This window comes from Chrysochloris asiatica, unplaced genomic scaffold, assembly GCF_000296735.1.
Source record: "Chrysochloris asiatica unplaced genomic scaffold, ChrAsi1.0 scaffold00083, whole genome shotgun sequence".
Taxonomy (NCBI): domain Eukaryota; kingdom Metazoa; phylum Chordata; class Mammalia; order Afrosoricida; family Chrysochloridae; genus Chrysochloris; species Chrysochloris asiatica.
In genome coordinates, this window is record NW_006408601.1 from 8,202,097 (window position 1) to 8,273,374 (window position 71,278).

Sequence of the window (71,278 nt, forward strand, 5' to 3'; positions counted from 1 at the left end):
TGTCCCTGCCTAGGCTAGAGAAGGGGGGAATTTTGTGGGGCCTGGGCTGGGGGGTGGTATCAGGAACCAAGTGATAATCATAAAGTGGGACAGCATCAGACACCTCAGGGTGCTTGATCTCTCTCATGCTTACCTCAGAGGGGATGTCACACTCCCTCTCCCTCCCTCCCTGGCGGCCTCTCTTTCTCTAGCAGCCCTCTAGGACCAGGCCTAACCAGAGTTTCTAATCAGCCAGACTTCCTCCTACTAGAAGCTCTTTCTGTCTCTACACCTCTTTTCTTTCTCCACCAGCTATTTCCCACCATCTGGGTCACCTTTCAGACTCCATCGTGACTCACTAGGGGGCAGAATGCTGCACTGAATTCCTATGAGACCTTAGCCAAGCTCCTTCCCAACTGTGTGTTAGGGGCGCCAGATTCCCCCATCTCTGACACTGGAGGGAAGGGATTCAAGGGGGCTTTCTCAAACCATCTAGCCATTAGTGAGAAACTACTGTGTGCTGGGCACTGTGGGAGAAGCAAACAAGGGAAAGCGCTGGGAGCACTAACAGTCATTTATGGAAACAAGATGAACTCTGGAGATGGTTGGGGTCATGTTCTGAGCCCAGATAGTCCTGTAGAAGAGAAAAGAGGTGACACCCTGGGCCCCTTGGGCTGCAGGAATCACAGAAGTCATCCTGGGAGAGAATAAAGATTGGGCAAGGTTTAAAGAGTTCTCTTTTTTTTTTTGTCTCTCTCCATAGTGGTTTCTCCCAGCTATGTCTCTGACAGTGTGTATGTCTTTCTGTCTGTTGCTATAAAGTACTATCAAGTCGGCTCCAACTCACAGCTACCACATATAGTTTCCAAGTAGTGGCTGGTGGGTTTGAACTGTTGACCTTGTGGGTTGCAGTCCAATGCTTATCTTACATTGCTACACCAGAACTCTGTTGATCTGTCTGTCTGTGCCCATCTCTTACTCTTCCTTCTGGGATCTCTGTTTTGTCATTTCCCTAAGTCTGGGTAGATCTCTCTGAGAGACTGTGTCTTGGGGAGCTGGATTTGGGCCCGGCTAGTCTGGATCAGAACAGGCTTTCTTGTGATTAGAGAATGAGAGAGACACTCAAAGGAGCTTTTTACCCCTGCATTCCTCTGAGATAGAGTGGTTTCTTGGAGAGAAAAATACTCCTTTCTAAATGAAATAATGGAGATCAGTCATGGGAGGGAGAAGGTGACATCCTAGCCCCGGATTCCAGCCCTGGCTTTATCTTGGCCCATCTCTGTCCTATTTCTGTCCCTAACTCTGCTTCTTTTTGTCTTCTTGTCCTTTTCCCATCCTTCATCCATTGTCCTGTCTAGCTGCCTCCCCCAACCTTCACCCTATCACACACAGATTTCCTGGCCAAGTGAGAAGGAGGGGGTCTGTGGTACAGTTGTGTCTCCAGGTCCCCAATGGTGTCTGTGGGTCTGTGTAGATAGACAGCTGTCTGCACAGTTAGCAAGCACCAACAAGTAAATAAGAGCTTTGTGTCTTAATTAAATCGTCCTTTGCCCAGCCAGGCAGCCTGCATTCGATTGGACTGGGCTCAAATCAATAAGCCTCTCTCCCAACACAACTGCTCCTGGATCTGGACTGGCTACCCCCTGTCTCAACCCTTCCCACCTCCACCTTTCCACTTCCCCAAGGGCCTGGGAGTTCCTCAAGGCCAGGGACTGAATCTCATTCATCTCTTTGCCCCTGTTCTGGAGACAGAGCCTGAAAAAAGTAAACTTGGTAAACTGCCCAACTTGGTAAACTGAGGCACTCACTGACCACAAGCATGTGCTAAGATTTTAGGGCAAGATATCTCAACTGAAATTCCCTCTCCCAGGATCAACTGTGGTATCCTGCAAAGCTGTAGGGATCACAGCAGGCAGCCATTCTGCCATTCCCACCCAACACCCCCCCACCCCCCACGTACACAACCTCAGATGACAGAGGCAGGTGAGGGGGGGCAATGTCCAGGGACACTAGGAGCAGATGCTCCCTCTTTCTTCTGAAGGCAGAATGTCCTTTCCATAAAGACCCCAACCTAAGATAAATGTGGGAGGGACCGTGAGCTCTGAGCTCTGAGCAAGTGGCAGGGTTGTGTGAGCACGGTGGGGGACTGAGAGACTAGAGTCAGTTGGGAGTTATGAAGGCCCTAGGGTCTGTAAGCGGTCAAAAAAGCCTTACAAGGGTCCAGAGGTACTGGACTGTTAGTGGATGGCTTAGAGGTCAATGTGTGCAGAGTGTTATTTGGGACTCATGTTGTTGTTAAGTGCCGTCGAGTCAGTTCCTACTCATAGCGACCCTGTCTAAGGTTTCCGATGAATGGCTGGTGGATTTGAGCTGACGACCTTGTGGTTCAAACCAACCTTGTGTCCAGTGTATTATCCTGCAGCGCCACACTAGCGAGTGAGGTAAAAGGATCCATATGGAAGGGTCATGGGAGCTCTGGGTTTGGTGAGAAGAGTTGGTTCAAAAAGGTTTACTAGCGCAGTCAGAACCCGTCGTGGTGAAGGCATCTTTGATGGCGATCAAGGACGCCCGGTCTCACCAGCAAATCAGACAGTCCCTAGTTAGGAAGGAGAGGGGCGGGTGCCGACGCCCTTCTCACCTCTGTTTCACTCGGGGGCACGGGCCAGACGTCTCTGTGAGCCCCCGCCCATCTAGTGGCACTCCCTGAAGGCGGAGCGTCGGCGGGTTCCCGGCGAGCAGCAGAAGCGGTGCGGGGCGGACGCCCCCGGTTCCAGGGTTGAGGGAGGCCCAGCTCCGCGCGAGGCTGGGAGGGGGGCGAGGAATCAGGGCTTTTTAGGACCCAGCGCTGCGCCACCCTTTGGGGGCGAGTGCGGCTGCGCGCGCCGTGTGCCCGTGTCCGGAGAGCGGCGGGCTGGACGCGGACCGCTCCAGCGAGCAAGCCAGGAAACAAGCTGAGCAGCAGCCTGGTCACCAGCAGCGTCGCGGTGGCTGCGGCCGCTCCGCGCCTCTACTCCCCGGCCCAGCTGGCCTCGCCTCGCCGCACCCCGACCCGCCACCCCCGCCTCTCGGGCCCGACCTCCGCAGCCCCTCGCCTCTGCGGGCCACGCCAACCGCCTCCCCAAAGCGGGACGCGAAGCGCGAGGAGCAGAGGCACTGGAGCCAGTAGCCGCCCGCCAGGCAGACCGAACCCGACTCGGAAAACCGGACTCCAGGAGCTGTCCCTTCAGCACCGCCGCCGTAGCGGGATTCAGAGCGCAGCCCAGAGGAGCTTCAGTTCAAGCCGGAGCGCTCGGAGCGCTCAGAGTGCGGCGCTCAGTGGCCGCAGCACATCGCGGCGCCCGGGGCGCCCCTGCCCAGGGGGCCCGCCATCTCCTCTAGGAGGCGGGGAGAAGGAGCAAGAAGGGCGGGCGGGTGCGCCCGCCGCCGGGGGGAAGCAGGCAGCCAGGCAAGGAGAGAGGGAGGGGGCTAGAGCCCGCCCTGCACCCGGAGCTGCAGCCCGGCCACGCAAGCAAGCAGCCGGCATCCATCTCACCAGCGCCGAGAGCGCGCCACGGCCACCACCACACAGAGGAGTGCGGATTCCCGGGCCTCCTTTCTTCCCCTCCCCCTGCCAGGGGCTGGTCTATCTGTCTAGCACCAGGTGTTGCTGACCTTCCCTCCTCCCCACCCCTAAAAGCTTTTTGTCGGTCCTCCCATTTTCCCGCTGAGATGGGGTCGGGAGCCTGGCCTCCCCACCCCTCTCCTCCTCCGGGGGCTTGAGCACCGCATCCCCTCGCTCCCTTTCTCCTTCCTTCTTCTGCCTCCTCCGCAGCTGGACCAGTTACCTCTCCCTCTCCCTCCCCCCCCCCCCCACACACACATCTGGCGCCTGGAGACCCTTCGGATCCCACACACCCGACACCTGACAGAAAACGCCCAGAGGAGCTCGGGTCGCTAGTTCCTCTGTCCTCCCCGACGGCTGGGGGGAGGGGGGAGGAGGCCGCGCGCCCCCCTCCCCGGCGCCGACTCCCCCTGGCGGCTGCTCCCATGGGTGTCGCTGGGCCGCGCCATGCCTAAGGGGGCGCCGCAATGGGCCAAGGGGACGAGAGCGAGCGCATCGTGATCAACGTGGGCGGCACGCGCCACCAGACGTACCGCTCGACGCTGCGCACGCTGCCCGGCACGCGGCTCGCCTGGCTGGCAGAGCCCGACGCCCACAGCCACTTCGACTATGACCCGCGCGCAGACGAGTTCTTCTTCGACCGCCACCCGGGCGTATTCGCGCACATCTTGAACTACTACCGCACTGGCAAACTGCACTGCCCGGCCGACGTGTGCGGGCCTCTCTACGAGGAGGAGCTGGCCTTCTGGGGCATTGACGAGACGGACGTGGAGCCCTGCTGCTGGATGACGTACCGCCAGCACCGCGACGCCGAGGAGGCGCTCGACAGCTTCGGCGGTGCGCCTCTGGACAACAGCGCTGACGACGCGGACGCTGACGGCCCGGGCGACTCGGGCGACGGCGAGGACGAGCTGGAGATGACCAAGCGCCTGGCGCTCAGCGACTCCCCAGACGGACGGCCTGGCGGCTTCTGGCGCCGCTGGCAGCCGCGCATCTGGGCGCTCTTCGAGGACCCCTACTCATCCCGCTATGCGCGGGTAAGTGACAGACCCTTGGGAAGAGCGGCGGGTGGACGGGCAGGGAGAGCTGTGTCCTCTCTCTTCTCAGGACAGGGGTGAATTGGAAAATGAGCCCAGAGACTTCAGAGCTGAGGGTGTGTGTGTGTGTAAGAGAAAGGGTGCTTTTTTACTAGAGTAGCGGATTTTGTATGTATTTGAGAGTTTATGTCTTTATCTCCAAATGTGATATGTGTGAGTATGAATGGGTGTGTTTGAGTAGATTGGGCATACTTATGTAAGTGTGTATTGGGTGGGTGAAGTGTGTCTTGCGAATGGGCGAGTATGTGTGTATGTTGGAATGCAAGTATGTACCTTTGTGTGCAGTTTTGTGCCTTGGCCCCTACACATTAGGAATGTGTGATAGAGGACTGCCCTCAAGACCGTGGTGGGGAGGGAAACTGGGAGCCCCACACATACCCAGAAGGGATTTCTGCAGCTGCAGGGCAGCAGAAGGGCTGAGGCCTGGTTGAACACAGAGACAGGCCTTCCAGCCCCAGGTAGCAACTCTGGCTCTTCTGAGGTGATGGCTGATAATAGTTTGACAGCCCTGGTGGCCCAGTGTTTTAAGCACTCTGCTGGTAACTAAAAAGTCGATGGTTCTAACCCACCAGGAGCTCCAAAAAGTCTGGTGATCTGCGCCTGTAACGATTACAGCCAAGGATAACCTATGAGGTAGTCAGTCCAATTCTACCCTGTAGAGTCGCTACAAGCCTTACATCAACTGTTGTGTGAAATGCTTCCATGACACACACCAACAGTTGGTGTGGGGCTGGGCTGTCTGGTGTGTGTGTTTGGGGTGGAATGGGGACCTGGCTTCTAAGAACAGAGACTGTCCTTCTTCCTTGTCAGAAGGGAAGGATGTTGGAAGGGTCCACTAGGCTCATGCCTGTGCTTTCTCTGGAACCTATGGAGAGGCGGGGAGTAGACCCTTATAGGGAACCAGCAAGAAGAAGGTGTGTGAGAAGTGGGTGTGTCTTCATGGGACACTCCCCTTTGGTGACAGTAGCTTGTTGGAGGAGAGAAAGGATGCTCTGCTGCTGACCTTGGCCCCCCAGATAGCCTCTCTGGATCAATTTTCTCATCTGTAAAATGTAGGAGAGGGTCTGGTGAACTCTTAGGGCCTTTGCTATTAGTGGTTGAGCCCAAAGGGAGACACTGAAAGCAGCCCCTTCTCTGGGCGACACCCCTGGCCTGCACTGGGATCTGCCCTCAGAGACCTGAACAGGGCCTCAGAACTCAGCCCCCGCCCTTGTGCGTGAACCCCTGCCCCAGCCCCCCGCCCTGCTCCCTGCCAGGCAAACCCCTGCTTCTGCCCTGCTGGCTTTTGCTGCTCCCCATCCCTTCCTGCGTCCCCACTGGGGCTTGAGGTAGGGGTGAGGCTGGGAAGAAGTGCTGAGGACCCGGAAGGTAGGGTAACTTAGGGGCATGGAGGTTCCCCCAGGCAGAGGCATAGGTGTGCCAGACAGGTTACTGGGATAAAGCACTCTATATTTCAGCATTGAGGGAGGGGGCAGTAAAAATCTTATACCTTGAATTCTAGAGCAGGTGTGGGTACAGAGGGTTGGTAATAAGGAGAAAGCCAAGTCCTTGGTTTTGCCACTGAGGACCCTGCCCAAGGTCATTCAGGGTGCTAGAGGCCAAACAAGACTAGAACCCAGGTCTCCAGGGACCCCATTCTCCCCTGAGTTGTACACTGAGGCTCTTCCTCCCCTCCCTTCTGACACAAGCCCCTCAGCCAGAGGGTTATATAACTGTGGCTGAGCTCTGGGGAAGAGAGGGGTGGGAGGAGGGGGACTTGAGGGTTGAACTAGCACATGTGGGAGGGGTCATGCTGGGCAAAGACTTGAGCTAGAGCAGCTGCCTGTTCAGCCCACATTTGACCTTGGACAGCATCATCTTCCTCACCCCTTGCCCCTCCCCAAGCAAGGATTGGGCTAAACTTCCCCATTATCCTTTCACCATCTTAACTCCTTAGCAAGATTTTGGGTCCCCCAACCCCATCCCCATCCATGGGCTCAGGTTTAAAACTCTGACCCTTATCAGGGAGGTAAGGATCAGGTGGGGCAGGTTCCAGCCTCTATTCATCTTCTTCCACCCTACATTCCTGGGTAATCGGTGGTCTTCCCCTAATAGAGACAAATGGGCCAACTTGGGGTCTTGTTGGTACAAAACCTTAAAGGAAACACTTCTTGAATGAATGTTCATGAAGAACAGATGCTAAGAGAAAAGCAGGGCAATTTAGGGGGGCATGGAGGTGGGTGTTAGAAAGTACCCCTTAGCCCATCTATGCCACCCTCTTTCCCTGGTAATCCCACAAAAGGGTTGTCTCTTCCTACATCCTTAAGTGACAGATGAGGACACTGAGACCCAGAAGGCAAGGGGCCTGCCCAAGGGCACACAAGAACTAAGAGCAGAGCCAAGATTCGAACCCAGACTTCCCCCCCCCCCCCCCCCCCCCCATGCCTGACTGCCCTAGCTGCATTGCGCTGCCTCTCTGCAGCTCATCTGCGCAGGGACCAGCCTTCTGCCCACCCTCCCTCTCTCCCTCCCTCCATCTTTGCTCTGCTGCTGTTACCTTTGTTTACCCCTCCCCCTCACAGGGCACCAAGCCTCTTCAAATTGGTGGGTCAGGATTTAAATGTTTATTCTGATTCTGGACCAGAGTTCTTGTATGTGTATCGCATTGTATGTGTGTATAAAAGAAAGGCTGCATGTGTGAGAGAGAAAATCTGTGTGTGTAAGAGAGATTCTGTGTGGGCGTGAGACTCTTCATGTGTGTGAAAAAGAAAGTCTGTGTGTGACAATAAAATTCTGTGTGAGTGAGACTAGGTGTGTGTGTGTGTGTGTGTGTGTCTGTATGTGGTGACAGTGACTATGGGAGAGAGACCCTGAGTGTGTGAGAGAGTCTCTGTGTTAAAGAAATTGAGCGTAATGTAAGAGCGCCAGATTCTGTATTTTGAGAGATGGACTTGTGTGTGAGAATGAGACTGTGCGGAGAAAGGGCATAGATAAGAAGCAGCAAGAGCCCATTTGTGTAAGAGAGATGCTGTATGTGACAGAGAAAAGCTAAGAATATGAGAGACTTGCAGTGTGTGTGAGTGTAGTGCTGTGTGTATCATGTGTGGCAGTGTATGCACATGTGAAACTTTGTGTGTGAGACTGTGTGTGTGTGTGCCTCTGTGTGAGGTTATGTGTGTGTGGTGGTGGGGAGCCCAGTTGTGACAGGCTGTGTATATGTGAGGCTGGGTATAGACAGAGACCATATATGAAGCCCTGTGTGTGACACTTGTGTTGTGTCTCTGTGTGTGTGACCCTTGTGTGTCAGTGTTGCTGTGTGTTCTTGTGTGTGAGAGAAACCTTGTGTGTTCTTGGATGTGAATGTACCTCAAGGAAGATGAAACTCCAAACCAGTTTCTTACTTACTGCCTTGATCTGAGACTTGGAGAGCAGCTTTCCTCCCCATTTCCAGTCCTGAGTAGAAATACTGTTCTGGCTTCCACTAGATGTTGGTTCATGGACCAAATGGTCAGATCACCTTTTCCTGAGGAGCTGTGCTACCTCACCCCCCAGCTATGGTGTTGGCCCTGGAAGATAGGGACTACTTGACGGGTGGGCGTTCCCATCGGAGCTTTTTAGGTGTGACTGCTGCTAGCTGGAGCAGCTGGTTCCCTGACCTTTCTCTCCTACACGTTCCTGGGAACCCAGCCTGAAAGGTGAGGGTTGGCAGGTGAGCTGGGGCAAGATGAGCCTAACTTGCATTCTGAGGGAATGCCGCAGACACACACAAGACAGGATGATGATGATACTATGTGGTAAGGGCTGTAAGGGGACTTCTTGGGGCCATTGGAGTACAGTTCTGCTAGAATCCAGCCTGGAATAAGGATGGAAGAACTGCCTCAGAGAGGGCAACGTCAAGGCAAACTTTAAGGGGCAAGTATAAGTCAGCCAGTCAGATGGCAGGCAGGGGGTGTGCCTAGAGGGGTAAGAAGAGGGCAGGGGGTGTGTTGGGGCAGCTGGGTGAAGTCCTGGCTTAAAACTTGCCCTCCTTCTATTTTAGGGGTTAGCAGCTCAAGGCCTCTGGCTTTGTCTGTGATTTGCATGTTCTCACCAGGAACCTCATCTGTCAGGACAGGACCAAGACTTTGAGCTGCAGGCCAAAGGATGTCTTCCGTTTGTGTACATGCATGTGTGCTTGCGCACACATGCTTACATGACACATTTGAATTTCCAAATGGCAAGATAGTGCAAATGGTCCTCAAATTGAGGGAGCCCACTTCTACCCACCTCTCCTCGGACCCCACCCCCTCTCTCTGCCTTTTCCCACCTCCTTGGGACCTGCTACAGCCCCATCTCCTCAAGTCCCTGGGAAGGAAATTCACTTGTGGCTGCAGTGAAGCCAGGACCTGGCCTGACTTCTTCCTTCCCTTGGTCCCAGTTAACCCAGGTTTTGGAGTCTTGGCTTGGCATATGGTGTGAGTGGGGGCAAAGTTGCTATCAGGGACTTCCTAGGCAGCTTATCCTCTCATCTCCAGAGCCTCCTCCAGGGCAAGGTTCCCATGTGAAAGGAAGAAGGGGCTGAGTGTGTTCCCCTCCTAGTCACCCTAAGTCCTCCCATCATGGTATGTTCCCTGTTCAGTGTTCTTCCCAGGATCTTTTGCCCATGATCCTCCTGTTTTTGAATGGTACCTTAATAATACCATCCTGTAATGAAAATCAGAAACCAAGCATCTCCCTCTTTATTTCCAAGATGGGAATAACTCTCAGAGGGTTGATGTAAAGATGAACTGAGCTCATATGTGAAGCCACAGGCCTGGCGTACAGTAAGTGCTCAAAAAATGCTGATGGCTGTTTTTATTCCTGTTGGTTGTATTATCATTTTACTACATGACTGACTGTCTCTAGATCCCTTTCTCATCTCTCTGTCTTCATGTGTACCATCCTGGTACCATTAGTTTTCCATTGGTCTACCTCTCCAACAACCTCATGACTGCTCTCCCACCTCCAGCCTGGCCTTTCTCCGAAGTTTTTTCTCCACTTTGACGACTACAAAGGTCCTTTCAACTCACAAATCTGTCAGGTCACCATTTTGCCTGCTTAGAACACTTTAGCACTTTCCTGCCCTGCCTGTCTCTCCTCATCACTCACTGGACTCTAGTGTCCTGAATGTATTAGGTTCTCCCTGCCCCAAGGCCTTTGCATGTGCTGTTGTCTCTACAGCACTTTTTCCTTCTAGTTCACCCCCCTTCACTCTTCATATCAAGCCTGAGACATCAGTTCTTTCAGGGTTGCCTACTAGGACTCCACAGCCTAGGGGAAAGGGCCAGAACCAAGGTCCTTGCCATAAGTAAATTTTAAAAAGTGGTTTCATTTATAATAAAATGTTCATTAGCTGCCTTGCTTGATTCAGGTTTATTTCCTTCTCCACACTGTAAGCTCCTGTGTGCTCAATATAATGTTGTTGTTAGGTGCCATCAAGTCAGTACCAACTCATAATGACCTTATGCACAGCAGAACGAAACACTGCCCGATCCTGGGCCAACCTCACTACCGTTGCCACACTTGAGTCCATCAATGCTGCCACTTGGCCAATCCATCTCATTGGGGGTCTTCCTCTTTTTCTCTGACCCTCCACCTTACCAAACATGATATCCTTCTGCAGCGAATGGCCCCTCCTGACAATATGTCCCAAGTATGAGAGACGAAGTTTGGCCATCTTGGCCGCCAAGGAGCACTCTGGCTGCACTTCTTCCAAAACAAATCTCTTGGTTCTTTTGGCAGCCCATGGCACTTTCAATATTCTCCTCAATATACTGGGAACTGCTATTATGACAGATGAAGAAGCTGAGGTCCAAAAAGGAGTACTTTACCACAATCACAGGTTAATTGGGGGACTGGTTCAGATTACAACATTTCAGAGAGGCTTTGGGGTCTGGTGTACTGGGGGCAGTTTTGTGCTCCCTGATTCGAGGCTGGCATCTGCCAGGAGCTGTGAAGCAAATTGGCTTGAGCCTTCCAGAGAAGGAGGCAGGCTGTCTCAGAGGTGGGGGAGGGAGTCAGGTGAGGGCTCCTCCCAGGACCTCCTGTCCGGTCCTAGGATCTCGGGGCCTCCCATGACAGCTGAATATAATGTCTCCAGCTATTCTGAGCAGTCCCATGACCAGAGCATTCACTCTGGACCAAAAGGTCAAGGCTTTGAGCCACTGCCTTCTGTCAGTTCTTGGGCCAACCTGGCCACCACCCTGGCCTGAGCTTCCTCCGGGTGCAGCCTCCCAGGAAAAGGAGACTCTGCAAGTCTCCAGGACAGTTTGCTGCCACATTTGGGGGAACCACTTGAGTAGAAGGGACCACTTTCGTGGTGTGTGAGACAATTGGAGTGAGATAGTTGCCACCTCCAGCCACTGCCTTCTCCAGTGGATGAGAAACAGGCTCAGAGAGGGGGAAAACACTTGCCCAGGGTATCAAAGAGATTCAAACTCAGCCCAGGGCCTGGCCATTTGCATTTCCTTTGGTTCTCAGTTCTAATGTAAACCAAACCATCCCCACCCTCTTCAGCCATGCAGTTTTCCTTTTAGCTTGTTGTCTGTTGCTGCTGAGTTGGCTCGGATTCATGCCGCATCCGTGTACAACAGAACTAAGTACTTCCTGGTCCTACAGCATCTTCACAATCCTAGGTATGTTCGAGTCCATTGCTGAGGCCACTGTGTATTTGGAGTGCCTTCCAACTGAGGGAGCTCCCCTTCCAGCTCTGTATCAGATCATACTGTGATGCGCTTTATAGGGTTTTTACTGACTGAGTTTCAGAAGTAGATGACCAGGTCCTGTCTGAGTTTGGATTTTCCACTGAAACCTGTCCCTCAGGGAGGACCCTGCTTAAAATACCAGTGCCATAGCTTCCAGCATCACAGCAACATACAACCACCACAGTTGGACAGATGAATGGTGGCTTTCTTACCTACTCTTGTGAATTTCCTCTTCCAGGGAGGCAAAGTCAGCAGTTACCTTTCTCTGGCCTCATCCTTATTCCCTGCACAGGGTCCAGCATAACTGGTTAAGACTTCCTCACACCAATCAACCCAGACTGGCCCCAAATTGTGTCCTCAGCATCCCTTAAACAAGTTTTTCCAGACCATGCCCCCACACACACTTCCTTCCTTGAATCAATCCTAATGGCTAATATTAAGTAAAGCAAATTTCAGATACTGTCTTAAGAGCTTTATATACATACATATTCTCATTTAATCCTCACAAAACTCCTATGAGACTGAATTATTATGCCAGTATCCCAAATGCATCTGATAAGGCCCAGAGAGGTTAAGTAACTTATCCAGAGTCACGTAGCCTGTGAGCATCAGACCTGGGTCTGTCTGACACAGAGCCTTGTCTGAAATCATCACCCAGTACTGCAGCCTGTCAGTGTTCCAGGGGTCATGGGCTCCATGGCTTGGATTTCCATTGGGTACATATCTCCCCCATCACACACCATTTCCCATCCACCCACCTGAGGCTCTTCTCAACCACTTCTGGTCCCTGGAAAATGACAGGTGAGAGTTGGGCCTGGCTGAGTTAAGAGAATGCTCTGGCAACCCCAAAAAGAGAGTTTCCAGAAGGTGCTTCAACTGTCCCCCATAATACAGGTTCCGGGGCTCCATCTGGGCCTGGAGGGAAATGGCAAGGTGATGCCTGGTAGGAATGCTGGCTTCTCCTCCGCTCGGCATTCGAGGCCTTCTGCTCTGGAATCTGGCCATGTTCCCTGCTGCTCCCTGATGCCAGGCCCCTCCCTGGCCTCCTTCTTCAGCCCTCATTCCAGCCTTTGGGAATTTGCTCATCTCTTCCCTTCACTGAAGCATCTTCTCCACTCTTGGCTGAACCTGAAAACTTCAAGCTCAAGTTCTTGCTCACTAAAACTTAGGCTGGTTTGGAGACCAGGGATCTGAAATGGGCACAGATTCATCAGGTTTACATGACTCGGAGCTTGTAGTCAGTGGGTCAGTTCTTGATGTCTGGAGCTGGGGACAGACAGACCAGCAGGATTCAGAGATTGCATATTATAGAGAGAAATAAGACCCTTGTTGTGGGCATTAAGAATGGAGCCTGAGCCAAGTCAGTAGCTAGCACCCTAGGCTAACTGGACTACCTTGGACAAGTCTCATTACCCCTCCAAGCTGCCCTTCCTCTACCTGTAAAATGCAGAGGTCATTCTAAAGGACTACTAAGTTCTTTCCAGCTACTACATTCCAGGAATCCAAGAATTCTAGGATTTCAGCTTCCCAGAAGAGCTGTGGGAACCAAGTTAGTACCACCCTATCTCTCTTTTTAAGGAGCTCTGGTAACGTAGTGGTTACGAATCGGGCTGTGAACTGCAAGGTCAGCAGTTCAAAACTACCAGCGGTTCCATGGGAGAAAGATGAGGCTTTCTGCTCCCAGAAAGATTTACAGCCTCGGAAACCCTATACAGGCTTGCTATGGGTCGGAACCGACTCCACAGCACACAACAACATCTCTCTTTTTGCATCCTTGGCCTGCTCCTTTTCTGCCCAGGACACATGTGAGCTCCCCTGTTAAGGGCCCAGGCATCAAGAGAATATGATGCACATGTGCGTGAGGGGGGGCGGGGCGGGCAGTATTCTGAAGCACATCCCCTACATGCTTCCAGCCTTCCTCAACCTGATCTCCCTCATTCACAGTAACCATGCAAAGGTGCCAGCACTGGTACTAGGTGCCTGTGAGCCCTCAGGCAGCACACACCTTCAACACCAACTCTTCAGGATGTGCTTGCTCAGACCCAGTGGGCAGCACCTATTGTCCTTGACGTCTTCTCTTACCCTCAGGGAGTTGCAGAAAAGCATACTCAGAAGAGATGGTCCCCTGCTGGGGCAAGGGCAGTGGGGCCAATGTGATGGTGTAGAGAGGCTCAGTGAAGGTGACTCCCTGTAGTAAGGTCTGGGACATGTTATGCGCTCTTACACCTTACTCCAGGTGTGATACTCTGACCAGCAGTGCCAACATCACATGAGCACTTGTTTGAAATGAAGAATGTCAGGTCATACCCCAGACCTCCTGATTCAGAATCTGCATTTTAGCAAGATCCCCTGATGATTCATATGCACATTAGTGTGAGAAATGCTGATATAAGCAACAATTCCCATTCCAAGGGAAGCATCCGGACCCAGAGAGAACTGGATGGAGCCATGCAGGTTGGCAGAGCTGCACAGGTGATTCTCATCTTCCCTTGTGTCAAGGCATTGGTTTAGACCTGGAGGTGAGGCCCCATCTCAGCAAATGGTAACTGCATCCTTCTAGTTGATCAGAACAAAAACTGTGGACTCATCCTAGACTCCTCTTTTTCTCTCACACGTCAGCACATCCCATTGGCTCTACATCTCATCACCTCCACTGCTGCCTCCCTGATTAAAGTCATCATCATCTGTCTCTTGGATTGCCACAAAGGCCTCCTACTGGTCCTCCCTGCTTCGACTCTGGTCCCACATCTCTTCCCCACATGGCAGCCTGGCGGTCCTGCTAAAATACTGTCAGACCAAGACACCCCTCTGCTCTGGTGCCTTCAGACTCCAAGAAGAAACCAAAAACCTTACAGGGCTAACAGGGCACCACATGACCTCACCAATAACCTGTCCTCTATCCCTCTCCTGCCTCCTTGATTTTTCTCCAGCACCTTGCTTATGCTTCTGCCTCAGAACCTGTATACCTGCAGCTCTCCAGACACTCTGTCATCCCATCACCTCCTTCAGGTCTGCATTTGGATGTCATTCTCTCAGATTGCATTTCCTTCCCCCTTTTCTTGATCTACTGTTTCTCCTCTGCATTTACCACCAGCTAACAACAGATGTACATTTTACTTGTTTGCCTTATTTATTATCTCTTTCCCCCTACTGGAATATAAGTGCCATGAAGACAGGGATTTTTTAAATGTTTTATCCATTGTTCCATCCCTGGTACCCAAAACATGGCCTGGCACATAACCCGACTTGTCATTTAGTTCATGACACATCATCGGAACCCCATGTGTTCCAGAGTAGAACTCTCCATAGTGTGTCCTTGGCTACACTCTTTATGGAACCAGATTGCTAAGACCTTCTTCTATGGCTCCATTGGTCACTCTCTGGACTCTCAACCTTTAGGTTGGTTGTTGTTGTTGTTGTTGTTGTTGTTGTTAGGTGCCATTGAGTTGGTACCAACTCATAGTGACCTTATGCACAACAGAACGAAACACTGCCCGATCCTGGGCACAAACAGTTTACACTTAACTAGGTTGGTAGTTAAGTGTAAACTGTCTGTGCCACCCAGGAACAGCTGGCCTAGCACATTGTTAATGTTGTTGTTGTTGAGTGCCATTGAATCAAATTCATAGCGACCCTGTATGCTGCTCCTTGGAAATCCTATACAGGTTCGCTATGAGTGGGAACCAACTCGACAGCACTTAACAACAACATATAGGGTTTCCAAGAAGCAGCTTGTGGATTTGGACCACCGACCTTACGGTTATCAGTCCAGTGCTACAGTGCCACACCAAGACTCCGGCCTGGCACATTTTTGTTGTTAAGTGCTGTCTAATTGTTTCTGACCCATAGCAACCCTGTATAGGGTTTCCAAGGAGCAGTTTGGTGAGCTTGAACCTCTGACTTTGCGGTTCAAACCAACTTTGCAGTCCAGCGCATTAACCCACAGTGCCACACCAGGACATAGTGGATGTTAAATGAATATTTACTGAAAGAATGGATACGTCAGTCCTTGATGCCATGTCTTTAGGCTGTTGCTGGCAGGCTCCGTCCTCCTCTGCCTCACCTGTGAACATAATTCCTCTAGCCCAGAAGTCTAGATTAGTAGTGAACAGGCAAAGACTGGGGCAGTGCTGAGTGTGCTGGAGTGTCCCAGTTAGGGGTCCAAATCCCAGCACACACAGCCCCTCCATCTCCCCATCACACTGAGTCAGCCCAGCCACCACCCACAACTAGAGCTCAGAGATTAAGAAACTAGCTTTCTAGCATCAGGACGCATAAACTCTTGTCAGCCCCCTACTCATGGTGCACAGAACACCATTGTGAAACGGACCGTTGTGAACCATACGATATTCCCTGGCTGCTTTTCAGAAGTAGGTCGCCAGGTCTTTCCTCTCAGTGCATCTTGGTCTGAAAGTTCCGCTAAAACCTGTTCCACTTCATAGCAACCTACAAGGCTCCAATGCCAGGTGGTGATTATGCATGCAGTGCAGTGACTGAGGATTGAACCCACATCTTATGCCTAGAAGACAGTACTTCTACCTGTGAGCACCACTACCCCCATAACAGGCCCTTCTTAGAATGATTGGCTTGGGATATTGAGTGAAACTTCTCTTGGGACTATTTCTCCTGAAGACCAGCTATGGTTTTGGTGGTTTTTGGTTTTTGGCTACTTCTTCTTCTTCTTTGTTCTCTCTCCATCTCCTTCCCTTTTGTTCCTTTTTCTCTGTCGTTGTCCCTTTTCTCTTTGTGTGAGCTGTTTGTGAGTTCTAGGCATTAGCTGCTGACTCTCAAAACAGACTCTTCCCCAAGAAGTGCCAAACTCCAAGCTTGGAGCTTTGGTCACGTGTTCAGTAGAGTAAATGGACTTCACCCTGGCTCTCCTTTTCTTGGTACATTGGCAAGATTTTGAAACCCAGTTGTCTCCCAAGAGCACAGCCTCTGGAACCAAACAACCTGTGTTCAAATTCCAGCCCCACCACTGCCTAGTGGTGTGACCTTGGACAACTGTCCTAACCCATTTGTGGCTCCAAGGAGGGATATTAATAGCACCTCGCTCATAGGAAAGTTGGGAGAATTAAGTGCGCTAAACACTTAGCTCAGAACTGGTAACATAATATGTGCTTAATTATTGCGGACTCCATCAGCTTCCGTTTGCCAGCTCTTGGCCCTGGACTATCCAAACCCTTGCCTGTACCACTGTCCACTTCCTTCTCTCCCTCCCAGCACCTCTTCTAGGGGTCACCCCCTGGACCTTGGTGCCTAGGGCTCCTTCTTCCAGAATCTGTCTCCCAGGGACCAGATGTCAGGAGTGTCACCTTAGGAGACAGACCTGAATTCTGTCTTAATTCTGCCGTGAACTGCTGAGTGTGTGGTAGGCCCCCTCTGAGCCTCAGTGTACTTGTCTTTTGTAACAAGGCTGCCCAGCCCTGCTCTGCCTCCCTTCCCAGGTGTAGTGGCATTGTAGAGAAGGAGAAAGGGATGGACAGTGGATCTTGTGCTTGTCAGATGAGAAGGAGGGAGGGCCGTTGATGTTAGGCTGTGGTCCAGAGCTAAGCATGGGGACCTTAGATGCTGACAAGTGTGCCAATGTGATGGGGTGGGCAGGCAGGGTGGGGTCACGCATCATGGCCAGGGTGTTGAAATATGTCCTTTTCAAAGAGATACTTGGCCACAGGGAGGAGCAACAGTGGAGGGCAGGTGGACTCAAGGAGGGTTCAGAGCCTAGGGACAGGGCCTGGAGGTTCCTGTTGGTGCCAGTGAGTGGTGCCGTCTTTGGAGTTGGGCTTCTTCGCCAGGCTGACGCCAGGCTGGGTGGGGACAGGCTAATATTAGCTAGGGCAGCCCAGACAGCTGAGTTTGGGGGCCTCTGGAGCCAGCCTCACTGGGCCCAGGCTGAGCTGGTGCTTTGCCCTGGGTCATAGAAGCTTAATGATGTTTTCTAAAGCCTGTGCAGGTCCTTAGACACTCCTTTCACCTGACCCGACCCAAACTACCACCCCCAACCTGGAGGCCCTCTGATCCTGCTTCACCCTGGCTCCTGCTCACAGGACCCCTGATGCCCACTCACCTTATCTCTTTCCTTTCTACTCCACAGTGGCAGGAAGGGATTTCTCTACCCATCCCACTGCTCTGTACTTAAGGACAGTCGGTGAGTAGTTTGCTTGCCAGGTGCTGCTGTTAACTTTCATTCATTCATTTAGCAGATATTTATTGAGCACTTACTATGTGAACAGCATTGCACTTGTTGTTGGTAAGTGCCATTGCGTTGGTTCCTGTATAGGGTTTCTAAGGAGCGGCTGGTGGGTTTGAACCACTGACCTTGTAGTGCCAACTGACCTTCTCCGACAACACCCCACCAGGACTCCAGCTGTGCTCTAGAGGCTGTTATTTGAGAAAAGGAACAAAAGTAAAAAATCTCTGCCCTGAAGGAGGTTACATTGCAGAGCAGAAAGAAGGAAAAGAAACAAATGAGTGCATACTGTCATAGTGTGTTCTGTGGTGAGAAGCGAGGTGGAGATCTGGCCTGCTGGGCAGGGGCCTAGGAATGACTGGTGATGGGGATGTTGAAGAGTGTGGCAAGGGAGGCTCACTGAGCAGATGATGTTTCAGAGAAAGCTTGAAAGTGAGTCAAGAGGCCATGTGCACATCTGGAACAGCCGGGAGAAATGCAAAAGCCCTGAGGTAGAGTCTGTGAAGTAGTTTAAGGCACAGAGAGGGGGTCAGCCTTTGGTGGTGGTAGGAGGGAAGGTGAGGGAGTCAGGGGAGAGTGGCAGGTCACCAGTGTCAGAGCAGAGTTCCCCATAGCCCCACTGGGCTTCTGATTGGTCCAGCCTCCTGTGGGCCTGTCCCCAAGGTTTCCATGGGAACACCAGCCCAATGCTCAACTGTCTCACATCAGTATTGCTCAAGACTATAATGGGTTATTATAATATAGACCTGCAGGGAGCCGGCCTCCAGCAAGGGGGCTCACCAAAATGGGACCTCTATCCTCTGCCTGAAGAAGGTCTCTATGCCCAGAGAGACATGGTGGGGTCACATAGGCTGGAGGTGGGGGAGGTAGTGGGGAGGTGATGAGGGTAGAAGTTGGTGATGAAGCCAGAAGGTGAGGGGTTTGCTAGCACTTTCCAAACTCACGCAGCATCTGATGGCTACTCACCTGGTTCTTATTACAAACTCGAGAGAAGATGCTTGGTGTAGAGGTTATGGGTCAGACTGAGGCCACGCTGCATGAGTCCAAGCCTAGCTATACTGACCTTGAGCAGCCTGCTTATCCTCGGGAAGCCTCAGTCATCTCAGGTGCCAAGTGGGACAGCGAGAGTCAAGGGCTGTGCTGAAAATCAAATGGAATCAGCCCAAGGAAGCCATTCATCATGGTCCATAGGCCAGGTGTTCTCAGGTACATGCCACCATCACTATCGCCATTTTACAGGTGAGGCATCTTTCTAGGGTGCTCTGCAGACCCTGGTTTCCCTCCACCTGAGTGGTCTCAGAATTTGATTGCAAAGTCTACAAAGGATGTTGCTGCCCCTGGGGAGGCTTTGATGGGGACACAAGCCTTGTCAGATGGCTCCCTGGGGACTTTCTGTACCCACACAAGTGGTGGAGGGGGAAGTGTGACTCCCCTTGGGTCTTGCCACACTCAGACCACAGCTACCCAGCAGGGCCAACTTCTCTCTGATTACAGATGAATTTTTTATGCTCAACCACAGGGGTTCTCTGAGCAGCCCTGAGGAACATGGTCACCCGCTGGGCTACCTGGAGCCAACCAGAGCCCTGGGTGAGGAACAACGGCTGGGCTCTTGGAAGCCCACGTAGATTTCTGGAAATCCACTGAACCCATGTAATGGGTGTCTCCCCATATTACCGCAGGTGCTTCTGACTTGTCCCCTGAACAGCCTGCCCACCTGGAGCATGACTCCTTGCTTTTCTAGGCCTTAGTTTCCTCATCTACAAAATGTTCATAATTGGTGTCACCTAGGAGCTCTGGTAGCGTAGTGGTTACGAATCGGCCTGCGAACCTCAAGGTCAGCAGTTCAAAACTACCAGCTGTTCCGCAGGAGAAAGAAGGAGCTCTGGTAGCGTAGTGGTTATGAATTGGGCTGCGAACCTTAAGGTCAGTGGTTCGAAACTACCAGCCGCTCCACAGGAGAAAGATGAGGCTTTCTACTCCCGTAAAGATTTACACCCTCGGAAACCCTGTACAGGGTCGCTATGGGTCGGATCCGACTCGATGGCACTTAACAACAACAGGAGCTCTGGTAGCGTAGTGGTTACGAATCGGCCTGCGAACCTCAAGGTCAGCAGTTCAAAACTACCAGCTGTTCCGCAGGAGAAAGATGAGGTTTTCTGCTCCCGTAAAGATTTACAGTCTCAGAATCCCCATACAGGGTCGCTATGGGTCGGAACCAACTCCACAGCACATAACAACAACAGGTGTGGCACTGTGGGTTAATGTGTTGACTGCAAAGTCAGCTTGAACTGCAAAGTTGGCAGTTCAAGCTCACCAACCGCTCCTTGGAAACCTTATACATGGTTGCTATGGGTTGGAAACCAACTTGACGGCACTTAACAACAATCTCAGGGGTGTTGGAAGAATCCAGTGAAAGCAGGAACAGAATGGCAATTTTTGAGGAAGAAAGTATGGTTCATAGTAGGGATCTGTGTGGAGGAGACTGTGAGCTCAAAGGCAGAGGGGTGTGGGGAAGGGACAGGGGTCGGAGACAGAGCACAGGCCTTGGGAGTCCTTGCTGTATACCAGCCTCCCCCTGCCTCGATGTGGTTGGGCAGGTAACGACTTACTAGACCTGTTTCCTGCGGTGTGACAACAGGATGACAGCTTGCAACTCAGGCTTTAGTAACTTCCAGAGGGGCAAAGACTGTATGGCACATAGGTGGTGCTCATCAGGGCTTGGATCTGGGTTCAGGTTCCTCAGGTCAGCTGGTGGAGTGAGGCCCTGGCTGAGCTGTGGACACAAGGAGAGAGTCTGTGGATGCCTCTTCTGGTGGCTTCCCAGCCTCAGGGCCATGAACTACCATCACCAATGATATATTTAGCGGCACAAAGGTCAGAAATGCCAGGAGCTGGCTTTCTTCTAGGCAGCAGGAATCATGTCTCCCGTGGCCTGGCTGTCACCAAGCAGATATTTTCTCCTGCCTGACAGTCTGGGGATTTGAGTAGGAGCCTGGGTGGTAGAAATCACTGTGGTTTGTCCTGGCTTGCTCAGTCTTTCCATGTCCACAGACTTCTCTAAGCTCTGTTAGGTTACTCTTGGAAATCCCACCCATCCTGCCTTTCTAGACTGCCCACCCTTGACTTCCAGACACATTATTGTTGCCCAACTTACTCTAGCTCTGCTGCCCCCCCTGTGCCTTTGTTATTCTGTTCCCTCCACCAAGAACTCCATTTCTTCCACCCCTGCAGATCCGGAATCTGAGCCGGTCTTCAAGGTCAGCTTTTTTTTTTTTTTTCTCCTTTTGTATTTGTAAAGTGGTGTTGTAAGTGCTAGTGGAGGTAAGAACAAAGTGCTAAGAAAGCAAAGCATGGAGCATGATATGTTTGGTCGAGGAGACCTCATAGATTTCGTGTTGTTTGAACATGCTCTGAAAGAAAGAGGGGAAGTTGTCCTAAGATGTAAGAAGGCAAGGCAGGGAGGGCTCCAGCCAGAAGGAAGAAACTCACTGGCACCCCACAACAACAACCCTTTTGACTATTAGGGTCTTTTTCTTCCCTCAACAATTCATATATGCAGGTTGTTCATAATCCAGGGGAAGGCTGTGTTGTTACAATGTTAAAATGCACAGTCTTCATGGATTAGCTGATGTTTGAATATACTCTGAGATGAAGAGAGGGTGTCCTCGAGTTCAGCTTTAATGGCCCCGTCGTGATGGAGCCTCTACTGGTTCTCCTCCTGTGAGAACATGCTCTATCCTTGGTCATCCCAGAGAACTGTTCCTATCAGACATCAGGCCCTTGGTACAGATTATCTGTGGAGGGTCTACATCTCCCAAACTCAGTGGCAACTTCTGAGAGGATAAAGACCAACATAAGCAATGACAGTGCTGTTACATTAATGGCAATCAATAAATATTTGCTAAAGCAGTGTGCCTCACAACAGCCCTGTGAGCTTGATGGACTAGCTATTATTCCTATTTTATAGATGAAAGGGGGAAATCATCCAGAAAGATTTGTGTAGACAAGATGATCCAGCTAGTAAATGGTAAAAGAAGAAGATCACAGACTTTGTTTTGAAAATCATGAAGATAGAACAGCCCCAGTGGTCCTTCTTGCTCTTTTATTCTGTGGTTCTACGTTCAAGAATGTGGTGGTTGGATGGACAAATGGGCTATGGATATGGTTGAAAGAAGGAATGACAATATGAACACAGATGGACTGATGAATGGATGGAAGGAAGACTGGACACACAGCTGGGTGGGTGACTCAGTGGATGGACAGACAAATGGAGGGATTATGGGGCAGAGAAGGATGGATGAATTTCTAGTTATTTGGCTTCAAGGCAGGAAAGGAAGTTCTCAATTAGGTGATGAAAACATCCCAGAGGAAGGGACTGGGAAGAAAAGAACTTCAGGGTCAAAGGGTGGACTAATACCATACATGTGTGGAGAAAGTGAGTTTGCTAAATATAGGGCTGAGATGGTTTGTGGGATGAGAGAGCTGGGGGTCACCTGGACTGGTCTGGTATACTGGCCCACTTAAAGATACTTCAAAGGCGAGAGCCTCAGATGGAGGAGAACCGGGACCAGGCTAGAAAGCCATGTGACATAGGAGAGGCCGTAATGCCTGAAGTTTTCCAGATACATCTCTCCATGCAGCCACTGGAGGGCAGAGTGAGTGGGAGGTTGGCCTATGGGCCCCAGGCCATGCTGAGAGTGTTTGTGGATTCAGTCTGTTTTGGAGTGGGGGGGTCACTCTGCTTCCTCAGGTTCCTAACCTTGGTGAGCAAGCTCCTTTGATAGTTCAGGGAAGCAGTGCTTCTCTGTTTACCAGGGAGAGGACAGCCAAGAATTGGGCCCTGCTGAGGCCCTAGAAGAGCCTAACTCAGGGCTACTGAGCCCTGCTATTTTCCCAATGCTTTTTGCCATCAACCCCCAAGCTCTAGACAGGAGCTTTAAGGCTTTAGCTCTCATTGCACAATAAGGGCCAGTAAATGGACAATAGGCATAAATGGCCAGTGGTCAAGCTTAGAAGGGACTGGATGCTGGTGAGCTACCAGCCTGGAGCAGATTCTTCCCGTTGGAGGTAAGACTCTCCATCTCCACAAGGCCCCAGTTGGCTTCCTCCTGAAGCCCTGCTTTAGCATTCTTCAGCACCAAGCTGTACCGCACATACACTGGCCCCAGAGATCTCCCTGGGAAACCAGGTCCCAATGAGAGTGCCTGGCACACTGCTAACCACTCATTACAGTCACGGCTGCAGCTAAGTATAGCTCCAGCACACACAAGACCAAGACAACAAGGGAAAGTCTTTCCACAAAAAAAGCTCCACATGCAAACACAAGAACATCTGCACACACATGCTCCCCACACTCACGCACGTGGACACATGTGAGCTCTAACACAAAGCTTCATTCTTTTGCTCACTCATTCATTCAATACAGTGCTTGTTGACAGGCTAGGAGAATGGTTAAGAGCATGTGTTCTAGATTCAGACAAAACTGGATTTCAAATTCTACCTCTATCACTTCCCAACTATATGACTTTGGTCAAGTTACTTATCTCTCTGAACCTCAGTTTCCTTTTTTTGCAAATTTGGGGGTGGTAGTGGGATAAAGCACTGGAACAAAAGCTTGGTTTGAACCACAAGGTCGGCAGTTCAAACTCACCATCCGCTCCTCAGAAACCCTATAAAGGTCGCTATAAGTCAGGACCGACTCAACGGCACATAACAACAACAACAGCCACAGAATAGGCCTCACAGAGTTAGTGAAAGGGACAAATGAGATGGCCTTAGAATGGATCTGGCTCAGGATAAGTGTCAGCACATGGTAGGTATCTTCATCATCACCACTGAAGACCTAGTATGTGCTCATTTCTGTGCTGGGAGCTTTATTTCTAGAAGTGTGTAGTATATAATAGACACTTAGTACATTTGATGATTGAATGAATGAATGAACAGATGAGTGAAGGCTGAATCCATGGATGTCAGATGTCCTTGGAGTTTTGTTTTCTCAGGAGGAATCTACCCTCACTTGTCCTGCATCCAGGCTGTGTCTCCTGTAGCATCGAGATATTTATGTGGGTAATTCAGGGATCCCAGAGATAGGAGAGGAACTTGAGTGTATCTATGCCAGCCCTCACTGTGTAGATGGGAAACCAGCATTGTCTTAGACCGCATAGTGATTGGTCAGAGCTCGGGGTTGCCCTCTACCTCAGTGACTGGTTTGTGGTCCTGATGTCGTCCCTGAGCCCTCGGAGCTCATCTGGAGCCTGGGCCCTGACTTGAGCTAACAGGGGAGACTTTCAGCATCAGTCAGAGCTCTGATGTGTCAGGGAAGGAGTTTGAACACTGTCCAGTCTGAGTACAAATCAAGCTTCAGGATTTGGAGGTACCATCACTGTTCCCAACCTTTGAATAGGCCAGCAGCTAAACTGCCTGGGCCATCTTCCATCACACCTCCTCAAAAATAAAGTGACATTTCCTGGTGCTTTTTTAAGCCCAGGCTGGCTGGGCCAGGCCCAGGCGTGGGGTGGGTGGAGGCAGGCAGCGCTGGGAGTCACACAGTCAGTTCCTCTTCTCACCTTGAGTGATCTCAAGACGCTGGGAATAGACACGGTCTCATCTCTTCTCCATGTGTCCCAGATTCCAGCTCCCATGCCCAGATTCACAAGTCCACATTCCAGTGCCCACATCCAGGTTTTGAATTCCATGTCCCAGGTCCAGTTTTGTCCCTTAGGCAGGACTCAGCTGCTGAACTCTGCACTGAGGTCGTCAGATGGCCAGCCTGTCTGGAGAGGAGGACACGTCTGCCCCTCTCTGGAAAGGAATCCCGTGACCCTGTGTCCGCTCTCCTCCAGGCATTTGTGTTCATGGCTGTGCCCACCATTCAGGAGGTCAGATCTGTGGCCAGTATTACCAGTCTGCCATCCGTGAATACACCCACTGCCAGTGTCGACACAGGGCTGCTCTCAGTCACTGTGCCCACTGCCAGTATCAGCAGCAGGCCTGACTGAGTGTGTCCGGCACCAATGAGAACAAAGCGGAATGAGTAGGGGTTGCGTCCATGGTCCTCTGACAAGTCGATGTTGATCTGCTGTTGACAGTGTTGGTGGAGGTGCAGGTGTGGAAGCAACAGTTGGGCAGACACAGGGTGTCAGTGCTCACGACTGGGTAGATAAGGGAAAGTGGGAGTCTGAGAAGAGGTAGTCTTCCCAAGGAGACTCAAGGGGCTAAACTGTGTTGTGTTCAGTATGTAGACAGAGGCGCGCCGACACTGGACATGTGCCCATGGCCTTCCCAGAGAGGAGCTGTGCACCTGTCTGTCCTAGTGCTTGTGGGGCTGTTCTTGCTGGTTCCTGAGGAAGGAGCCTCCCTCCCCTTACTATGGGGAGCATTTGGGTATTGCTTCAGGCTCAGGCAGCCCTGATCTTCAGATCGAGCCACCCCAGCTGTAGCCTTCTTCCAAGTTGTGTGACCCTAAAGAAATCGGGGTTGTGTCTTCTCAGTTCTAAGATGTGGAGTTGAGCTAGACTACAACTCTGAAAGGTTCCACTCCTGCTGTTACTAATGGTGACATTTCACACTTCCCTCCTGCTAACTATGGGTCAGACACCTTTGTAGCACTTTATGTATATTGTTTCATTTTACCCTCACAATAATCCTCTGAGGAAGGGATTACAAGGATCCCTAGTGTACAGGTCAGGATACTGAGGCCCAGGGAGGCTGGGTAACTTGAGCACTATCACGCATTGACATTTCACAGAGAAAGCTCCCACTTGGCAGAAAAAAAGCTCCTAGAAAGGGAATCCTGAGTTTTATGTTGGTGTGTACACTCTAGCATATGAGGGGGCTTCAAAAAGTTCATGGAAAAATTCAGTATCTTCGAATTCCATTTTTTCCATGAACTTTTTGAAGGCCACCCATATAGACCTACAGATGGGAGGCCTCTTGGGCGGACAGTTTTCTATCCAGAGTGGTTTATCTAAGGTGTCATTGGGATCCCAGAAAGGGTGCAGGCAGCAGTTGTGTGAGGATGCTCAGGGGCCCAGGAAAGTGAGAATTGTTAAAATTTATCCAACTGGATACCTAAAATGGAAGAGTGCTACTATGTGTAAATTCTACCTCAATGAGGTTGGGAAACAGTAGTATGTTAGGAGGTAATATGGGTGCTATGGAAAAAGAGAAGAATACAAGAAAATCAGACTACTGATTGAACTGTAAATAGGGGGGCCATTAGCCTCAGGAGACAGTGAAGGAATGAGCTTGGGGGACAGCTGAGAAACAGTTAATGCAAAGGCCCTGAAGACTTATTTTGAAGTCAGGGCCAACAGGATTTCTTTACAGATAAAGTGTGAGATGTTAGGAAAAGAAAGGTGTTAAGGACGACTCCATGGTTTTTGGAAAGAATGATCTGAAAGGATAGAGTTGTCATTTCATGAGATGAGAAGGCTGCAGGGGTGAGTAGAAGGCAGGGTTCAGTTGACCTGTTGAGCTTAATGAGACAGCAGTTAGAACTCTACATGAAGACACAATGTTGTTGTTGTGTTAAGTGCTATGGAGTTGGCTCAGACTCATAGTGATGCTATACAGAGTTTACAAGGAGCAGCTAGTGTGTTTGAACCACTGACCTTGGGGTTAGTAGTCCAGTACTTCTCCTACAGCACCACACCAGGATGTAAAGATGTGTGATGCCTAAATCTGGAAAACAGCTGGCCCAGAGATAAACATTTGGGAATATGATGCTTAATGATGTTTTAATAGGAGGTGGTATTTAAGTCTTGAAACTGGATAAATCACCAAGGGATTGGATGTAAAGAGCAGTGGCCCCAGGGAGAAAAAGACCCAGGACTGCACCCTGGGGAAGCTCAATAGTTTGAGGCTGGGGAGAAGAGCTTGGCAAAGGCTGCAGAGTAGGAGCAGCCAGCACGGTTGGAAGAAAATCCAGAGACAGTGCTGGAAAATGCAATGAGAAGGAGGGAGTGATCAGCTGCCCTGAGTGTTACTGACAGGTCAGGCAACATGAGGACGGAACTGGACTCAGTATCATGGAGTTACTGGTGACTCCAGAGCATTCCCCCTGTTCCCTCTGCCTAGAAGGCTCTACTGGTATTCTATATTCCTATACATCTTACCCATCCTTTCAGCCTCTACACAGTTATCATTACCTCCTGGGAGCCATTGTAGCACCAATAGCTACTGTTAAAGCCTGTCTAGGTTTTGTGCATTTCCTATGAAGCCCTCATCACCTCAAATGGGTATGTAGTTTGCTTCTATTGTTATTTGATGACCACGGGCTATGGCTCTTGTATTCACTCCTATACCCAGTGCCCTGTACAGGCCTGGGATGCTTCCAGGGCATTGCGTAAATAACTGTTGGAGGGAAGGCAGATGGGCAGCCAGCTGCGGTACCACCTGAACTGTGTCCACTGCCTTCCCTGAACTTTCCTTCTTGAGGCCATCTCGACGGAACCTAACAACAACAACAACTCCCACACCACACACAGAGACATACAGACACATCTATTGAGAGTCAGGAACCCTGGATCCCAATCCTAATTATGCCACTGAGTCAGTGCAGACACACAAGTGGGCACGGATGTTGTGGGGACTTCTCAGTGAGTCCCCATTGCACATACTGAGGAGCTTGGAGCCTCCCCTCATTCTTTTGCCAAGTGTGATCAATCAAACTTGCCTGCTGATGGATGAACTGTGGTGTGTGTGTGTGTGTGTGTGTGAGAGAGAGAGAGAGAGAGAGAGAGAGAGAGAGAAAACGGGGGTCATATGGGACTAAAAATGAGAACATGCATTGTAAACTGTACAGTACTGTGCGTATTGTCTTCATAATGGGAATACTAACACCTTCCTCCCAGTGATACCTGGGAATGAGATCAATGCAGAAGCTCTGGAGCATGGTGGTTCTGGAATCAGGCAGACCGGGTTTCAAATCCTGCCTGCCACTTCTGAGATCTGTGGGTTTATTTTTATTTTTTTCAAATGGCTTAACCACTCTTTTTTAATAATAAAATTTAATAAAAAGAACCTCAATTTTCTTATCTGCAAAATGGAGCTAATGATGCCTCCCTCTGAGAGGTTTAAAGATAAATGGGATAATGCCTGTGAAGTACTTGGTGAGCTTGCCTGCTGAGCATGCAATAAAGGTGCCATTTATTCCTTCACTGCAGAGGACAGTGATGCTTAACAAAGCTGAGTACTCCTACAACCACTTTCCTGGTGGCAGTGAGTGCTTACCAAAAACAGCTGAGCTCTAACACAGGCCCTTCTCCCCCCACCACAAGGTAATTGGAGCTGGGACTGGTCTTCAGGTAGCTGAGCTGTCACAAGAAGAGATAGGAGCAGGTGTGTTCTGGTGTCAGAGGGCAGAACCAGGATAGCTGAGAGCAAAGGGCACAGAGGTTGAGAAAGACATACCTGTTTCTCAAACTCTCCAAAGACAGTGAGCAGCCTCGTGAGCTTCCCATCACTGGAAGTGACCAACAAGCACATTTGCCTCAGGGGAGCATTCATGTCCCCCCAGGAGGCCTATATATAAGACATAGGGTACCTTCCTACTTACTTCCTAATCTGGGAGTCTCATTCATATATTTCTTATTCTAATTGGTAGCTATCTCAAAAAGAGGTTTTCAGCACATGAGACACACAACCTTTACAAAAGAAAAAACAAGACAAGTATAATGAAGAGAATAAGTAGTTAGACCCCAATTTGGCAAAGAGTCTACAAAGTAAGCCTCAAATGTAACAGAGCTTCCTAGCAGCCAGAGCAAAAGACGGTATGTGAAAGGTTGTTACATAGCTTATCTCTTTAAAATGTATTTAATTTTTTTGACCATTTAGCATTTTAAAAACCTCTTCCATGATAACTTATGTTATGGTCATGAAACAGAAATATAAATGAACATTCATTTTCTAGCATCATGTAATCTGTTATTACCTAAAAGTTTATATCCTTTTAAGTTTAGTATAAGTACACCTAAGGACTTAAAGAGAATAACTGTACATAAAACAAAAGAATACTAAGTGAATAAGTATTTTCCCCCAACTTCTCCTCTCTCAACCCCTGGTAAGCACTAATCTTTTGTCTTTGTAGATTTGCTTATTCTAGATAGTTTATTGAAGTGGGATCATACAATATTTGTTCTTTTGTCTCTGGTTTTATTTCATTTAACATCACAATTTCAAGGTTCTTCCATGTGGTTGTATCAGAACTTCATTTCTTTTCATTCTTGTTAAGTGCCGTGGAGTCGGTTCTGACACATAGCAACCCTTTATAGGGTTTCCAAGGAGCAGCTGGTGAGTTTGAACTGCATGCTCCGTTATATAGATTGTATGCAATTTGTTTATCCATTCATCTGTTGATGGAACCCACCTCGGGTTGATCCCACTGCTACTTAACTCATCCTTTACTCACAGGAAAGCAGACATGTGCATCAGGAGACACATGCTGGCTCTAAGCCCTGAGCTATGAAGAAAGAAGACTTTCCCTTGTGGAATTCTCTGAGCCTGCAAAGTCAGTGGGAGAGGGTCAGAGAGACTCCTCTTGCCGCCTGTGTTTACTGTCTGGTCTCCAGGAGGGACTCACAGGCCACAGGAAATGGTGCAATGTTAGCTCCTGATGGGTCTTCTGGGGACCTGACACAAGCCTTCCTAACCTGTGGGAGTGCCCAGGCAGGATGGCCCCCCTCCACTAGGGCATCTGGGACCTTTATTCCTCTAGCAGCTAACTGAGGTAGAGACCAAGTTGGAGCAACCAGATCAAGAGTTGTTGTGTGGCCCACATACCTCGTTTATAGCTTCCTGCTCAGAGGGGCCAGGGGAGGCAGTGGAACACAGAGTTTCAAAGCAGTGTTGCATTGATCCCAACACTGAGAATCTCTGCAACCTTCAGCAAGTTTCTTCACCCACCTTCAAACCGTAGACTCCAAGAATGGATTTGGCACATTGAACATTAATGACCAAAGACCAGACAAGTTGTAGGATAATATCAAAGGCATCATACTTGAAGAAAACAAAAGACAGCAAAGAAAGAAAAAATTAAAAATTGATGTCAGAAGAGACTCTGAAACTTGCTCTTGGAATATGTTGTTGTTTAGTGCTATTGAGTCAGTTCCAACTCATAGCGACCCTGTATAGGGTTTCCAACACTATAAATCTTTGTGGGAGTAGAAAGCCTCATCTTTCTCCCATGGAGCCACTGGTGGGCTCAAACCACCAACCTTGTGTTCGCAGTCCAGTGCTTATCCTACAGAGCCACTGCACTTTTGAATATAGAGTAGCTAAATCAAATGGAGGAGTCCTGGTGTGGCACTGTAGGATAAACACTGGACTGCTAACCACAAGTCAGTGGTTCAAAACCACCAGCCACTCCTTGGAAACCCTATATAAGGTTGCCATGAGTCAGAACTGACTCTACAGCACTTAACAACAACAAGTCAAATAAATGGAAGAAATCATTAAGTTGAACAAAAGATTTCAGAGGGCAGCTCAAGAAGACAAAGTATTAAATGAAATGTGCAAAGACCTGGAGTTAGAAAACCAAAAAGGGAGTATGCTTAGCATTTCTCAAGCTGAGAAAGTTAAAGCAAAAATTCATGCCTTGAGTGGAAATACTGGAGGATTCGATGGGCAAAATATTGAATGATGCAGGAAGCATCAAAATATGATAGGAAGAACACACAGTCGCTGTATCAAAAACAATTGGTCGATGTTCAGCCGTTTCAGGAAGTAGCATACGATAAAGAACTGACAGTGTTGAAGGAAGAAGTCCAAGGTGCACCGAAGGCATTGGGGGAAAAAACAAATTTCCCTCCAGGAATTGACAGAATACCAACTAAGATGTTTCAACAAATGGGCCGAGCTGAAAGTTCTCATTCATCTATTTGGAAGACAGCAACCTGACCAACTGACTGAAAAAGATCCATATTTGTGCCCATTCCAAAGAAAGGTGATTCAACAGAACGTGGAACTTATTGAACAATATCATTAACATCACACAGAAGAAAATTTTGCTAAAGTTAATTTTTAAAAAGTACACCAAAAGGAAACTACCAGAAACTCAAGGCAGATTCAGAAGAGGATGTGGGACAAAGGATATCATTGTTGATGTCAGATGGATCTTGGCTGAAAGCAGATAATGTCAGAAAGAAGTTTACTTGGGTTTCATTGACTAAGCTGAGGCATTCATTTGACTGTGTAGATTATAACAAATTATGGATGACATCATGAAGAATGGTAATTCCAGAACACTTTAGTGTGTTCATGTGGAACCTGTACATAGACCAAGAGGCAATCATTCAAAAAAAACTACGTGGTTTAAAATCAGGAAAGTTGTATCCTTTCACCATACTTATTCAATCTGTATATCTGAGAAGAACATGGCATTAGGGTTGAAGGAAGACTCATTAACAACCTGTGATATGCAGGTGACACAACCTTGCTTGCTGAAAGGGAAGAGGACTTGAAGCACTTACTGATGAAAATCAAAGACTACAGCCTTCAGCATGGATTATATCTCAACATAAAGAACATAAAAATATCCACAACTGGACCAATAAACAGCAACATGATAAATGGAAAAAAGATTGACGTTATCAATGATTTTATTTTAATTGGATCAACAATCAATGCTCATGTAAGTCAAGAAATCGAATGACATACTGCATTGAACAATTCTACTGCAAAAGACCTCTCAAAAAGTGTTAGCAAGCAAACAATGTCACTTTAAAGAAAAAGATGTGCCTGGCCCAAGCCATGGTATTTTCTGTTGCCTCCTATGCATGAGAAAGCTGGAGAATGAATAAGGAAGACCAAAGAAGAATTGATGCATATGAATTATGGTGTTGACAAAGACTGTTGAATAATACCATGGACTGCCAGAAGAAGGAACAAATCTGTCTTGGAAGATATACTATCAGAATTCTCCTTAGAAGCGAGGATAGCAAGACAAATCTCACATCCTTTGGATCAGTCCCTGGAGAACATCATGCTTGGTAAAGCAGAGTGTCCATGAAAAAGAAGAAGAACCCTCAACAAGATGGTTTAACATTGAGTCAAAAATACCAACAGTTGTGAGGATGGTGCACAACTGGTCAGTGTATTGTTTTATTGTGTGTAGAATAGCTGTAAGTCAGAACAGATTCACTTCCCAACAGCAACAACATGTTGAGCACAGGAAACAGAAACTATAACACCCAGTGAGGCTGTTGTTGTCATCCATGTTGCTCTTAGACTTAGGGCAGAAAGCCAGAAACACTTTCTCAGCCCATACTCACTATGTGACCTCGGGTGTCCTGTCCCTCCTGAGCCTCAGTTTTCTTCTCATCCCTTAGGTGTTGCCCTGTGGATAGCCCTATGAATGTGGGAAGGGTAAGTCACCATCACGCTGGGCCTCTTCAACTGGAGGCCGCAGTCTTGGGTCCTGACTGTGAGGGTTGTGTAAGACACTTTCATCAGCTGTCATATGCTCCTGTTATGTTTGTTAGCAGGCAAATGGTGCAAGGGTCCACAGTTTTTTAAAAGATTATGGGAAAATGTAAATTTCTCCTTTAGCTGTTGCTTCTACTTTTACCCCACCCCTCATACCACTCTACATTTGGGGGAAAAATTTGCTGTGTTTGGATTTTTGTAAAGGGAGCCCTTGGCCTGGCTCCTGGAATACCAGTGTGTGAGGAAACTGGCGGTCTTGGACTCCTTCCTGCGTCTGAATTACATCCTGAATCTGGGGAAGCCCTAGATACCTGGCCTTTGTCTCCACAGTAACTCAACATTGTCTTACTTCTTGGAGTGTGTTACTGTGGTGGTGGTTATGTGCTGTGGAGTCGGTTCTGACTCATAGTGACCCTGTACAGGGTTTCCAAGGCTGTAAATCTTTACGGGAGCAGAAAGCCTCATCTTTCTCCCACGGAACGGCTGGTAGTTTCGAACTGCTGACCTTGAGATTAGCAGCCCAATTCATAACCACTACACTACCAGAGCTTCTTATTGTGTTACTTACTATGGTTCCCATTTTATAGATGGTGAGCCTGAGCCTCTAAGAGATTTCTTGTCTAAAGTCATACAGCTAATGAAAACTCAAATGGAAACTCTGGTTTCTGAAACTAACCCCAGGGCTCTTTTCCTTCCACCAGAACTTCTGGTGTGGCTTTGTAAGATAAGCACTGGACTGCTAACCACAAGGCTGGTGGTGCAAGCCACCAGCCAATCCTCAGAAACCCTACACAAGGTCACTCTGAGTCGGAACCGACTCATCGGTATTTAGCAGCAACAACATGCTGCATGCCTTCCTCCTTGGTCTCAAGTTGATGTTTCTTATGCATCTGTTTATTATGGCTTGCATCTCATCTGGTCTCATGGGTCTCAAATGCCAGGATCAGGCTGGTAACATAGAGCTACCTGGAGTGTACTTTTGAAGTACACTTGTGGGTTCACTGTAACTACTGAACTAGAGTTTCTGGGTATGGGGTCAAGGACTCAGCATTTGTCTCTCCACTCAGTCACTTTACCATTCTCTCACCACACAGTCCTCTTCTGCGCCTGCTGCCTTTGTTTCTTAAAAACCCCTCATCTTGAGGTTTGTATTCTCCACTTTCCCCTCCGCCATCCCAGGTCACTCCTCAACCCCTAATCAAGTTCTCCTTGTTGCTGAACCCAGAGACTATTCCAGTGCCATCCCATTGGATTGCTTTGTGGCCCTTGCCTCAGGAAACCCTTTCCTTGTACTCCAGGACCAGGAATGGCCTCATTGGACAGTCTTGGGTCATTGTGGTCAGGACAGTGTGCGCTGCTCATCTAGGCCTGGGCTGAGTCTGAGGGATGGGCTCTCTGAAGGACAATGCTATCTATCATGGGGGATATGTTTGCCTTGGTCTCCCAGGTGGTCTACAACATTCTGGGACTAAGGTTCTAGGTTTCTAAAAGTCTAAGGAATCTCTGATTCTAAGAGTCGGGTGCAATGGAAAAGGAGATAGAACCAGGTCAGGCTTGCTTGCTGAGGGTCAGAGGTGGGATGCCTATGTGAAAACGGAAGCAATGTTTTGAAACATTACCTTCTTACTCTCTCTCTATTATTTCAATTAACCATCACAGCCATCCTGAGAGGCAGAGAACTGTGCTCCTCCTTACTGATAAAGGAATGAAGGTCAAGAAAAGGGCAATGACTTGTCCAAGGTCACCCAACTGAGCCTGGCCTAAAACTCAGATTGTCTGACTTAAGGGTCCTCCATTTCTACTCCAACTGCTGCCTCCTTTGATCTGGGATCTAGAAGGTGGGTGAGACCTGGAGAGCAGAGAGGCTTGGGGGTGGGTGTTTTAGGGGGAAAGGTGAATACTGCATAAACAAAGGAACTGAGGCCAAGATGCTAGAAAGCCCACCTTAGAGCCTGGTCCTGGCGTTTCCGGAGAACCTGACCTTTGTCTCCAACCCATCCTGAGAGCTCTGCAGCCTTGGCAGGTCCCCTTCCCTGACTGTGACTTGGAGCAGTTTTGTAAACCCCTCTGAGGGCCTCTTCTGCTATGGCATTGTGAGTTTCTAATAATCATGTTTCCACAAATCCAAGGCCCCATCGATGTAAGACATGCGGTTAATTCAATAGCAACAGCTTGGGGTTATAGGGGTAGAGAAGGTAGTAATACCTTCAAAATGTATACATTTAATGGCATCATTTAAATTCTAAAATGTGAAAGACAGTGTGCATCTTGGAACGAAAGCAAAATGGGATCTGTCTCTTCAGGACTGGCCAGCCCAGCTGTTGGGGTGCCATTCCTGGATGTGACCTGGGTTTAGGGTTGTGAGGTAAATTCTTGTCTCTTTGTCTCAGAGTCTGAGCTCCCTGAGGGTTAGGACATTGCCTTTTCTGGCCGTGGCTTCCTGTCACCCCCGCCTGGGTTCTGGAATCCAGGGGATCAGTTTAGTGGAAGGAGTCAGTTCGGAGTTGAGCCAGAGCACAGCGCTGTCTCCCACAGGCCTCCCCTCAACTGGCTCATGGCCTCTTTCCTACTTGCACCCTGCCCATTCGCTTTCTCCCTGACAGGGACCGCTCCAGGGAAAGAAGCACGCCCCTAGCTCGTGTGTGAGTGACCATCCATGGCCACAGGAAAGGCTTAGGGCCCTGGGCTGAGTTTTGACTCAGAAAACATGTATCCACAGTGCCCAGCTGGACCCTGATTTCACTGGGAGGTGACCCTTGCACACACACACACACACACACACACACATATGTACACGCAGACACTCACACATATACATCACCTCCATATCTATTCCTTTACACACACACCACTCCAAACATGAGGGGGCTTCAAACACTCCATGGAAAATGGAATTAAAAGACAATGGAATTTTCCCACAAACTTTTGAAGCCCCCTCTTATTTTAGGGCAAGTCAGAGTATTTATTGCTACTAAGGTTTCAGTTCATATCTGCTTGGGTTTACTACAAACAAAACATGTTTAAACATGTCTTGCTGATCAGTGGATGGCTTCACACAAGTTCTCTCAGTAACCCACTTGTCTTAGTCTCATTGGGGAACCTTCAAAAAAGTCCAATTAGACAGTGGCTTCCAAGGGGGTCTCCTGAACCAGTTAAATTCAAGGCAAATAGTCCTGTTCCGAAGGTTATGGTGAATGATTTTTGGGATTCCAAAGGGATCCAAAGGGATCTTGGTGGTTTTATTCAAAAGACACAGGATGATCATGGGGGCTCAGTGGGGGAAAGTTTTAAGGAAATCGAAGACTGCATTGGTGACCAGAGAAGACTTGCCTCCTCAAAGTAGAGTTGACCATGATGACATAAATGGAGTAACATTTCTGGGACCTTCATTTACTGATGGGCACAACTCAAAATGAGGAGAAACAGTTGCAAGCATCCATTAATAACTGGAACATGGAATGTATGAAGAATGAATCTAAGAAAATTGGCAGTTGTCCAAAATGAAATGGAACACATAAACATCAATATCCTAGGCATTAGTGAGCTGAAATGGACTAGTTATTAGCTATTTTGAATCTGACAATCACGTGGCTTCAATGTGTCAGGAATGACAAATTGAAGAGGAATGGTATTGCATTCATCATCAAGAAGAACATATCCAGATCAGTCATGAAGTACAATGCTGTCTGGATAGGTTAATATCCATACGTCAACAAAGAAGACCAATTAATACCACTATGATTCAAATGTACTCATCAACCACTAATGTCAGTGATGATGAAATTGAAGAATTCTACCAATTTCTTCAGTCTGAAATCAATAAAACATGCTATCAAGATGTATTGATACTTACTAGTGATTAGAGTGCATAGCCCAAGAGACAGTTGTTCAAACAGAACAAGTGAATATTGAATGGTTTAAAATTTGGAAAGGTGCATGCCAGGATTGTATTCTTTCACCATACTTGTTCAGTCTGTATACTAAGCAAATAATCCAAGAAGCTGGATTATATGAAGAAGAATGTGGCATCATGATTGGAGAAAGACTCATTTATAGACTATGGTATGCAGAGGCCATAACCTTGCTTGCTGAAAGCAAAGAGAACTTAAAATACTTACTGGATGAGAATCAAAACCACAACCTTTGGTATGGGTTGCACCTTGATGTAAAGAAACAGAAATACTCACCACTGGACCAATAAAGAACATCTATATGAATGGAGAAGAGATTTAAGTTATCAAAGACTTCATTTGCCCAGATCAACCATCAACACTCATTGAAGCAGCAGTCAAAAAAAAAACACGTATTGCATTAGAAAAATCTGCTGCACTAGACCGCTAAAGTGTCCAAGAACTAACATGTCAGTTTGAGGACTAAGGTGAGCCTAACCCACACCATGGTATTTTCAGTAACCTCATATGCATGTGAAAATTAGATAGTGAATAAAGATGACCATAAGAAGAATAAATATATTTGAGTTACGGTATTAGAGGAGAATATTAAAAGTACCATGGACCACCAAAGAACAATCCAGATTGCTCCTTGGAAGTCAGGATGGTGAGACTTAGTCTCTCATACTTTTGACATATTGTCAGGAGGGACCAATCCCTGGAGAGGGACCTCATGCTTGGTAAAGTGGGGAGCATAGTAGCAACAGCAATGGGCTCAAACATAGTAATGATTGTGAGGTTGGCACAGGACTGGGCAATATTTCATTTTGTTGTGCATAAGGCCTCTATGAGTCAGTGCAGACTCAACAGCACCTAACAACAACAGAGTGCAAAGGTTGGAAACAAAGAGGAAGGATCAGTACTTGGGAAGTATGGCCTTGGTGATGGAAAAAATGCTGGAGATTACATGACAGAATTTTGCAAGACCAATGACTTATTCATTGCAAATACCTTTTTTAAAACAACATAAAAGGTGACTATACACATGGACCTCACCAGATAGAATACACAGAAGTCAAATTGACTACCTCTGTGGGTAGAGACAGTGGAAAAGCTCCAACGCCAGGTCAGGGGCAGATTGTGGAACAGATCATCAATTGCTCTTACACAAGTTCAAGCTGAAACTGAAGAAAATTAAAACAAGTTCCACAAGAGATGATATATGACCTGGAACATACCCCATCTGAATTTAGAAATCACCGCAAGAACAAATTTGATGCTAATCTCTGAAGACCAAAAGAGCTGTGGGATGACATCAAGAACATCATACAGGAAGAAAGCAAAAGGTCATTAAGAATACAAGGAAGAAAGAAAAGACTAAAATGGATGCCAGAATGCTCTGAAACTTGCTCGCCAGCATAGAAATGATAAAGCAAATGGAAAAAATTGATGAGGTAAAAGAGCTGAAAAGAAAATGTCAAGGGGCAGCTTGGGAAGACAACATCAAATATTATAATGAAATGAGCAAAGATCTGGAGTTGGAAAATGTAAAGGAAAGAACACACTCACCATTTCTCAAGTTGAAAGAATGAAGAAAAAGTCAAGCCTTGACTAGCAACACTGAAGGATTCTTTGGGCAAAATATTGAAGGATGCAGAAAGCATCAAAAGAAGATGGAATGAATACACAGAGCCATTATACAAAAGAGCAATGGTCAATATTCAAACATTTTAAGAGGTAGCATATGATCAAGAACCTGAAGGAAGAAGTCCAAGGTACATAAAGGAATTGGCAAAGAGCAAAGCTCTGTGAATTGATGGAATACAAATTGAAATCCTACAACAAACTGATGCAGCACTGGAGACATTCATTCATCTTATGCCAAGAAATTTGGAAGACAGCTACCTACCCAACTGATTGGAAAAGATCCATATTTGTGCCCATTCCAAAGAAAGGTAACCCAACAGAATGCAAAAATCATTGGACAATGTCATTAATATCACATGCAAGTAAAATTGTTCTAAAGATAATTCTAAAATGGCTGCAGCATTACACTGACAGCATTGCCAGAGGTTCAAGCCGAATTCAGAAGAGGCCGTGGAACGAGCAATGTCATTGCTGACGTCAGCTGGATCTTGACTGCAAGCAGAGAATACCAGAAAGATGTTCACCTGTGATTTATTGGCTGGGCAAAGGCTTTAGACTGTGTGGATCATAACAAGCTATGGACAACATTGCAGAGAATGAGTATTTCAAAACACTTAATTGTGTTCATGAGGAACCTGTACAAAGACCAAGAGGCAGTCATTCAAAAAGAATAAGAGAACACTGAATGGTTTAAAATCAGGAAAGGTATGTGCTATGGTTGTATTCTTTCACCATACCTACTAATGAGCAAATAAGCCAAGAAGCTGGATTATATGAAGAAGAAATGTGGCATCAGGATTGGAGGAAGGCTCATTAATAACCTGCAATACAGATGATACAACCTTGCTTGCTGAAAGTGAAGAGGACTTAAAATACTTACTGATGAAGATCAAAGAACACAGCCATCGGTCTGGGTTGCACCTTAATGTAAAGAAAACAAAAATCCTCACCACAATAAATATCATCATAATAAAGAAAAGATTGAAGTTGTCAATGACTTCATTTTGCTTGAATCCACCATCAACACGCATGGAAGGAGCAGTTAAGAAATCAAATGACGTCTTGCATTGGGCAAATCTGCTGGAACAAGCTGACCTCTTTAAAGTGTTCAAGAGCAAAGATGTCAGTTTGAGGACTAAAGTGCACCTGACCCAAGCTGTGGCATTTTCAATAGCCTCATATGTATATGAAAGTGGACAATGAATAAGGAAGATTGTAGAAGAATTGATGCGTTTGAGTTACGGTGCTGGACAAGAGTATTAAAAGTACCATGGACTGCTAGAAGAACAAACAAATCTGTGTTGGAAGAAGTACAACCAGAATGCTCCTTAGAAGCCAAGATGGTCAGACTCTGTCTCTGATAGTTCAGAAGGGACCAGTCCTTGTAGTAGGACATCATGCTTAGTAAAATGCAGGAACAGCAAAAAAGAGGGAGACCCCAACGAGATGGATTGACACAGTGGCAGCAGCAATGTACTCAAGCATAGCAGCATTTGTGTGGTTCCCGCAAGACTGGACAGTGTTTTGTTCTGTTGTATATAGGATTGCAATGGGTCTGAACTGACTCAATGGCACCTAGCAACTATAACAACAGGTTTTCAGTTACTGGAGTACATATACAAACACTACCCTGTACATTCCCCATACACAAACACAAACACCACACCCCCTTCTTACACCTCCCATACATCACATGCATCAACCACATCTCACATATCTCCCTATACACACACACACCAACCTTATACTTATGCCTGTGCACACATACTGCCCCATGCATACATACATCTACACACATGATCCCATACATTCTTCATGCACAGACACCATACAAATGTTCCATACACACTCACACACCACCCCCATACAGATCCTCATACACACACACACCACCCCATACATAAACACACACAACACCCTCATACATATTTCTATACACACATACACAACTTTATATATGCATACATATATATATATACACACACACACATATATATATACACATGCACACCATCATCTATATATATATATATCCATACATCCCATATATATGCCCATATACACACACATTTCTATCACTTGCATTAATTAAATGCTGGTACGCTACACATGGAATCCTGGTGTGGCATTGTGGGTTAATGCACCCGACTGCAAAGCTGTTTGAACTGCAAGGTCGGCAGTTCAAACTCAGCAGCTGCTCCTCAGAAGCCTTAAACAGGGTCGCTATGGATCAGAACCAACTCCAAGGCACTTCACAACAACAGCACCGACAACACTACACATGGAGTCCTGGTGTGGTGCTGCAGGATAAGCACTGGACCACAAGGTCAGTTTGAACCCTAAGAACAGTGGTTCAAACTCAACCAGCCCTTCCTCAGAAACCCTATTCAGGGTCGCTATGAGTGGGAACCAACTTGATGGTAATTAACAACAACAACGCTGCACACAGCAGCCACTTACACAAACCTTATACACATGCCTAGGGTTATATACACAAATGACACACCTCCACTATGCATGCACGTACTGCACAGTTACATGCAGACTCCCAATCCTTCCCTCCAGATGTGCACCCACACAGACATGTTCTACACACACACACACACACACACACACTCCCTTAGGACCAACATGGGCAGCTCCTCCCCACACACACCCTAAGCAGATGCCAGTGGAGGAAGATTAGTGAGGAAGATTGGAGCCAACTGAGTGCTCAGGAGCCAAACCTGTCAAGATTGATGGTGAAGGCTTTTATTGGTGGATGAAAAAGAAACTGGACTCCAACCAGAGCTCTAACCACCCTCCACCCCCCACTCCTGATCCTCCCTCAAAACCTGCAGCCAACTCAGCTAACTGTGGGCATACCCTGCCTAAGGAAGTCCAGACGAATCTAATTCAGTTTCCAAACCCAACTCAACTGGCAATTTATTTAGGACAATTGGCCATGCCGCCCGCTCTGCATCACTGACTCCACATGGATTGAGTCAAATGTTGCACACACCCGCTGGGCAGATTTAATTAGGCAGGAAAACTGACCTGGAGTCTCTGGGGGCCTGGGGCCTGGACACCAGCCAGGGCTCCCCCGATTAGCCATCATATGCCCCCACTGCCTGTGTCCTTATACTATCTCAGAATCCTGGCAAAAGGACCCAAGACCAACCCGCACTTTACTGATGATGAAAATGAGCACAGAGAGGGGACATGACCAGCCAAGGTCACACAGCAAGTATTTGGCCAGATCAGGTATTGGTCTAAGACCCATGTTACAACCATTGCCTGTTCTTGAAACACCAGGCTGCAAGAATACAGATTCCCCTACGGCGAACCCTGCACAGTTCCAAAACGCAAGCACAATCTTCTGAAGATGACTTTGGCATACATAATTGATAAATGGAAGTCATAGCACATATTGGTCATTTTAATAGAGAGCAAATTGCCTTGCTGATTTATGGCTTCAGGGGTGGGGTTATGATAAAAATATCTTGGTGATTTATAAAACATCTTCTTAAGTCAACAGATCGTTAGTAGGTTTGTCTGACTTTGCAGCCAACAGCCTCACCACCCTGGTTGTCATGGGAATGGGATGCCTTGCTCCGTTGCTATGGCTACCACTTTCTAGAACACAATTGGTGGGTCTCTCACGGTTTGTGATTTGGTCCTAGGGAGAAAAGAAAAAGCATAAACTACCATCTTGGGCTTATGCTGCATTGTGAGATCTCACCTTCATTGTTTTGAAATTTCACAGAGTGGAAAAGCTGGCCTGGTCCTACCTGTGGAGGGACTTGGCTGCTGCAGGGCTAGGGCAGAGCAGTGACATCATGACCTCCACCCGAACCAGAGCATACCGAATGCTTAGTAATGTGTGTGATCAATTTTCATCCTAGAATAGCATGTGATGAGAATAGCTGTAAGTATTTCTTACATTTAAAATCTTTCTACATTGCATTACAACATTATTAGTAAGTGAGCAGGAGCGATTTTTTTTTCATTTTTCTCTTTTTCCTTTAATTACCACTTCGCTCTCAAAAAAGTCATTGCTATAGATCCACAAATACTACTTACCACAGTATTGTAGCTTAAACACCAGAAAAGCTGACAGAATCAGTGACTATAAAAACACCAGCAGCAATGAAAACAACAGCATGTGCTTGTAACTTGTACAGATGAAACCACATGACTGGAAGTGTCATTGCCATTGAATCACAATGACAGCTCTGACCGGGAGCGCATTGTTGTTGTTGTTGTTGTTACATGCCGTGGAGTCGGTTCCAACTCATAGCGACCCTGTACAGGGTTTCCGAAGCTGTAAATCTTTACGGGAGCAGAACGCCTCATCTTTCTCCCGCAGAGCAGCTGGTAGTTTTTCAAAAGAGAAATTAGCAGAGTGTTATAGTCATGTAAAGACAAAGGAACTGCAGAAAGTTCATGAAAAAACAGAACTGAAAGATAATGGAATTTTTCCATGAACTTTTTCAAGTCCCCTGTATATTGATGCATGTAAGCCGAGCTTACAAAAGAGTTTCTGTTATAACTAACTACATGGATATTGTTGTAAAAACATAACAAATTTCTCATGAAACACTGCACAAAAATCTTATACACTTTTTGGTGTCACCCCCTCTAACAACATCAGCCAGTGTGGTTTGTACCCCCGCCCCCCGCCCCCCGCCATCCCTAGTGGCGCCACTGGGTGTAGACAGGTGATTGGTCTAGCAGGTGACAAGAATTAAGGGAGCCCATGGATGAGAGGCAGGGTCTACAGATGGGAATAGGAGTCCTGGTGTGGTGCTGTGGGTTAATGCACCAGACTGCAAAGCTGTTTGAACTGCAAGGTTGGTGGTTCAAGCTCATCAGCTGCTCCTCAGAAACCCTATACAGGGTAGCTATGGGTCAGAACCAACTTGACGGCACTTAACAACAACAACAACATGGATGATAGGCAGGGCCTACAGATGGGAATGGAGTCCTGGTGTGGCGCTGCAGGATAGTGCACTGGACCGCAAAGTTGCTTTGAACTGCAAGGTGGGCGGTTCAAATCCCTCAGTCACTGCTTGGAAACCCTATACAGAGTCACTATGAGTCGGAGCTGACTCAACGGCACTTAACAACAACATAGAAGGGAAGTCCAGGAGCTGGCATTGCCCAGTGGACAGGCAGTCTGTGGGCATCAGGGGCGGCAGAGGAGCAAGGCAGGTGGACTGGAGCTGTCCAGCCTGTGGAAGAATAGACACTGAGTCAGCTACCACACGAGGCAGGGCAGAGGAGTATATAAGGGACCACCAGGGCAGAGGAGGGATGGAGGGATCTGTAGGTACTCAGCATATGTGTGCTGTGTGGTTACCACTGTGGTATCGGCCATATGCTCTGAACGTGTACACACACGTACTATTGGTGTATGCTTGGTGGAGGGGTGTGCCTCATGGTGCAGCACCTGGCTGTTTATGGTGTATGGTGATGAGATGTCTCAGTAAGCTCTAGTGTGCACCTTGTGTTTCATATGCATGTGTGTAGAGACACTCTGTTGTAATGTGTACTTAGGTACTGGGCAAGGTATGTGCTCTAGAGTTGTGTGTGTCTGTGGTCTGTGAGTGACTGTCCCATGCCCTCTGGGTGATGGGTTTGGAGAAACAGCTCACATTGGACACAACCCAGGGTCACTGTGGAGGCTTTTTCCAAGGCCAGGGGTCAGCAGATCTCAGGAACCCCCAATCCCCATGTACGTATCCCCCACCACAACTGAACTCCCAGAACAAGTTGAATTCCTCGGGGCCAGTGAGGAGGTGAGCCAGGTAAGGACATGGGCCAGGCCACCCAAGGGTATTATCATCATTGATTCCCTGGACAAGGTGCAGGTAGCATCTCTGTTTCCAGGCTGCTCTTGTCACAGGTGTTTGTCTTGGGCAACAAGTCTAAGGGGAATTCAGGTGTTGCTGGATCCAGGCTTCACCATCTCCCTCACTGCAAAAGAGTCTGGACTGGGTTCTGGGCTCCAAGATGGGACTTGTCAGGCAGAGCCAGGGACCAGTGAACCCAGTGAACCCAGTGAACCCAGTAGCTTGGATGGCTCTGGTAGTGGAAAGAGCGTATGTTCTGGAGTTAGATCAACTGGTCTCTGACCAGCTTTATGGCCTGGCATCCTCTCCCTCCTTGGTACAATGGGGGTTATGGTAGCCCATCTCACTAGATTACTGTGAGCACTAAAGGCACATAGTAGGTCCTCAAGCTCTGGCAGTACTTCCCTCTCCTTCCTGCCCTGAGCTTGTTCTGGAAGAGGGACAGAAGGAAGCGGAAGGGAAGGTTCAGCTAGGTGTGACCCCTGGTTTAGCTGCTATACCCTGTGGCTAACCTCTTAGCTTTTAGGCTTTAAGAGAGTGTGTGGGGTTAAGCAGGTCAGGGACACCTTCCCCCACAGCCCTTAAAGGTCCACTTAGACCCTGATGTGGTTGGGGCTCTGCCTGTGACAGATGGGCCAGCTTCCCCTGGAGCAGATGCCAGAGGTGCCCCTGGAACCCATGTAGGGCAGGGGACCCACCTCCACCTCATCCCTCCCTGGGAAAGAAGTTGTAGTGTCTGGCTCTCTGTCTAACTTCTGCCTACCCACCATCCCATTCCTTGTGGGCAGGACCCAGAGAGAAACAATCTGGGCAGGTGATTCATTGATTCACTGAGAACCAAGGTTTTTCCCACCCTAGTGTTATGGAGTTCTGGTGTGACTTTGTAAGCTAAGCACTGGACTGCAAGGTCGGTGTTTAAACTCACCAGCTGCTCCTCGGAAACCCTATACAAGGTTGCTATGAGTCGGAAACAACCTGATGGCACTTAACAACAACAAGTGTTATGTTATCCAGTGCAGGTCTGACCTCTCTCTGGGTCTCAGTTTCCTCTCAGTCATTTGTACTGTGAGAAGAACAAATGAAGTGAGACCTCTGAGGACCTGTGGGGCATCTGGGAGTTAGCAGGCTCCTGGGATATCAGTGCCGGTCTAGAATTCCCATGAGCCTCTAGCCCTGCAGAATCAGAATAGGAGACAGGTTCACTATCTCCCTAGGGCTGAATTTAGAGACTATTTGGAACATTTACTGCTCCCTCAGGGTCACACATGCCACGGGGAACCTCACCTGGAGAAAGTGTCCCAGAAGAAGGGGGATTTAGTGTGACATGGAAGGATGTTTTGCTAGCTGGAGTTGCAGGAACATTCTCTCATGGAGGGAACATGGAAAGGAGAGAGAGTCTGTGCTCAGAAATGGCAGCATTTCATGTGGCAAGAATGAGGGCCTGTAGGGAGAGGACTCTGGGAAGTCGAATGAGGAGGCCAGGCTGAGGGGGTTGGGCTTTTCTCTGGGCAGCAGGGGACCACACCAGAGCAGGCGGGAGGACTGGTGGCTGACATGGAGCCTAGAAATCGGTTCTCCTTGATTGTACTGGTCCTGCTGAGAGACACAGTTACGGATGCACATAGGGCGCAGAGGAGGTGGGGTTAGTGAGGAGAGGAGGGGCCTCCTATCTCTTGCCACTGGCCAGGACCTCATATTTTATGGTGAAAATCTATAACATAAAAATTGCCATTTAAACCATAGTAAGAATTCAGTGGCATTAATTCACAATATTGTACAATATTCACTATTTCCTAAACTTTTTCATCATCCCAAACAGAAACCCATTAAGCAGTGATTCCCTATTTTCCCTCCCTCAAGGCCAGATAACCACTAATTTTCTTTCTATCTCTCTGCACTTGCCTATTCTAAATATTTCTTAGAAGTGGGATCACATACTACTTGTCTTTTTGTGTCTAGCTTCTTACAGTCAACATAACATTTTCAAGGCTTATCCACAGCATAGCATGTTCCAAAATTTCATTTCTCTTGTTGGTTGGAGACTATTCCACTGTATGGATAGACAACATTTTGTTCCTTCATTCATCTGTTGATGGACACTTGGAGGTTTCCACCTTTTAGCTACTGTGATCCCTCCCTGATTGGGTGGCAGGCTTTGTGGCCCTGTCAACCCAGACAGGATTGTCATGTGTTTTAGGCTGGGTTTTCTAGAGAAGCAAAATCAGTGAAGCTTATATATGTGTATATAGAGAGAAACTTTTATCAAAGAAATGACTCACACCATTGTAAAGGTAGGCAAGTCCCAAGATATGGGTCAGATGAAATAAGATCAGCAGGTCGGGCAGGTAAGAAGACAGGCTGCTGACGACTCAAGTTCAGATGTGAGCCAGGTGCAGGATTCAGATCCAGCAGAAAAGCAGCAAGCTTTGTGAAGTGTTCCATCTATTGGAAGCAGGCCACACCCCCAAGGAAATTGATTGACTACTCACAGCAGATCTCATCCTGGAGTTGATTCTATTAGCTCTCATCCTGGGGGACCACTAATTCTTAACTGCCAAACCACTGAGAATCCTGGCCCAGTCAAGTTGACACAGAAACTTCACTATCACAGCATGATGCTTCCAAATTCCATACCCCCGCCTCCCCAAATCAGTGTACATTATGGCAATGTGTAAATGATGCTACAAGGTGTGGCTTTGACATTTCCTGAAGTTGTCTATGAAGGCAGCTCAGGAGAATAAGATGCCACCCACTCCAGACTGTAGTCCTGGGCTGCCTCCTGGCAGATGGCCCTGCTCCAGCCATGGATGGTCTTGACCAGGCAGAGAGAAGGGGGCTTTGGAGGAGTGGTGAGAGCATGCAGGGAGGAATGACCCCCTGGGGCTGACTGGTCAGAGATCCATCTGTCAAGGGGAAGGCCAAAACAGGAGGAGCTTTCAATATGTTAGAGTTCCAGGGACACCTCACTGGAGGCTGTGAGAAGAGACCTGGCCCAAAATTCAGACTGAACTTTGTCTCTCATACTTCAGACATATTGTCAGGAGGGACCAGTCACTGGAGAAGGATGTCATGTTTGGTAAGGTGGAGGATCAGAGAAAAAGAGGAAGACCCCAGCGAGATGGATTGGCCAAGTGGAAGCATCGATGGGCTCAAGCATGGCAACAATTGTGAGGTTGGCCCAGGACCTGGCATGTTTCGTTCTGTTGTGCATAGGGTCGCTATGAGTCAATACTGACTTGATGGCACCTAACAACAACAAGAGGGCTTGAAACTCAGTCAGTTGCTTGAGTACACCTCCTGAGGTACCCATATCTGTTGGAGACTAAACAGGCCCAGGGAATCATTATATGGAGTTACCAAATCACACCCTTTTCTCCAGGGAGCTCAGGACTAGAGCCGTTGTTTCTGTACCAGCTGGGTTATCCTGGCATTGCTTTCTCACAGGTGTGGTCCAAATGCAGCAGGTACCACCTATGTTTAGGAGGCCTTAGTCCCCCAGCATCTTCTTCCTTCTTCCCACCTGCACACTACCTAGGATCTGGCAAGAAGCACAAAGATAAGACTCTTGGCCTTTGAAGACTCCTGATGTCTGAAGCTTCAACACAGTACCTTGGACAAGTGATCGTTTAGCCTCTATTTGAATGCCTCCAAAGATGGGAAACTCATTTCCAGGTTTCTAGAAGGCTAGGGATTACACAAACAAACAAAAAACACATCATCTAGGGCCCTGAGGCAGAGAGATGTTGCTCCTTGGAAACCCTATACAGGGTCGCTAAGAGTTGGAACCGACTCAATGACATGTAACAACAACAAGATAGGCTCAAACTGGAAAGAGACCAGATGAGTGAGCTAGATGAGTGCAGGCAAGAGAACAGACTGGAGGAGGAAGGAAGAGAGAAGGGAGGTGTGGCTTGAATGGCCCTCTTGTAAGCTTCAGCCCCAGAAGCCATGTCACTTTTTTTGTCTGGTTAGTCAGGAAAATGCTCCAAAACTAAAACCAAAGCAGTTGTTGCCAGTTGATTCCAACACAGGTGACCCGAAGAGCTGCAGAGTAGAACTGCATTCCATCGAGTTTTCAGGCCCTTTCTTTCAGGGCACCTCTGGGTTGGTTTAAACTGTTCATCTTTTGGCTAACACGTCATGCCCAAATCATGGTGACTTCAGACAATTCAAACTTAACTTTCCACAGACATGATCTAACAAGATTATTTAGTGGATGCCTTTTCTTTCAGGGACCCAGGTTCCTTTCCTCTGGTGACTTTGTTGTCCCCTAGGGGTTCAGAGGCCTCTGTTGGGTCTTCCACGTTTGGCCAGCACTGGAAAGAAGGAAGGGAATGGAAGATTGATGGGCCGGGTCTGAAAGGAGCACCCATTTCTTTCGTTCAAATTCCATTGGCCTGAACCCCATCACGTGACCTCATTTAACTCCAAGGGAGGCTGGGAAATGTAGTTTCGTGTGTTCACTTGTTGTTTAAGTGCCGTGGAGTGGGTTCCGACTTACAGTGACCATGCATTGGGTTTCCCAGGAGCAGCCAGTGGGCTTAAATCACTGACCTTAGAGTTCAAACTAATCTTGCAGTCCAGCACCTTAATTCACAGCACCACACCAGGACTCCGTGCGTCCAGGAAGAAAACGAAATGAGTTAGTGAAAACAGAATAGTGTGTGCCATAGTCCCATAATTTCCCCTACTTCCCTACCCTAAAGGTAATCAGCTTGACCCACGTTAGGGAGGTGAGAGGTATTGTGCAGGCATCGTCCCCAGGCCAGGCCTTCTGCCTGGACCCAACATAGAGGGTAGGTGGGAGGGCCACCCCTCTGACACTGTCTGTTTCTCTCCCACAGTATGTGGCCTTTGCCTCCCTCTTCTTCATCCTGGTCTCCATCACTACCTTCTGCCTGGAGACCCATGAGCGTTTCAACCCCATTGTGAACAAGACGGAGATCGAGAATGTCCGGAATGGCACGCAAGTGCGCTACTACCGGGAAGCCGAGACGGAGGCCTTCCTTACCTACATTGAGGGTGTCTGCGTGGTCTGGTTCACCTTTGAGTTCCTCATGCGTGTGGTCTTCTGCCCCAACAAGGTTGAATTCATCAAGAACTCACTCAACATCATTGACTTTGTGGCCATCCTGCCCTTCTACTTGGAGGTGGGCCTAAGTGGCTTGTCCTCTAAGGCTGCCAAGGATGTCCTGGGCTTCCTGCGTGTCGTCCGTTTCGTGCGCATCCTGCGCATCTTCAAGCTGACCCGTCATTTTGTGGGCCTGAGGGTCCTGGGCCACACTCTCCGCGCCAGCACCAACGAGTTCCTTCTGCTTATCATCTTCCTGGCCTTGGGCGTCCTGATCTTCGCCACCATGATCTACTATGCCGAAAGGATAGGGGCCCAGCCCAATGACCCCAGTGCCAGTGAGCACACCCACTTTAAGAACATCCCCATTGGCTTCTGGTGGGCCGTGGTCACCATGACGACACTGGGCTACGGAGATATGTATCCACAGACCTGGTCCGGCATGTTGGTGGGAGCTCTGTGCGCGCTGGCAGGTGTACTAACCATCGCCATGCCCGTGCCCGTCATTGTGAACAATTTCGGGATGTATTACTCCTTAGCCATGGCTAAGCAGAAACTACCAAAGAAAAAAAAGAAGCATATTCCACGGCCACCGCAGCTGGGATCTCCCAATTATTGTAAATCTGTCGTAAACTCTCCACATCACAGTACTCAGAGTGACACATGTCCGCTGACCCAGGAAGAAATTTTAGAAATTAACAGAGCAGGTAGGAAACCTCTTAGAGGCATGTCGATCTGACCTTTTACTCCGCCCCCTGTAGCGATGATTCCAGATTCAGTCAGACTTCTTCCTTGGTTCCATGGGTGACCCAGGACTCCATGCTCAGTCTCGAGATGTGGGGCCTGGAGCCCAGGGAGATGCTGGGCAGTCGAATTCAGAAGGCAAGAGCCTCACTGGTGGTTCTGAGTAAGGAGGTTGATGCGGTTGGTCTTGTGATGTTCTAAAGAGACAACACATGTGGCCGGCAGTGTTGCTGAGGACTATATTAGCAGGAGCCCAAGGGGCAGAGTTGAGCATGAGTCTCTGACTCAGACTACTGACCTAGTGCTGGGGCAGGGTAGGGGCGGGAATGGGTGTGATTTGAAAACACCAGATGGCTTTTGATTTGATTCCTTACGCAGCTCCCTTCAGGCTGTGTAGATGGCAGAAGTGGTGTGTGGAATTTGGGCAAGGGGTCCCTGCAGAGGCAGAAGCACGGAGTCTCATCCCCCAACAGAGCCTGTCTCCATAGCTGAGTAGAATTTCTGCTGTGATTGCGGCTGCCTAGCTCCAGGTCCTTCCTAGAAGATGCCTCTAGCCCTCAGTAACAAGCTTAACTTACCCCATAGCATGCAGAACCAACTCATCTTCTACCACCACTCTAGAGTTTAGCATTGATCTTTAGGAACCTGTTGGAGTGACTTAGAGCTTTCACGTTGTCTGTTTGGGTTGATGGCTGAGTGGAAGTTTCTGGTGGCCTTCTGATAGAAGTGGCTGGTGAGCGAAGGACTAGAGAGGGCCACCACCCTGGCAGCTTAGACGAAAGTGTAACAGACCAGCAACAACCTCCCATTGAAGGTTCTCCCCATTTTCGATGTAGGGGCTGCAGCAGCAATACAAGAATCCCAACCAGTGCACAACCACATTTCCCATGAATTCACTGGGGGCCGGGGAGGGGGAGGGGGGCCATGCAACAATACTAGTCACCGTGGGATATATTCTAATATTCCATGGCTAGTGGTTTGTTATGGGACTATCTCAGTTTTATGAGAACCTGCTCATAGCACATAAAGTTGATCATGGGGCTCTGGTCTATAGATATAAAGCCCATAGTCTACCTCTACCCATGGAATACCATCGACTTATTCTGTGGACACAGGGATTTCAAAGGAATGGATGACCCAGAGAAGAATGACCACACTGAGCTGAGGAGTGCTGGGGTGAGTGGGAGGCTGGCGTGGTGGGAGGCTTAGGTAGCTATTAGCATATGACCCAGATGTATGCCAGGAGTCTGCAGGCTAGCTGGGCTCCAGGTGAACCATTTCCTCCAGGTGTGGATGGCCTCCCCCAGTGGATGATTGAGTCTCTCTTCCCTGCTGATGCTATCTTTGAACCACCACCCCATCCTGATCCTGATCCTGCTCTGGCTTCATCCCACAAGTACATAGTCACAGCAGTACCCCAAGAGCCCACATCTCTGCCTCTGTGGGCATCACAGCCTTTTCCCTCCACCCTCTCTTCCCCTCTTCCTGGAATCCCTGTAGGCACTGGAGAGGAAAGTGGCTATTGTCCTGGGCTAGGGCAGGGAGTGGGAAGGCTCTGAGAGGCTGGAACAGAGGGTCAGAAGTGGGGCAGGGCTCCACATTCACGGCATGGTTCCTGTTTAGCAACAGCCAGGCATGTGTCTGTGAAAGCCCCTGCCCCACCTCTGTGGCTTGGATGCCTGTCACTGAGCTGGGTCAACCTCAAGAGCCATCACCACGGAGCCTCCAGCTCCTCTCTGGGCCCAGCAGAAAGAGCTGAGTCTAAGTGACATCATTATGATGCTACTTGGGGGCCCCAGGCCCACCTGCCAAGGATCCCTGGTTTATTCCCGTCAAACCCAGACTGCTCTGCACTCCTAACCATTGAAACAGTATTATCCATGTTCTGAGGGAGCACACATAAGCACTTGTGCAGGTGTGCACACATACATGAGAGCAGGCACTGTTCAGATGGTCAGATGCCCTGGAGACATAAGCCCTCCTCCCATGCTGCAGTACATATTGCAAGCCCACACACTCCTTTTAGACTCCCCTTTTAGACCCCACAGCTCTTTCCCAGCCTTGGCAGTCCTGCCCCTGGGAGTCACCTGACCCTGACCTGGACTCTAAGGCCCCACAGTGCTGGGGCTCGGGCATCTCTACGGCTCAGGAGGTACCTCCCAAGCTGGCTCTCTGGGGTCTGATGCCTGATTCTCCTGCCTTTCTCCAGTCCCTGTGCTCTCTCCCCACCCCTTGCTCAAGTGCTCATTTCCCAGAGCTGGGGGAGTCTAGGGGGCAAATGACCCCAGGGAGGGAGCTGCTGGTGGTGTTCTGGCCTGACCACCTCATCTCACAGATCTGCTGAGCCTTATGCCTCACCAAACACTCCTCCACCAGCTTTTGGGCTCCCAGCTCAGGAGCTGGTTGGTAAAACTCCAATTAGTTACCATCACCAGTCCTTAAGGGGTGCCCCCTCCTCATCTCTGCCCCATTTGCCTCCTTTCTGTTTGCAGCTCTGGGCCTAGATGAGTGTGGAGTTGGGTGAGTTTGTGAGTGAGTGAGTGAGTGAGTGAGTGCGGGGGAGGCCAGGAGGAGGCAGGCAAAGGTGGTGGGTGGAGACCAGGCCCCACACAAATTGTGGGAGGTGAGATGAAGTCCCCGAGGACAGTGGCTGAAGCTTGGGGTTCTCCAATTTCACTCTAAAACCAAGCTGGGCTCTGAAAGCAGTCACACATACCCTCAGAGTCCTTCCAGCAGCCCCTTCCCTCACCCCCTCCTGAGCCTCAGGTCTGTCCTAGAGAAGGTTTGGTCTCCTGTTTGTCCTGGGAACTATAGTCTCTTGGGGCAGTTGTAGGGTCCCACAGGGGATTGCCAGAAGAAGCACTCCGCGGTACAGCCCAGGTCTGCCTGGGGCTGACTGCTCAGGAGAAGCAGTTCCTCCCAGAAAGGGGTCCAGACCACCTGCTCTAGACAGTTCAGCCAGCTCCCTGTCCTGCCATGTCCATTCACGTGTGTCTTGTCCATCTTTGCTCCTGTGATGTGGGTCGGTCCTTGAGGTTTCACTGTAGGTGAGCAGGGGTATGGCAAGGGGGAAGGGAGGGTGGCAGTGAGCTACAAAGAGGCCCCTTGCTGGACCCATTGGGAGTGCCCACTGCAGCCTCTGGGTCATCTTTGGTGGGAGGAACGGGGGCGGGGGGGATGGTGTGTGTGTGTGTTTCCTACATCATTCCCCTGTGGGGCTGCAGTGAGTGCCAAGGGCATGGTGGGAGGAAATGGTTTGGAGGGTGAGCGGGTTGGGGGCAGAGTGGAGCAGGTGGGTTGTGGGTTGTGCCCCTTCAGCTCCCCTCATGGCAGAACCTCTTGTGGGGCGAGTTTCTATAGAGACCCAGCTATGGGAGAGGCAGCTTGAGCCCTGAATGGGGTCCTCGTTGCCCCAGGCGGGATGAGGGGAAGTAGGGGAGTAATGAACAGAATCAAGTGCCAGACATGGGTGTTCTTTTCCGTGTTGTTCACATTCTCTTTCTCTCTCTTTCCACTAATCATGTCTCTCTCTCTCCTCGTTTTGTTGCATGACTTGTGCCGGTTCTCGTGATTGTACTCTGCTCGTGTCTCTCACAGACTGTCCCTATTTAGCCCGGGACGTTTTTCCCTGAGCCCCAAGCTGGGCAGACCCCACCCAGCAAACCCCCACCCCGCCCCAGTCCTGCGTGCGCCCCCCAGCGCCCGCTGCTGGTGCGAACAGTAAGTACATCCGGCGTTGCCTGGAGACCAGGGCTCTGCTGGCCGGCCACGCGGGTTCTCCTTGCTCCAAAGTTTTAAAAAAATGACCCTCTCGCGGACGCTCATCTCAGCCCATTTCAAAGCCTGGAAACCATCTCCGTAAGACGCTGCCATGCTGCCATTTCACCTTCGCAGGCCGGTGGGTCTAGTAGGGGCCTGGGGCCAGATAGGCAGGACTCCCAGCCTTCCCGGAAGAGGAGGGACCAAGACTTCTACTGTCATCTCATCCAAAAGACAGGTGGAGCAGAGGGTGGGGACTCTTGGGGAAGCTCACATCTCTGGCCTGTCTCCTAGGACCCCGAGATTCAGTGTTGACCTCTTCTTGGTTTCTCTTCCAGCTGAGAAGTGAGAATGCCTCAAGTCTCTTGAGAGCAGCCCCAAATCTCAGACAAATCCAAAAGTCCAGTGAGTCTGGACTCAGTCACCAAGCAAGATGTAAACACCCACCCAGTCACAGTCCCCTCCTCAAAGGTCAAGGTTTGAGAAGAGTTAGCCCCCGGGAGGGAAGGGTCCCCAGTTCACAGCCACCATAGGAATCCTGATGGCAAGTGGTTGCCCCCTGCCCCTAAAGGGAGAGTCAGCCCAAACTTCCGGCCCCTTAGAGACTTGGGGAGCTGGAAGTCCCAGGGCCAATGGCACTTGTGGGACACTTGGGGGGTGGCTCAGAGCCCACAGAGCTGGAGGAGGAGACGCAGGCTGCACCACCTCGGTGGAAGCAGAGATAGTGTGACTTGTACCCTAGACAGGAACTGCAGGCTGTAGATAGTCCTACTAACAGACAAAGACCAGACAGATAGCAAGTCCTTGCTCTCATCCCCAGGTGGAGATGCTGCCTGGGAGGACATGTTGTCTTCCCCTCTAGGAAACATCATTGGCTCCAAAATCCATCTGTTTCCTCTTCCTCCTTCTCCTCTTCCCCCAGAACCCTGCTTCCTCAGCCTAGAGGCCCTGGGGAAGGAAGACAGGGCCAGCCAGAGAAGTAGGCAGGTCCAGGCTAGTCTGTGAGCACAACTTGCCCCAGGGCCTCTCAGTCCCCCAGGCCCCAGAGAGGGTCCAGCCCCAGTCACGTGATGTCAGGGTTACCTTGGTAACGGGCCTTTCTGGTTTATAGTCAATGGGGAGTGAGGCCCATGGGGTTTGTCAAGAAATGCATTGTACGTGAAATGCTTTGCCATCTTGTAAGAGAGAGTTTTTTGTTTTGTTTTTTTAAGTTCCAAAACTATGATGGGTCTTTTTTTTTTTTTTTTTGATTTATGAATAAACCTGATTGGTCCATTTCTCTTTTGACTGACTGCCTCTTTGTAGTGACATGATGTGTACACGAGTGGTGATCCCACCTACATGCACGCTGAATGTGTGCACGCTGGGAAGGATCACTTCTGCGTGTGTTACATGATGTGAACAGGATCACAAAAGTGTCAAATCTGGGAGGAAATTGTATCCAGCTTTTACCCCCTCTTTAATCCTGAGGACAGCCTTTCTAACACGGTCCATGCCCTAACTGATTGTCTTCTTCCACAAAAAGGCTCACCCTTGAGGCTCTTCCTTTAGGTGAAGATTTGAGGAAGCAACAAGCCTTAACCTGGAAACTGAACTGGTACCACCCTGGCCAAAAAGATTAAGCTTTGAGGGCCAAGAATGTGGAGCGGGCTCAGTCCCCAGGAGGGATGGGGGCAGGGGCAAAGGCCTGTCAGAACAATTTCTTCCAGCCTAGGGGAGAGCGCTTTTCTCTGACCACACTTTCCTGTCTTCAAAGTGCCCCCAAACAACCTCCCAGGTGCCTTCTTCTCAGGTTACCGCAGAGGCCAAGGCTCCGTTCCTTACCCACCAAAGCCCATCAGCTGCTGTTGTCTTCAACACATCCATTTGCTCTGCTTTGCCAGGGACGCTGACGAGAGGAGACAGAGGGTTGGAAGCCCCTCCCAGCAGAGGGTTGGGAGCCCCTCCCAGCCCCGTGCCTGGCGGGGTCACCACCTCATATATTCATCCCGGTTGTGTTTGATGACCAGGCCCGTTGGGGCAGGGTGGGTGGAGGATGCTGGCTGGGTCTGTATGGGGGCAGAGTAGATTGTGTGGGGGCAGGGTATAATGAGTGCTCAGATTGGGTCTGCAGGGGGGCTGAGGAGTCTGGGTGACCAGACCTAGTGGGTGTGAGGATGGAGCATGTAGAGTGATGGATTGGACCCATAATGGATGGGGTCAGGGCAGGCCAAGTGATGAGATGAAGTGGGGGCGGGGGGATAGTGTGAGCCGAGCAGTTAGATGGGATCCAGGAGAGCTGATCAGTTGGGGGCTGTATGAGGACTGACCAGGCTGAGTGACCAGGCTGAGTGGCCAGACTGAGCGTGAATGGGACTAGGGAAACCTGAGCGACTGGCTGGCTGGGGTGGGAGGCGACAGGTTCTGGTCAGCAGTTGAGGTGTTCACAAAAGGCCACCTCTCTGGACTGGAATGTTTCTGAGTGTCTCTCTGTCTCCTCCCTGAGCTCTGTGTCTGCCCTGTGCCCATGACTGCATCCACACCATCCTCTCATTGGCCCGCCTTGGGCCCTGGGCCCACTCCCAGCACTGACTGCGCCTGCTGGGTCATCATCTACTCATCTTTTTGCAAACTTTGAGCAAACCCAGAAGCCTCTCCCTCCCAGCAATGTGGGCAGCCCATGGGCTGCCTGAGTGACCTGCTGCCCCCGCCTTGGCCTCCCTCCAGGACTCACCTGCTGTCCCGTTCTGAGGGACTGGCTGCCCTTTGCCAACAATGCTCCCTCTCTGGCCTGTCTCCCCCCCCACTAAACGGTTTTCAGTGTCTCAATAGCTTCTGCTTATATGTTTGAAGATTCCAAACTGAATGGGGAGGTGGCGAAGGCCGCGCTGGCGAACGAAGACTGCCCCCACATAGACCAGGCCCTCACCCCCGATGAGGGCCTGCCCTTTACGCGCTCAGGCACCCGCGAGAGATACGGACCCTGCTTCCTCTTATCAACCGGGGAGTACGCGTGCCCACCTGGTGGAGGAATGAGAAAGGGTATGTAGAGGAGGCTGGCATGCTCTGCATCGCCAGGGTCCGCCTCATCCTCCTGCAGACGGGTGGGTGGGTGGTGGGCGAGGGTCGCTAAGGGGCAGGCAGGCACACTGAGGGGGGCATGGAGTGGAGGGAATTGTGGGGGTGGCCCCTAGAGGTCTGAGTCTCTTTGTCCCAAGTGAATGCCAGGCTTCCAGAGATAACCTGAGTGTTAGTAGTGAGCTAAGGGGCAGGAAGAAAACATGAGGCAAAAGCAGTGAGTGAGTATCGAGCAAGTCAGAAGCAGCCTCTACTCTTCCAGACTGCTCCAGCAGAGACAGGTTGGCCTCACTGACCTAGGGAGGGTGGTGGGGTGAGCCTGGTCAGGCCTGGTTTAGCCACCCATGGGCCATGCTCCAAAAGAAGCATCCTTTCAGGGGACTCCACAGGCCTGTGGGAGGGGAGGCATGAAGAGAGAGGTGATTTCAGGGTTTGAGGTGAGACGAATGTCCTTGCAGAGGTAAGGTGTGTACCAGTCAGAATATTGCTAGCGGCAGATGGAGAACGTGCCAAGAGAAGGCGTTTCAGCAGGCCTCTGCAGGCCCTTGGGTTCCCAGTAAGCACAGGCTGCAACCCAGCTATGATCAGAAAGCCCCCTTGTGGTTGGTGAAAGCTGAGACCAGTGGTGGCCTCTGTAGTCAGTTCCTTAGGCTGACCCCCTGGGAAAAAAGACTTCCTTTAGCTTGAGTGCAGGCTGGAGAGAGGCTTGTGGTGGGTGGGTCCAGAGCACTCCAGCTCAAGGCTGCAGGCATTGGCCCAGACCTGGAAGGTGGAGAAAGCCATACTCAGCACTGTAGTCTGGCTGACCAGCTCCTGCATGTCTGAGAAGCCTCCCGTATTCACACAGGATGCATGCTGACTGGGGAGAGCAGGGCTGGGCCAGGAGCTAGGCTGTTTTCTGAGAGCAACAGTTGGTATAGCCTGTGGCCATTCACAACTGCTCAACTATTTGAAGTGGTTAAACACAGAACTCAAAATAAAAGGCAAAGGCCGAAGAGGCGAGATAGCTACACTGAGATGTGGGAAATCCTTCTGGCCGTGGTGTTTACTTGATGCTAATGACCCCACCTAGTGTGCCCACCTTCCTTGCCCTGCCCAGAGGTCCCTTGGACCCCAGTGCCACATAGCACTCCCGCATGGTGTGCTGCATGGTGGAGGGCTGCTGGCCATGGGGAAGGCCCCATCCTTGGCGCTGTCCATGGATGGGTCTGATTCCACACCCCCCACACCCCTCCCCACCCCACCCCCGTAGTTGGCTTTTACCAGAATGCCCAGGAGCAGGGACAGCCCTGGGGAGTGACAGGAATGCAGGCTGTTCCTAATCGCTGTGCCCTGCACAGTAAGGTCTCATGGGTTGCCTGTCTCCTTCGTCTTGAAGATTGGGTTGATCAGTGTGGCCTCAAAGAGCAGCCAGGGGAGTCTCTTTACTGTGCTTCCAGAAGCCCTAGGACTGTGAGAATTGTGAGACAGATGTCCCAGACCCCTGTAGCAGCCAGAGAACCCAGAGGCAAGCACTGCCCTTAGGTAATCCCTACTCCTCAACCCCATAGAAACTTGGGTATCAGAGTCTTTGGGAGACACCAAGATGAAATGCCCCCCCCCCCACATCCATCTGGCGCCCCTGCTCTCATGGAATCATGCCAGCCTCCAAGGACTTTGTTTTTCAGTGGATAATTCCGAGCCATAAACCATGCAGGTGTAAAAGTCCATGTACAGAGTAGGAGACAAGTTAGGGAATCCAGCCCATTGCCCAGGAGGGAGAGAAAGAGGCATGCTAGGCTGGCTCCCTGCATGGGCAGACCAAGCCAGCTGGAGAAGAATCTGCCTGCCTCTGCATGCGGCTGTTCTGTCTTCCCTCCTCCTTCCTTAAAAACTAAGTACCAAGCGGGATGGGAAAGCCAAGAAGAGAAGCTCAAGTGTTAATTGTATTCTTTACATACAGATCTTTGCAAAGAAAGCCCTGTCATTGCTAAGTATATGCCGACAGAGGCTGTGAGAGTGACTTGACCAGGCGGCTTGGCCGAGGACACTGGTGGCTATTAAGCATCTGGGTGGACCTGCAGCCCCTCCTCACCCTCGGACAGAGTAAATTCACGCCATGCAGGTTTGCCGGACGAGTCTGAGGGGCCCAGGCATTGTACTAGGACGGACGTAGCTTTTTCTACGGCCAAATGGTAACTGACCGTAGAGGATTTCTTTTCCTTCTTCTTTTTTTTTTTTTTAATATCTTTTATTTGAGGGGGGAGGGAGGAGGGATTCCTTAGCATGACTTGCATGAAGTTAAACAGAAAACCCAGCCAACCAAACCCTGCAACTGTATGATTACCTTGAACAACAACAATAACGAAACGCAAAAGTTCTCTATTTTCTTGCGAAGCTCTCTACTTTTACACACGTTGTTGAAGTCAGTCTGTAACGGAGCTCAGTAGAAACCTCTGCATTTCTAAGGGTGGAGGGAGGAGGGCTGGGATGGGGGACAGATTGCTTCCCTTTTTGTATATAAGAACAAGATCAACATAAAGGGCAATTGATCAGTCATCAGTCATACTGACCTCACCTTCATAGTTCATCTCATACGCGGAGACTGAGAACTTTGCTCCAAGTAGAATTACAGAAACTCGAACCTCTGCCTTCTTCCCTCTCCGTTTGGCATGCTTGTGACCCAGCGGACTTCACCCCAAAACCCAGACAGCAGCTAGTCTAGGTTGATTCTGTCATCTTATTGGTGTGTAGATCCAGTGTGATCACTTTTCATGACAAATTGTTCATAGTAAACAGTCAACACCATACGGATTTTCAAAGTGTTACTTTAAAACCAGGATATAGCGCACCAAAAGATCAGGACCATGGGAGGAACGACATCCTCCTCCACCTTTATTAAGGCACAACCTGGCATTGTATGCAATTTAGAACTTCAGAGTAAAAAACTGCATGCCCAATGTTATGCAAAGCGATTCTAGCATGAAATAAATTTTGTATCATGGTTTCTGTCTAGTCTAAAGCAGATTTGTTTTCCTGAAGCAATCAGGAGGCTTGCAGAGACACACTTCTGCATCTCGAATAAATATAGTATTTTCCCAACAGAAACAGAGGACAGTAGCTTGGCTTTGGTCTGATTCTAAAATTAGTGGGGGTGGGGGGAATGGATGATATTTTTGAAAAACACATGCTTGGGTCGAAAAAAAAATGCAACGTCTCGAGCTTTCCACCACAGCTCGCAACATTTCCTGGAAAGAGAATAATGATGCTTTAGCTCAACAACCCTCCCCCCTATCTGGGCCCTGGCCCCCAATAATAAAAAGCTGATTTTTGAGATGAAGCATGGATTTGGGTTTTTCTTGCCTTCAGGCATTGTTGTTTCTCGGTGCCCCAGCCTCTCATCTGGCCCCCTGTAGCTGGGCTACTCTGGTCATTAGAGAAGCATTAAGAGAATCCAGGAATGTACGGGTGGAAAGAGTCCCTAGAGGTTATGTAAGTCAACCTCTGACCATTTTACAGACATGACACCCAGGCCTAGAGAGGGGAATGACCCACATCAGCATGCCGGCTGCACTCTCACGGGGTGAAATCTAGGAAGAAGATGCTCTCTGAGCCCCCTCCGCAAGCAAGCCACACAGGGTAGCCTCTCAGACTGTAGAGCTTTTGGGTGTGGGGAGGGAAGCAGCTCTCAGAAGGGGTAGGGTGGGTGTACAAGGACCTGACCCTAAGACCAGCACAGCCTCAGAGGGTGGCTCTCCTGACCCAGCAACTTCTCCATGGCATCATGCCATATTGATGCGTCCTGGAGTCTGGCCATGTCGTCAGAGCTCCCAGGCCCCTCTCCAGACCACAGCCACCTCTCTCCTGAGGCCATTGATGGAGCCAGAGGCAGAGATATGACTGGAGATTGACGCCCTTACCCAGCTGTCCTCTGGACTCAGTCTGGTGGCATACCTCATCGGATAGCCCCTCGCTCAGCCTGGAGGCAGGTTTTTGAAAGGGTGAAGCCCCCTTCTAGGAATCTTGGTTTGCTCGGGCTGTTTCTGTGGTTTGTAGGGTGGGGGGCTGGGGTTCCAATTCTTTTCCTATCCATTAGAGAACTCAGGAATGCCCAGGTGGAAAGAGTCCCTAAAGGTTACGTAAGTCAGACTCTGATCATTTTACCGGAAACAGGGACCTAGAGAGGGGAATGATCCGCTCAGGGCTACCAAGATTTCACTTCCCAGCCCAGCATGCCTGAACCAATGACCAAGGTGGAAGGCTTAAAGGGGTACCAGATTCTCAACCAGCAGTTCCCCGACTTCATTAAGATTATGCCTCAACATCTGGGTACCCCATGCAGCCTGAGAACCAAAGGGTTAAGTGTTAGTGGAGCAGTGAGCATACTGAGAGCCATTTGGAATATGGGTTTTCAGGGACATGGTAGCTAATGGACAATGGGATTAATTGAGCATGTACTATGTGCTGGACATCTTTCAGATATTTTCTAACAATGTTAAGTGCCATCCAGTTGGGTTCCAACTCATAGTGACTGAATAGGGTTTCCAAGGAGCAGCTGATGGGCTTGAACTGTTGACCTTGAGACTAGCAGTCCAGTGCTTATCCTACTGCACTACACTAGGAACCCTTTCTAATGATAACTCACAATAATTCAACATTCTCATTTTAGAGAATAAGGCCCAGGGAGGTTAAATAACTGGCCCTAGGTCACATAGCTAATGAGTGATGAAGCCAAGATTTGAACCCAGGTGATATGACTCCAGAGCTCATCTTAAGCTGTTTCAAGATGGCAACACTAGGGTGGCTGGTCCTAAATCCCAGGAGCCTCAGAACCTGGTGTCCTATACTCCTTCATGAATCACCATGAGTATGACAGTTGGGACTGCTTTCTATCTTTCCATTACCCGCCTCCCCTGTCTGAACCTTCCATATACACATCTGACCATCTTGCTCTCCCGCTTATTAAACTCCCCGCTGCCCCTGAATAAAGTTTAAGCTCCTTACAGTGGCCTGTACAGCCCCACCCATCTCTCTCTTCCAACTCCCCACTTTCCCACCCACTGCCTGAGTCAGAACTCTGAGCTTGTAGCAGTTACACATACACTTCCTAGGACCTGAAACGCCTCTCTAAGACCCCAACCATTTCCCAATTCCCAGTGATCATCTGGAAGCAGTGGGTGCCTGGGGCATGGTGGATGGTCTTTCTTGTGAATCTTGGACCAGGATTCACTGCTCACCAAGCACAATCTCATCTAATGTTGGTCTGGTGTTCCTCACAACCTCCTAGGACCAAGGGTGGAGTGTTAAAGGCAAACAGGGGAGCTGTGATCAGGAGGGAGAAGTGTATGTGTAGGCAAGGATGTAAACATCCTACAGGAGCGCTCTGTAAGTAATTGCTCCAGAGGCCAGACCAAAGGCCTGTGAGCCCACAACAGATCCTCTCCAAGTCTTCCCTTTCTTCTCACATAGAGGAATGTAAGGGCTGAGTCACTTCGTCAAGCAGAACAATAACATAACAAAGTACTCTTTTAAATGTGTGGGCCCTTTCTCAAGTTGTCTTCTATGGTTCACTAACTAAACAGGTGGATACTACTGCACATTGACTTAGAGGTCACACCAATTATCAAACATTTGTAAAAGAGATAAAAGCTGAGGAATGAGGCGGTACGAAGGACCATAAAGTCCATTCATTTAAGCAATGAGGGTCCTCATCGGCAACCCCACAAGATGCACTGGCCAGTTCATCCATTAACAAACATTTACTAGGCACCTCCTCTGTAGCAGGACCCATCCTTGGTGAAGGTGTTCCCAAACTGACCAAGACCTGTCCCTTGTTCTCAAAGTAGCCTATGGTCTATCAGAAAGGGCGACTTGGTCATCTATAAGTCTAAGAATGACCAATAGGGACTCAAAGGGGCCAGAAAAGCCTCTGGATGTTATCAACACCCTATCACTGCTCTGGAACTCAGGACCTACTCAGATGAAGCCAGTGAACTGATCAGAAGAAAGCCCATTCCGTGTGAGGTTGCTGCTGGGAAGAGTGGGACAGAGGAACTCCAGGTGATGGGACCAGCTTTAGTGTGTAGAGCCAAGAGCCATCTATTATTGCATGTATAGGTTACCTGCACCCTGTTGGCTCCCTAGAAGGGTCTGACTCAAGTTCTGAGTTTCTAGATCAAAGAGCTTAGGGCTCTGTACCACCTTGTTAGAGCAGGGGAAGGAACCCCACAAAGACCTTAGGAGAAACACAAGGACTCACTAGCAGAGGACTTGACATTTTGGTTTCTTCCAGTACATGCTGAAAGAGGTAAGAGGGAACTTTGCGTTGCTCTCCTGTGGGAGTGTTGGCTCCTTGAGAGTGGACACTGTCTGAGAGGTCTGAGTGCTGCCCAGTGTGAGACGGCTTTTGGAAGGGTTGTAGGACAGTGGGGGGTGACCTTGGGGTTGGTCCGGTATGTCACTGGGTCATCTGACTGCTCCATCTCAGGGGAGTCTGGTCACCTTGGGGATCTCCTTTCTTCCATCACAAGAGTTCTTGGAGGTTATGTTGGTTCCTATTGGTTCTGGGATGGGGCAGGTCAAGGACTCTGCTGACCAGGGCAGCCATGTTTCTAGGGTATAAGGCTGGGAACAAGTGAGTGCTTTCCTGCGCTGTGCCCACCCCAGGTCTCAGGGCCATGTTGTATCTTACTCGTTTCTAGCTCAGGGCTCTGCCTGGGGCATTTCCCAATCAGGACCCAGGACTAGCAGTGAGGTGCATGTGAACAATGAAAATGTTGGGTAAGATTAGTGGTTTTTAATGTTTCTGATGGATCGCTTATCAAATCACAACTTAGATGAAGCCCAATGTATAAAATGAGGAGATTTCAAAAGGTTCATGGAAACATTCTATTATCTCTTAATGCCATTTTTTCCATGAAGTTTTTGAAGCCTCCTTGCACACATAAAAATAAAGTTAAGAGGTTCTGGGCCTGTCTAGTTGACTGCTGAGTTCTCAGGAGAGTCCTGGGCTCTAAAGAAACCAGTTTGAAGGGCACCAGCTAGATGGGCATGAAATGGCCTCCTGCTCTGATGTCCGTGATGTTGTAACTTCTCTTAGAGCCACTGGAGCCCACACCTCACAGACCCAAACTTTCTTCTGAGTCATACAAAGAAAGCTGTGTGGGATGGGCCACCAACCTGGCTGGCTAGCTGGTGACACTGGCACATTGGGCTTTGGAGAAAGACCTCTGAGATCCTCTGGCCATCGTCTGTTGCCAGTCACAACAGCAAGAAAGCTGCCGTGCACCCTAGAGCCAGAGCTGCAACCTGGGGAAGCAGATGTCAGGAGTCCGGCTCTTGCCTTTCACTTGCTGTCCTTACAGAATCCTCTCCCCATGCTGTGGCCTCATCTGAAACTGCAGAGTACACAGACTAGTTCCATAGATTTCCCTGGCTCTGATGAAAGCACAAATCTTCTGAGCGTTCCAATGGCTCTCAGTCCCTTGGTCTGTGTCTCAAGGGTCTCCTCTGCGAGGTCTTCCGGAAGTCTTGTCTTTTCCTCCATTTACCCATCTCCAATTCCTTCAACCCCAGAGCCTTCTCCCTTGGCCCTAGTCAGCAAGACAAGTGTTTCTTCCTGCCCAAGTATTCAGGCCATCTGAATACAGTCCCTCAGTATTTTTGAACCAGCAAATTACATGCTCTGAGCTCTGAGAGTAAAGCTCAAGGAGAACCTTGGAACCTTAGGGTCTTGCTGAGTCCAATGCTTCAGTATTAACAACCCACTGGAGTCAGGACTGGGCAGGGGCAGGTGGGAGCTTCCCTGCTGGAGCTGGACATTTCCATGTCCCTTGGTGAGGACCTCCACTCTCATTCTCATCTGTTGAATGGAAAAGGTATCCATTTCCTTGAGCCCTGGACACCGGGCAACAGCGTCCTATCTTTCTGGTCTGTGGTCATCCCAACCACCAGGGCCAACCCTACAACCCAGCATAGCATTTCTCCAAGAAAAGGTTTGGTGGAAAAGCCATTTTATTAACTGTTCTCAGTCACAAGTTCCACTTCTGAACCTGTCACACTGGGTTGAAGTTTCTGATGGTCTTTCCTTCTAGTTGCTTCATTTTCTAGTTGGTCCATTCTTTCCTGAGATTCAGTATCTTCAGTGGCATCTGGGGAAGGATCCATGACCTTAAGACCCTGGTCCGGTGCAGGAAGGGCTGGCAGCTGACAGAGGGCCAGAGAGTGGCCCGCTCCACAGCCCAGCTGGAGTGCTGTTAATGGTTTCAGAGCCTGCACTGGCATGGGGGCCCCGATATTGGCTTCAGTGCCATCCCCACACATGCCGTGCTCGTTCCAGCCCCACGAGTAGCACACTCCACCTGTGGAAAAGAGGACAACATGAGAGTGCAGTTTACACATGAAGCAAGCACTTGATGTCTGCCCTGACTCCAGGATTTCTGTTTCCATCAGCTCATAACTCTTCATGCCCCAAACCTGACTGTCCTCCTTGACCCTTCCCTGACTGCCACCTTCCACTATAACCTATCGCCCAGACTCAGCAAATCTGCCTCCAAAAACGATCTCAAATCCTTTCACACCTCTCTATCGCCCTGCCACCACGGATCCAGAACACTATTTTCTGTCCATTGGGCCATGCTAACACCCCCAGTGGTATCATACCCACCCCAATCTTCCAGGAATATCAAAGTGATCGTTTACAGTCTCAAGTCATGTCAATCCCCTGCTTAGCACCCGTCAATGGCATCCCGCTGCCCTTGCTGAGACATTTCCCAGTTGTCTGGCTTGCGACCCCCTGGCTAGCCTCACCGTGCACAAGTCTCTTACACTTCAGCCATCTTGGTCGCTTTCAGATCCTGAATACACTCTGTGGGGCCTTCTTTCCCACAACACCCGCACTTTACTGGGGCTCCACTCCAGACTTCTTCATCCTTTTGATTCCAGCTTAAGTGTCACTCAGAGGCCACATTCCCGTACCACCCAATCTAAATTAGATTCTCGTAACTGTCTGGCATTCTGTGAGGGGAGAACAGACTGCATGTTTTGTACACTGCTGCATCTTGATGCGTAGTACAGTGCCTCGTATGCAACTGGTGCTCAATAAGGATTCATTGAAAGATAAAAAAATGAACAAGTTCAGAGTACCAGAAAGTAGCAAAGTCAACATTTAAACCCAGGTCAATATGACATCCCATGGTGTTTCCATCCTATCACATCACTTCTTGCTAAGTTTTGGGAGCTCCACTAGGGTTTAAATGAACTGAATTTACTGAAGTTGCTATTGTTTCTCAGCATGCTTTTTAATTTTAATTTAAAAAAAAAGACTTTATTTTCTGAAGCAGTTTTAAGTTTACAGAAGAATTATACAGAAAGTCAGTACACAGAGTTCTCATTCACTCACTCTTCCACCCCCACAGTTTCTCCTATTATTAACATCTTGTATATGTATTTGTTACAACCCTTGAACTAATATTGATACATTGTTATTAACTAAAGTCCACAGTTCACAGAAGGGTTTACTTTGTTGCATAGTTCTATGGGTTTTGAGGAATACATTATGTCCTGTGTCCACCATGACAAGATCATACAGAATAGTTTCCCTGCCCTAAAAATTGCCCCATGCCCCACCTACTCATCCCTCCTCTTCCCTTTTTCTACTGTTTTCTGTAGCTGTTTTGAATTTAATTTTTGATATAAAAATAATAGAGCTTCATGGCAAAAATGTAGATAAGTATTACGAGAAACAAGACTTCAGAACCTTGTCTACTACTATGGATATTTTGGCTATTGCCATAGAAGAACAAATTATCTAAAAGTGTGGCATTACAGGATAACACTGGGCTGCTAACTATAAGATCAATGGCTCAAACCTACCAGTCACTCCTTGGAAACATTTTACAGGGTGGCTATAAGTCAGGACCAACTTGCAGCACTTAACAAAAACAACAAATTTATTAAAAATTTTGCGATACTTCACACTGTAGAAAAGTACAGCAAATAATTTAAAAGACACATCCAGATTTAGAACATTAGTTATCATTTTGCCATATTGGTGTTAACTCTTGTTTTTTAATACATAAATTATAAAGATATAATTTAAAACTTACTTCCCATTTATCCCTCCCTCCTTTCCCAAAGTAACTGCTATTTTGAAGCTGGTATGTATTATCTGTATGCTTATCTTACACTCAGGTGTTTCTGTATGTGTCCTTAAATACTATGTAATATTTTGCTTATATAAAGTATTTACATAAATAGTATCACTCAAATGTGTCTCTTACTTGTAGCTTTTTGTAGCTTGCTCTTTACACCCAGCATCTTTGAAATTTGAGTTGATATTTACAGATCTAGTACATTTCATTTCTCCTTCCCAGGGTATGTTCAGCTTCTTGAATGCTTATCATCTTGTCCTTCAAGACGTTAGGGAAATTCTCTTCCTAGTACATTTAATTTAACCATACAGAGTGTCTATGTCGCTATCTTATTCTATTTATCCATTTCCCTTCTGATGGGTAGTTTTATTATTATTAGCTCCAATACTATTACTACAATTATAAATAGCGCTATAATGAATACCCTTTAACATTTCTCCTTGTACAAAAATGAGTATTTGTACAGGGTTGATCCCTAAAAGTGAAGGAAATCACATGGTTAACTGTTGCTACGTGCCCTCGAGTCAGATTCAGCGATCCTGTATAGGGTTTCCAAGGACGAGCTACAGTCAGCAGTCCAGTGCTTATCCTACAGCACCACACCAGGCTAACTAGGAATGGCCAAACTGCTCTCCAATGCTTTTCTTTCATTTACACCCATCAGCCTTTGGTTTCCCTGTAACTTTGGAACTAGATTCTGTTGCTATCCCACTGGCAACGAGTCCACTCTGACTACATTTCCCTGATAATCACTGAGATAGCGCGCCCTTTTATGTCTATTAGTTAATTAAGTTGCCTTTTCTTTGAATTGCCTACTCATATGCTTTGCTTGGCAGTCCTGGTGTGGTGCTGTGGGATAAAGCACTGGACTGCAAGGTTGGTTTGAACCACAGGGTCAGCAGTTCAAACTCACCAATCGCTCCTTGGAAACCCTATATAGGGTTGCTAAGAGTCAGAACTGACTCGACGGCACTTAACAACAACAATTCTTTGCTTATTTTGTTATTTGTCTGTCTTGCAGATTCTTGATTTGCATTTTTTTGGGTACATTATTTTGTTTATGATTATTGTTTACATGAATTGCAAATGTCTTCTCAGAGAAGTTTGTCCTATAGCTTTCCATCTTGCTTAAATTGTTTGTTATTCAAATGTATTTATAATGGCTGCTTAATTGCTCATTTCACCATGCCTCAGTTAGTTTGTCCCACTGTGATAGTTTGCTTATTGCTGTGATGCCAATGATATTTTAAATACCACAGTCACCCATAGTGGACAGGTTTCAGTGGCACTTCCAGACCAAGACAGACTAGAAAGAAAGAGACACAGAACACTTCTGAATGTTTAGGTGATGAAAATCTTATGATTATCAGTGCAGTGTTGTCAGATACAGTGCTGGATGGTGAAAACATTGTGAATAGTACCAGAATATTGCCAGATATAGAACCAGAAGGTGAGCCCCTCAGATTGGAAGGCACTTAAACTGTGACCAGAGAAGACTTGCCTTCTCAAAGTAGACTTGACCATGATGATGTGAATGGAGTAGAGTTTTCAGGACCTTCATTTGTTGATGGAACACAACTCAAAATGATGAGAAACAGCTGCAAACATCCATTAATAATTGGAAAATGGAATGTACAAAGTATGAATCTAGGAGAAATAGAAGTTGTCAAAAATGAAATGGAATGCATAAACATCCATATCCAGTTTATCCATGCATAAACTGAAATGGACTGGTATTAGCCATTTTTAATCTGACTATCATATGACTAACTATGCTGGGAAATGACAAATTCAAGAGGACTGGTATAGCATTCATCATCAAAAAGAACATTTCAAGAGCTATCTTGAAGTACAACACTATTTGTGATAGGATAATATCCACACGCCTACAAGGAAGACCAGTTAATATCACTATTATTCAAATTTATACACCAACCACTAAAGCCAGTGATGATGAAACTGAAGAATTCTACCAACTTCTTCGGTCTGAAATCGATCAAACATTCAATCAAAATGTACTGATAATTACTGGTGATTGGAGTGTAAAGGTTGGCAACAAAGAGGAAGGATCAGTAGTTGGAAAGTACGGCCTTGGTGATAGAAAAGATGCTGGAGATAGCATGACAAAATTTTGCAAGTTCAATGACTTATTCGTTGCAAATACCTTTTTAAAACAACATAAAAGATGACTATACACATGGATCTAATCAGATAGAACACACAGATATCAAACTGATTACATCTGTGGGAAGTGATAGTGGAAAAGCTCAGTATCATCAGTCAAAACCAGGCTAGGGGCAGACTGTGAAACAGACCATAAATTACTTATATGCAAGCTCAGAATGAGGCTGAAGAAAATTAAAACAAGTCCACAGAGCTAAAATATGACCTTGAACATATCCCACCTGAATTTAGAGACCATCTCAAAAGAAGATTTGATGCATTAGACACTAATATTAAAAGTATCATGAACTGCCAAAGAACAAACACATTTGTGTTGAAAGAAGTACAGCCAGAATACTCCTTAGAAGCCAGGATGGTAAGATTTTAGACATGTTATCAGGAGGGACCAGTCCCTGGAGAAGGATATCATGCTTGGTAAAGTGGAGGGTCAGTGAACAAGAGGAAGTCTCCCCCCTCCTCACCCGGCCCCCGCCACCGAGATGAACTGACATAGTGACAGCAGCAATGGGCTCAAAGGTATCAATTGTGAGGACGGCACAGTACTGGGCAGTGTTTAGCTCTGTTATGTATAGTGTCGCTGAGTCAGAATTGACTTGACAGCACCTGGCAACAACAAAATTGCCCATTATGGAGACTGACCCGTATCCTTGTTGTTGTTGTTGTTAAGTGCTGTTGACTCAGTTCCGACCCATAGCAACCCTATATAGGGTTCCCAAGGAGCGGCTGGTGAGCTTGAACCGCCGACTTTGAGGACAGATTGTTTCAAATTTTCATTTTGTATAACATAGCTATGAACATCATTGTGCATGAACATTGGTCCAAATCACTAATTTCTCCAATTAGATTCCTAGAATGGTAATTTCTGGTTAAAGGGTATATATATTTTTGAGACTTCTGGTACATACTTGCCAGAATACTTTTAAGAATGGCTACTGGACTATACCCACAGCAATGTGTGGAGTCTCTGCCTTGCTCCAGCACTACAAGTACCTCTCTATTAATATCATAATGGTTAGGAACATTTCCTAATTTGAAGACAAAAAATGGTATCTCACTGTTTAATTTGTACTTCTTTGGTTACTACTGAAATTGAAAAATAATTCTTGTTTCTCAGCTCTTTGTATTTCCTTCTTTGTGTACTATCTGCTTAATACTTTTATCCTGTTACTGAGAAGCATCTGCTTTTCAGACCCAGGAGACAGATGGGCTGGGTTCCTTCATGTACTAGCCATTAATAGTTACGTAGCCTTTTGTGCCCCAGTTCCCTCATCTGTTAGAAGGGAACGATAATAAATAGTACCTTTCTCACTGAGCTGTTTACAAGGATTAAATGAGTAAATATGTAAAATACAAGGGTATATATCAACAAGTATTGCTACAAAATCATAGAAACTTTTATTAAACAAAACAAAAATATCAAAATCTTCCACCTAGGTCTGTATATTTCTGAAAGCCATGCTTCCTTCTCTCTAGCCCTTCCTAGAAGAATAATGCACTCTCCGATTTACATCACGTCAAAATGGCAGTTTTGAAATCTTCGAGAGACTCAACCGTGTTCCTCTTTGGGCTTGGGGAACAAAAAAAGAAGTCTGATAGGGAAAACTCAGGGCTGTAAGAAGCTCTGGTAGCATAGTGGTTACGAATCAGGCTGAGAACCTCAAGGTCAGCAGTTTGAAACTACCAGCCGATCCATGGGAGAAACATGAGGCTTTCTGCTCCCGTAAAGATTACAGCCTCGGAACCGACTCCATGGCACATAACAACAACAACAAGGGTAAAGGGAGTAAGTAATTTTGTTTCCCAACAAAATTCTCCTAGGACAGCCCTCAAAGAATGAGCAGGCACACTGTTGTGATGCAAAATAATTCTCTTACCTATTTGGCATAAATAAATGTTTTTTCTCTCTTAACTTAAATTTTCATTTTGGTCTTTTGATATATAAGGGGGCTTCAAAAACCTCATGGAAAATAAAAGTATCTTTTAATTTCAATTCTACATAAACATTTTGAAGTCCCCTTGTGCACAGTTTTATGGTTCCATGTAGTAAATGGTGTTGATGTTTAATGTTATGATTCCTCATATTTCTTGTAAGGCTTGAAAGCCTACCCAATCCAAATCAGGAAATATTCTTTTGGATTTTTCGATGATTTGAATCTTTGGATCTGTACATTTTATACACCATGCACTGAAATTTGTTTTGCAGACAACTCTTGTAGCAGAGGGAGCCTGAGTAGACTGGGATTACCCTTTTCTTGTTTTCCTTTTCCTCAGTAGGAAGGTAATCATTATCAAAAGCTTGGGTTTCAGGACACACAGATGTCTACCTAATTAGACCCATGAATGCGGAAGTGCACATGGAGAGGACAAGCCCCTGGCCTCATCTCCTGCAGTCAAACAGGGGATTCAGCCAGGCCAAGCTGAGGCAGGAGATGAGGACAGTGGAAGAGGCTTGGTAGCTTTGGGTCTACTTGGGCACCTGCTCTGGGCTTTATGCCCAGCCCTGGTGAGTGGTACCAGCTGACGGTCAGCAGGGATGGGGGTGGGAGGAAGGGCAGAGCTGACCTACCAGCAGGATGGGACACACCGGGCAGCTGGCAGGTCCCTCTCCTTCTGCCAAAGGGAACTTGCTCTGAGGAAACTATGCTTGGGGCCAGGGTAACCAGAGGCCTAGAGCCAGATCTTTCACGCCTACTTGGTGAAGAAATATTCATTCCCACTCATACTGCAAATACCTTTTTTAAACAACATAAAAGAACTATACACATGGACCTCACCAGGTGGAATAAACAGAAATCAAATTGACTTTATCTGTGGAAAGAGACCTTGGAAAAGCTCCATCTCATCAACCAAAAAAAAAAAAAGGCCAGGGGCAGACTGTGGAATAGAACATCAATTGCTCATATGCAAGTTCAGACTGAAGCTAAAGAAAATAAAAATAAATTAATTAAATAAATAACATTGAGATAAAGG

At 48.3% G+C, this 71,278-nt stretch overlaps 3 protein-coding genes across 3 annotated transcripts in view; 2 read left to right on the top strand and 1 right to left on the bottom strand.

The window, feature by feature from the left end:
* The first annotated feature begins 2,445 nt into the window (after positions 1 to 2,445).
* Positions 2,446 to 3,629, top strand: LOC102819144 (bcl-2-binding component 3-like). Its single transcript, XM_006865830.1, has 3 exons — positions 2,446 to 2,463; positions 2,674 to 2,726; positions 2,771 to 3,629. The coding sequence occupies exons 1-3, from the start codon at positions 2,446 to 2,448 to the stop codon at positions 3,627 to 3,629; spliced, it is 930 nt and encodes a 309-aa protein (XP_006865892.1).
* A 363-nt stretch (positions 3,630 to 3,992) lies between these two features.
* On the top strand, positions 3,993 to 59,311 carry KCNC1 (potassium voltage-gated channel, Shaw-related subfamily, member 1). The gene is made up of 4 exons (XM_006865799.1): positions 3,993 to 4,617; positions 48,208 to 49,141; positions 55,770 to 55,958; positions 57,937 to 59,311. Exons 1-4 carry the CDS (start codon positions 4,048 to 4,050, stop codon positions 57,999 to 58,001), a joined length of 1,758 nt encoding a protein of 585 aa, XP_006865861.1. The 5' UTR covers positions 3,993 to 4,047; the 3' UTR covers positions 58,002 to 59,311.
* Positions 59,312 to 63,999: 4,688 nt separating this feature from the next.
* Positions 64,000 to 71,278, bottom strand: part of SERGEF (secretion regulating guanine nucleotide exchange factor) — a 362,682-nt gene continuing 355,403 nt past the window's right edge. Inside the window, 2 exon segments of the mRNA XM_006865831.1 lie at positions 64,000 to 64,062; positions 64,065 to 64,333. Of these exon segments, the coding sequence (XP_006865893.1) occupies positions 64,000 to 64,062; positions 64,065 to 64,333 (332 nt within the window).

Bases quoted from the DNA above. Each gene is read 5' to 3' on its own strand.
- LOC102819144 (XM_006865830.1), top strand. The intron at 2,727-2,770 runs GTGCGGGGCGGA...AGGGAGGCCCAG, and splicing joins CCCGGCGAGCAGCAGAAGCG to CTCCGCGCGAGGCTGGGAGG.
- KCNC1 (XM_006865799.1), top strand. From the start codon at position 4,048: ATGGGCCAAGGGGACGAGAGCGAGCGCATCGTGATCAACGTGGGCGGC. The intron at 49,142-55,769 runs GTAGGAAACCTC...ATATGTTTGAAG, and splicing joins TTTAGAAATTAACAGAGCAG to ATTCCAAACTGAATGGGGAG. The intron at 55,959-57,936 runs GTATGTAGAGGA...CTTTACATACAG, and splicing joins TGGTGGAGGAATGAGAAAGG to ATCTTTGCAAAGAAAGCCCT.